Source organism: Dama dama, chromosome X, assembly GCF_033118175.1.
Source record: "Dama dama isolate Ldn47 chromosome X, ASM3311817v1, whole genome shotgun sequence".
Taxonomy (NCBI): domain Eukaryota; kingdom Metazoa; phylum Chordata; class Mammalia; order Artiodactyla; family Cervidae; genus Dama; species Dama dama.
In genome coordinates, this window is record NC_083714.1 from 132,165,221 (window position 1) to 132,237,309 (window position 72,089).

The window sequence follows — 72,089 nt, forward strand, 5'->3', positions numbered from 1 at the left end:
CTACCAAAACTTCATGGGACATTAGACAAAAATCAGCCATAATTCTAAGTCATTTTTGTTGACAAATTCCATAACAGAGATAACATGAAGTTATTTGACTAATAGGACCAGACAGAATAAAAGTTGGGTGTCTGCATTATATTCAGTGTTGATAACTTTAAAGACATATGTTAGCTAAACCAATGAACTTAAACTACTTTTTTTTACTAGAGATTATCCCAGATTACTTGAACTTGAAAAGCATTTGGGTTAGTTTCTGTTACTGCCCAATCCTTTCAGGTTCTTGCCTTCAAACCAACTAAATAGAGCTCTTACAAATTAAGTTTGGCAATACCATTGAGAGATAGAAAAACATCACGCATTTACTATATATATGTAGTCTTAAAATGCCCATCACGCATTTACTATATATATGTAGTCTTAAAATGCCCATTGTGAAACATACTTCTAAGTTTGGCAACCAGTTTATGTGTCCTTTTTCTTAGGAAGAAAGTCTCTTTAGAGGATAAAGGTTCCGGAATGTGAAATCTTTAAGCTAGCGGCTTATTGCTTCTCCCAAAGAGAAGGGGCTCCAGATGAATGGGTTGATAATAAATTAATTTACTATATATCTATATCTATATACTTGTATGTATAGATATATAAAGACAGATGTAAACAGAGAAGTTATAGTTACTAACATCTGTGGAGAAGATTTGCAAAATTTCTCTTTAGCCCATTTACCAAGTACCTCCTGTTTTTATTTTTTCTTCATTTCGATGAGAAACTTCTTCCTAAAGTTTTCATTTCAAACAATGGCTCTCAGGTGCTGGAGAAGATGGGGGTAGAAAATCTACATCACAAAGGCATAGGTTAAGTGCAGGTCAGTTTTGTTTCTAATGTACTGGTTCTTTTCAGTATTTTGAGAGGAATAGGTGAGGCTTGGGGGATTGGCAAAGAATAAACAGCAGATGAATTATAAACTTCGCGAAGGCAGCCTGAATGATAAAGAGGCTAACCTGCTCTAACTACCTTTTCTCTAATTTGCATGTTTCCTTCTGGGTACAAGGTTTTGCTTTAGCTAAGGAGAGAAAGCATTAAAAACATCCCTAGCAGGTTCTGAATATCAAGTTTGGAATTTCGAAAACTTTTAGAGCCTTCTGCATATTACTCAAAATCGATATTCCATTTCATCTGTTTGAGAACCCTTGCTTTTAAGTCACTTTAAAAATGATCTTACCTATTTGGAACATTCCTTATAATGGCCATTGTAATTTCCCTGAAGACTGGCAGCAGGTTAGTAGGTTCCTGGTTGCAAATGGAATTTAACCTACATTTCTATTCCAGCCATATTTTGAAGCGTCCGTCCTTTCAGCGACCAAGCTAAGCTCTTAGGCCACAAAACAAGCTTAGCAATATATTACCACTTTTGTAACTTTCTACAGCTTCCAGAATCACAGTTCTCAGGCATAAAATAAGCAAGTGTGCTTATTTTAGACTGGAACGTTCAGCTCTTTGGATGAAAAGGATCCCATTAGCAATTAATCTTTATTTACAAAAAATAAGTCAAAGAAAATGCTAAGATATTGACAGGGAGCAAGTGACGTTACTATGTCCTGGCTGAAAGATGGCCCAGTACATACTACCACCAACTCTTGTGGACCCTTGGACTGGAGAAGGATTGAACAGACAAACTCAAAGCAATGGGATTGAGGACTGATTCCAGACAAAATGAAGCACTGCAGCAGCCACCAGCAGTGCCAAATGTGCAAACTGGGAACAGAATCAAGGGCTGGGGTTTTTCATTCAAAAACTTGGGAACTGTGGTCTGAAAGGCTAGGGGCTTGGCTCTGGGCAGAACAATCTGCCAGCTCAATTGAGCTCTGGGCAGAATCATCTACCAGCTCAAGCTGACTTGCCCCTAAAATGAAGGCCAATTAGTTTGAGAGCTTGAATGTAAAGACAATGAAGCTCAGAGAGGAACTTACCAGTGGCCTTCAGAAACAGTGAGAATGACAATGAACTAGTTGCAGGAAGGGGGACCCATTCCAGAGCTCGAGAGTGGGCTCTTGGAGATGAATTGTCTGAGGAGACACACGAGTTAACAAAGCAAGAGACTTTATTGGGAAGGGGCGCCAGGGCGGAGAGTAGCAGGGCAAGGGAACCCAGGAGGACTGCTCTGCCATATGGCTTGTAGTCTCGGGTTTTATGGCAATGGGGTTAGTTTTGGGGTGTCTCTGGCCAATCACTCTGACTCAGGGTCCTTCCTGGTGGCCAGTGCATCACTCAGCCAAGATGGATACTAGTGAGAAGGATTCTGGAGGTTGGTAGGACACATGGACTGGAGTCTCCTCTCTTCTTCTGACCTTTCCTGAATTCTTCTGGTTGGTGGTAGCTTATCAGTTCTGCATTCCTTACCAGGATGTCCTGTTGTAAGAAAACTCATACAAGTGGTTATTATGGTGCCTGCCCAGCACAGGCAGTTTCAGTCAGTGGTTCCCCTAACAGATCCATATTTCTTCTTTCTCCCCTTTGACAAAGGGCATCCCTCTTGCTGTTTTACCTGTGCTCTGGATCCCATCTTCTCCCATGATGATCTTTCTTTCTCTAGGTTCTTCCCATTAGCACTAAAAACATGCCTCATGATCCTCCCACTGCTAAAACAATGACAACAACAAAAACTTTCCTAAACTAACCTACATCCTTCACCAAGTCCCTTCACACTCTTTCTCCCCAGCCTTTCCAAATGTAACTTCTTGAGGGCATTTTCTGCACTTGCAATCTCTATCTGCACACCTCCCCCTCCCCGTCTCCACAGCTCCTCCATCCACGACAACCTGGCTCACCTTCTGTACCGCTGTACTGAGGCCACCCTCTTATCTATGAACTCCAGCTAATTGCATGGCTATTATGCAGCCTCTCTCAACCACACCTCATATTATTGGTTTCTCCTTCTGGACACACGCTCTTCCTTTTGTTTCTCTAATACTAAACTTTCACTTACGATTTACTTACCATAATTTTTCTGAAGCTCCTTCTATTTCCTCTTTCTTGTACCCTTCTTATCTAAATGCTGATGATCCTGAGAGCTCTGTTTAGGATGACTTCTCTTCCCTCTTCATTTTTCTACATTCTCCCCAGACTATCTATCCACTCCCATGGGATCAATTATATCTTTGGTATGTGTCAGTTTACACATGGTAACTCCAACTAATATCTTTTGAGTTCCAGATCTGTACACTCAATGGCCCACTTGAAGTCCTCTCAGGTATTCAGACTCAAGAGTTATAAATTGAACTGCTCATTTCTTGATGTGTCCTAGCTCTATAAATGGCACTGCCATCTTTTAATTATCCAAGCCAGAAACCTGAAGTCCTCTTGACTCCTTCCTGAACCTAAACTATACGAAACCATCAAATACAGTGGATGTACTTTTGAGTTGGTCCTCTTCTTTTGATCTTTTCTGCCACCATTCTATTCTATATCACCATCATCTCCTGCTGAGACTAGTGAAAGTCTCCTAACCAATTTTATTGCCTCCAGACTTGCTTCCCTCCAACCCACAGTTTACCCTCAGCCAAGGTGATTCATACAAAAGTGCAATTCTGTTAATGGCTCTCTCTTACTTGAAACTTTCAATAGCTTTCCATTTTCGATTAGGTGAAAGTCCACACTCTCCTTATCATATTTCTAAGACTTGACCTCTGCTAACCTTCTTAATCTCTTGCCACCCCATGCCTACAACACAGGAGTATTCAGAACATTCTTACTGTTTTAAAAATAAATGGTATTATAAAAGAGAAAAATTGTCTTACTTACTGTAGAATCCCCAGAGCCCAGAATATAGTAGGTATGCAATATTTCTTAAATGAAGGAAGTAACATATGGATCAGTTCTAGTGAGTGCAGAATGAGGATGAACAAGAAAAATGGAACATTTTAACTCCAATAAGCATCTATTAGAGTAGCATATTTACAAAAGTCACACTGTAAAATCTGGCAAGTTAAAAAACCAACTATAATGATCTTAGAAGCATTTTAAATGGGGGAAGAAAGCACACTTAACCAATGTCTTTTAAAACAATCATTTATTATGAATAGAAAAAGTTCAATTTTTGTAAGATATAAAACACAAATTCATAGTATCCTAACCTCTTATTTTCCTGATTTTAAATTATGATTAAAATTAATGCATATATATGAACAAGTAATCAAGAAATGCAGTATTCCATACTTAATCATTATATAACTAAAACAGATAAAGATAAGATACCTACTTTAAAATCAGGACATTTATTTCAAAGACAGATTTAGTTTTTAACCTTTAAAGACTAGTACTTAAAATTCCACAGAAAGAGGAATTAAAATTAGAAAATTTAAGAAGCAAAAATAAAAAATATTAATTAAGAATGTGATGAAAAGAGTACTTTTAGATAATGATATATATAAGAATAATCTCCAGACTGCTAATCTATATTGTTTAGAAATGAGAAACACTATTTCAATAAAAGTAAAAACTTATCTCAAGGAAAATTAATTAAATACTTTATCAATTAAAACATGAAATATACTCAGTTCTGTATTACTGAATTGAGAAAAAATAATAAATAGTTGCCTCCTATATAAATAAAAATTTTTTATCAAATGAGAGATAATTTCACTTATTACATCTATTCTTTCTCAAATATATGTTTATGCCTTTTCTTGGCTGGTATGAGAAATCTAAGACTAAACCATCTCTTTTGAGATGACTGGTTAATCATTTGGAGATAGCAAATCACAAAGTTATATGCCTACTTTGCACCAACATCAAAATATACTGCATGTAGATCAACAATGTGAATGCTTGAAAAATGAAATCATAAAATTATTGCAAGAGAATGTTTATGAATATTTATAAAATCTTAAGACTTTCAAAACACATCGTCAAAAATGGAAAGCATAAGGCAAAGATTGACACACTATAATAAGTGAAAACATAACAATAAGCATTATATTTAAATGATGTTTTAATATATTCACCTATAACAAATCAAATGGTGGAGCTGAGCTTATGAGGAAAAGCAGTAAGAAGACAATAATCACTGCCATGCAAAATGGGGTGATAAATAAAAAGGGGGATAAATGGGGATAAATAAAAAGAATACAATGGCCAATAAATACATTTAAATCTGTTAAACCTCTTTTACAATCAAAGAAATGTGAATTAAAATGAGATGCCATTTTTTCTTACTCAATTAACACAAAAGAATGTAAATGCAACAAGGCAATATGTATATATAAAATTTTGTTCAATTTCAAGATTGCCATTTTTCTTTTCAGTATTATCTTGAAAATTTCTGGAATTATCCAAAATCATAGATATACAGAAAGTTTTAGTTATAAGGATAGTCCTCACAACTTTGTTTATAATATCACAGAATTGGAAATAATAGGGGTTGCTGATTGATTTATGGCATATTTAACACTGGAATATTATATATCCATTAAAACAACACTAGAATATTAATAATATTGAAAAATGCTTGTAATACATTGTCAAGTTTAAAAAGCAGTTTACCAATTACAATATATGCTATTTTTTTCAAGAAATTTACTTTCATTTAACATATTTTCTATAATGAACTTACATTTCTTTTCTAGTAAGAAATAGTTATAAAGGCCCCCAAGTTACATTATCTATCTCCTTCTGTTCTAATTCTATATTCCCAAAGCAAACTCCTAATTACCAACCTCTTTTTCCCAGGTATCTCTGTAACAGAAAAGGGGATGGCCTAACTGGAGAAGTGAATGTTCTGTACATTGCTAAGTGCTACCTCCCCCTGTAGATTGCCGGTGACACATAAGGCCTAGGAAGAAAATTAGAAGCCATTAAAGGTGGAAACAAAGTGGCTGAAAGGGAAGAAAGAATGCTAGGAATAAAGTATGAAAGTCAAGGACCTGGAAAAGAAGTCAAGATACAGTCCAATATATTTGCAAACCCTTTGTGAAAATGTGAGTCTTGAATGATGAGAAGCAAGAAGAAGGTGATAATCACTGCAGGGAAATATGGGCAAAGGATGTGGATAAAAATTTCCACAAAAAAACAGACATTAAAAATAAGAAGTTTATGAATCACTGTGAAAGGAATGATACTCCAATTAAAAAATAAATTTAAAGAAGTAGTTTGGCATCTTTTCTAACCAAAAAAGTGTAAATTAACTTGTTAAAAAAAAAGCTTACTTTGAAATGCAATATCCCAGACTTTGTACAGCTTTATATTATCTGATTTAGTCCTCAAAGTCTATTCTATCCCGAATTCTCTCTTGTATTGGTCCATCATAGTGCCTTCTTTTGAGTTAAGACAGTTTGGATAAGATCAGATTTAAATGTCCATGTTACTATCATCATATGAATATACCCATAAACACAGGTTATTTTAAATAGTTTCAGTGAACAAAATCCTTAGTTAACATCTTCAATATGATATTAGGTCCATTTTGATTGGGGGAAGAAATGTTTAAAAGGGTCAAGTCCTGAGGATATACCCTGGACAACCAGAGCTAGCTTGAAGGCACTGGAAACCAAAATGGCAGACCAAAAGGAGGCAAGATCTAATGCCAGTGGGGACTGAGATATGAGGGCAAACTTATGTAATAATTCTGCATTCTGAAAGTAGTTTATGTACATAGCAGTAACTTGAGTATGTTAGGCATCATATGCAGAACTTTATGTAAACTGTTTTATTTAACATCTTATAAAGAAAATACTATTACATCTATTTTAAAGACAGTTCATTTTATACAGAAAAATAAACCTGGATTTCCTATCTCAAACCATATATTCTAGAAATCAAAGATGACATTGTGAAAGTACAACTCTAAAGCATAGAGAAGAAAGTGTAGGATATTGCTATGACTTTGGGACAGGACAGAACTTTGTAAGACTCACAAAATACAAACAATGAATCAAGAAATTAATAGACTTTACATCAAACTAAACATCCTTGTTCAACAAAGGATCTCATAAATCAAAATTTACAGATGGGTGATAGACTAGGAAAAATTATTTGCAACATCTGAAATGGACAAGAGTTGATATCTAGATCATGGGTTATTCTGTAAATAGCAAACATTTTAGGTTTTATGGGCCATGTGGTCTCTATCGCACCTGTTCAACCCTGTTTGTTATAGCATGAAAGCTGCTGCTGCTGCTAAGTCACTTCAGTTGTGTCCGACTCTGTGCGACCCCATAGACAGCAGCCCACCAGGCTCCCCCGTCCCTGAGATTCTCCAGGCAAGAACACTGGAGTGGGTTGCCATTTCCTTCTCCAATGCATGAAAGTGAAAAGTGAGAGTGAAGTCGCTAGGTCATGTCTGACTCCTAGCCACCCCATGGACTGCAGCCTACCAGGCTCCTCTGTCCATGTGAGATTCCAGGCAAGAGTACTGGAGTGGGTTGCCATTGTCTTCTCTGATAGCATGAAATCAGCCATAGACAATATAAAACTGAAAGAATATGGTTGTGTTTCAATAGAAACTTATAAAAATAGCTGGTGAGCAGGATTTGGCTTTCAAGCTGTAGTCTGTCAGTCCCTAATGCAGACTGTATAAAAAATTCCTATGGATAAGAAAAATTTAGGATGCTCAATGGAAAATTGAATGAAGGATAACAATAAGCAATTAGCAGAATGAAAAGTCCAAATGGCTAAGCAAATATAGATGTGCAATGTTATTAATAATATGAGAAATGCAAATTTAAAGGAAATGCCATTTTGCATCAAAGGATTTGACAGAACATGGAAATCAGATAATTCAGGAGGAGGTAAGGATGTAGGTAAACAAGAAAGCCTCACACCTTGCCAGTGAATGTGTGTCAGTTACAGACAGCCACTAAGTGCTAAGTGAAATTATTGTATTTCTATACCCCAAATAAAGGAGAACTCTTTGCTAAAGGGCAGCAGGTAACGTTTTAACAACACACACATTATCTTTATTTCACTATGGATCCAAGGACACCAACATAGACTGTCACTAGTCTATAGACCAGCTGTTATAAACTACTCTCTACCAATGTGTTTTATTTATTTTTTTAGTTGCACTGCATAGCTTGCCAGGTCTTAGTTCCCAGATCCAGGGATTGAACCCGGGCCATGGAAGTCAAAGTGCCAAGTCTTAACCACTGGACTGCCAAGAATCTGTCCATCAATGTGTTTTAGACATGAAGAAAATCTTAATATTCTTAGCATCTAATTCTTTTACAGTTTAGAGTTTCATATCTTTAAGAAGAGGACTGGCTTCCTGATGCCTGATTAATGGAATGTAAAATTCACAAGAAGTTAAGATAAAGTGAGGGACTTCCCTGGTGGTCCAGTGGCTAAGACTCCATGCTCCCAAACCAGGGCCCAGGTTCTAACCCTGGTTGGGGAACTAGACCACACATGCCAGCAAAGTCAAATTTTAAAAGAAAAGGTAACATAAAGTGATTTTCAATTTTATAGGATGGAGAGCCAATTACAAGATTATACTCTTAGATACTTCAGGGTTTTCCCACCTCTACAGTGTATAGAGCACTTAAGTACAAAAGTCTGAGAAACACTCAGATAATAAGAAGGGACATTTATTGAATATCCATTGATCTTTAGCTAAATAAAATTAAGCTATAAGGGTATTTTTTCTTTCTGTAGTGGGAAATCAAACTACACAATATAACCTGGTTGGTAATTAGAACTGTAACTTCCTTTAGCTATTTTTTCTACCTCCACCCTGAATATAACCTATTGTAGCATTAGGTTGTGAAATAAGAGGCCTTCCCCTCATTGAATTCATTTGCCATGGTCTGATAAAATATACAATGGATTATTCAAATTAGTATGGCCTAAACAGCAAGAGTAGCTTGCATATGCGCTGATTTTTAAAGGCTTACTGTCTCAATAAGCATATCCACATGCTTTACCTTAAAAATAAATTTGTTACCCAACTCTATTCCAATGGTGAAAATCATTCCCAGAATTCACATAGCTGTGAAATAGGTTTTTTTTCTTCCTGTCTTTTATCACATGTTCAAGTACTTAAAAAGCTAGATTATACTAAAGCATATGTGTAGTATTATTTGATGAGTTATTAAAAGAAAAAGTCTACATTGTATTGTATGCTTTAAATAGCTGAACTTTATAGTGTTTAATTATATCTCAGTAAAGCTGATAGAAAATCAATCATCTAGTCTTGTGGCTCTTCACTGTAGCATAATGGGATCAGAGGCAAAGAGGAGAAGTGAAATGAGGGCTGACCAATCAGGAAGTGGGTTAAATCCCCAGGCTGTTTTATTTGGCCCTTAGTAACCAAACAATGAGAGGAAGAGAGGGAAGAGGAGAGAGAGAGAGTGTGTGTGTGTATTTGTCTGGGAGGTTGGCTCTGTGAACATGGTAGGAAGCACCAGGGCAAAAAGTGAAGAACCAAATATCATAGTTAAAACACTTCTTCTCATGAATTCCTAAAAACATAACCTAAATTAGAGAAGACCTGTCACACAGTAATGAAACATGATAGTCTTCTTTCCTCACCCATGAATAAGCAAGCCATTTTGAAAACAGTAGTGAGAGCACAGGGATTTCACGTTAAACGAAGACTTCTTTCTGTGATCTGTCAACAACTTTCATATGTGATTGCTTAAGTGAAAACTGAGGCTGCATTTAGAATCAAGAATTTTAAAACATCTAAGATTGTACTGTATGTAAAAGGAACAATTTTGACAGAAAAGAATACAAATTAAAAAAAAAGACAACACATAGATGATAAAACATAGAATGCTGGTACACATTTATTTTTATTGCTAAACATTGAATGCCAGCAACTATGGTATCTTCAAGTTAAACTTAGTTGTAAGATTTATAGAAAAAAATACCTGTGTACCACTAGTATGTGGACATTCAATAAATACCACAGGACAAACTGATGACTAAGAGCCACATACCCAAGAAGCCTGGTTTAAACAATTTACGATTGGAACAGATGACCTATAAGAGCAATTATCAAAAGGTCAAGTTTAACTGCATGTCTTTTCAAACAGAGATGCTGAAAAGGATATATACATTCTTTACAGGTTTTAAGTGATTAAAAACAACCCTCAAAAATGTAAACAATGCAGAGTAGGAACGCTGAAAATACAGTTTTACTGTTGAACAAGTGACAACACTTTCTTCAAATCCTTAAAACAATTCATTTTTAGGTGGCTCTACAGAAACCAAAATGAACTATATTCATAAAGATGATAATCTACCAGGGACACAAAGATCTTCCAAGCTAATTTTTTATGTTAACATATATTTACATGAAATATTCAATAACACTTTTTACAGCTTACTTAAATAGAAACATGCTTTTCTAATCCATAAATAACACTAAACATCATTCATTCAACCACATTTATTAAGTAGTTTTGATGTCTCATGCACTGTACCAGGGATAGAAAGATGAGTATGACATGGTCCTTGCTCTAGAAGTGCCCACAATGAGGCTGAAGAGACAACACATAACATTTCTTTTCTTACACAATGAGGCTATTTCTGTAAAAACAGGACTGAATTGCTCAATATTCTAATAGACTGTTCCCAAATTCTGACCCGATGGAGCAGAAGACCAAGGTGTTTAAAAGCCATAAGAAAATGATGTGCTTGTTTTTTTTTTCATCCAGAGAAAGGAGTTTATGGGTAAGATTTCATCTATTAAATTTTTTTCTCAGTTAAAAAAAAATGACATGCATGTATATAGCAATTCCATTAGTAAACTGCTTAGTTCATGTAATCAAATCAATAATATAAGTATTTCATGGTAGTCCTCAAGCTTTATTACCTGAATAGGTCTGTGCATTACTCTGCTAATATACTTTAATCCTGAAAGACTGTCTGCCTGAGAGTAGAACAAATGCTTTTTCCCTGGGATAAACCAATAATTTGTACAGTTTTTAAGTAGTGGTAATAGAGGTCATTTAAAAAATATTAAAATTATATTCAATATACAATTTCTCTTCAAGAAGGCAGGCAGATTTATAACACAATCTAAAGTTTCCTTAAAAATGATTAAAAAGTTTTATTGCCTAAGAGCAGCTAAGCAATCTGAAAGAGGTGAACCCCTTGAATATCTCACTTAGTGAAAAAGTTGGATACAGGACTATTGATGTTTTTGAGTATATGAGAGCACAGATTTTTCATCAAAGAAACAGCATGCTCATATACTTTTAATACTAATAGCTTCACACTGGCCTATTGACTTCCTAGATCTTCCAGGGCTGCAGCACCAGTTTGAAAGATCTCAAACTAGGTAGGGCTCTTTCGGGCTCAAGAGTCAATTACCAGGCTCCAGCAAATGCACATTTGTTCTCACACGTAGCCATTCTCACTCTACTACCAAGTCTTTTGTGGACCCACAGAGGTAGCTTAGGGGAAAGGCAGAAAGGAAGAACTACGTATTTAATTCCCCAACACAGAGAAACATGGAAGACATTAGTGAGGACAGAGTATGCTTCATGGCTTAGAGTAATTGCTTCTTGAAGACAGGAGCCTAGGAACTAGGTCCAAGGTAGCCCCAGCAGCACAAGAGAAAATGTCTATTCTGGAGCGGTTCCAAGCTTTGAAGCTTGTAGAGAAAGGTAACCAGGACTGCACAAGGTTCTGTGATCTGTCTTGTGATCTGCTGCAAGAGCCAGCTGGCTCAGTTTTGAGGTTCACCCCTAACTGTCTCAAGCTCATATGCTGCAGGTAGGAGATACTTCCTACAGCTCATTCTGAATGTCAAGGCTGCTGCTGCTTTATGTGGGTATGGGGGCATATTATCAAAGAGGCAACTCTTGGGTGGCAAGACATGTCTCATGATATTATAGAGTCTACTTCCGAGGTGTTCATTTACTGGGATCATCTAACAAAGATGTTCCCTTTTGCATTGGCAGTTTCTCTTATAGAATTTTATTAATTGTAATCAGACCTCAGTTGTCAAGAGTACAAAACAATGTGTGTGTTAGTTGCTCAGTCGTGTCTGACTCATTGCAACCCCATGGACTGTAGCCTGCCAGGCTCCTCTGTCCATGGGATTTCCCAGGCAAGAATACTGGAGTGGGTAGCCATTCCCTTCTCCAGGGGATCTTCCCAACCTGGGGATTGAACCCAGGTCTCCAGCATTGCAGGCAAATTCTTTAACATCTGAGCCACCAACATACCACTGAATTTTAAAAATACTTTTCCAACAAGACTAAAGACAAGAGATATAGACCAAGAAAATGCTCACCTTCCCACTGGGCCAAAGTCTGGTCTTCTTCAAATCTGAATTAATGATGCTTTTTCAGGAAGTTTTTTCTCAATTAATCCTACCCAATTCTGTTTTCCTTTACAGTATTTCAATACAGTATGTAGCCACACAAAAATGGTTTAACATGAATTTGCACTTGTTTCAGTTGTTCCACAAGCATCTGAAGTTTGTAGGTTCAGTCTGTAAAACTAGAATGTAATCATGGAGTATGTCTTTCATTTCTTCTGTTTCACCCCAGTCCCAGAGTTTGGATATGCTGAATAAAGAACTTAAAGTTGTTGGCTAAAATGCAATTTTAAGGAAACAGTTTTTATTTCATACCAAGTAAGGTTTTCAGTATTATATATTGTAACTCAGAGATTCTATCAGATGAGTCCAAATATTACCGTGCTGTAACCATCCAGAGGCCCAGGGTCACATTGGCAGCCAAAAGTAAACTGCCACCAAGCAAGATGAAAAATCCTATCAGATCTTTGACATCATTGTCTCCAATCACTGAGGTAAGAGTAGCATCTAGGAAAGAGTTTAAAATCCACTGTCCGTCCAAAGCAAAGCAGGGCACTGCATTAACAATTGCCAGCGCTCCCGAGAGGGAAATCAGGTACCTGGTTGCAATCAGTTAAGGAACCTACTGTGAGGTCTGCATGCAAAGCCATTTCTGGGAGTCAGAAGTGCGCATTTTATGAGGAGTGGATTTGAGATTACAGGTGACTTCTCTCCTTTTTTAAAATCTCTGCCCACCAGTAAATGCTATTGCTTCTTAGATCTCTATTTAAAACAAATGATTTGTATTCTTTCAAAGTTAAAAAATCTTGACCAAAAAATGAAGGCCAACCACCTGTACACTAAGGCAGTCTGTAATGAATTCCTTGAAAGACTTGAATGATACAAGAGAAAGGAATATGGAAAGAATAAGAAATGGGGGAAAATTCCTCTTCAATCCTTACAAAGTATAGCTTAGATTTATAAAGATTTTAGTCCCTTGAACTCTATTTTACTATCATCTGTAAGGTCATAGTGTAAACATCTCTGAGATAAAGCTGCAGTCTACAAGGTACAATTTTGACTGTGTCCTTTTTTCAGTAACTCATTTGTTAACTAATATTTGCTCATTTACTTTCTGTCTCTGATTTTTTGCAAATCATTAAGGAAAGAAAGATTTTTTTTTTCAAAATTAAAATTTAAAAGTGACAAAAATAAAGAATCTTTATATTCAAATTCTATATAATAACCAATTAAAAATCCCTTTATATGCAAACATAATATGCTAAAGAACACATGAGATTCTGTGGAGTGCTTTCAGTAGTGGAAATCAGTTTGATGCCCCTTATGCATTCCTCCATTTGGTCAGAGTCAACAAGCTCAGGAGGGGTGGAACACCGCCTCACTTAGTAGCTGAGGACTTCATCCTTTACAAACACACTCCAAGCTTTTAGACCTCTAAATTTCAACTCTCAATTTGCCTTCTAGGTTCTTTCCCTTCCACACCTTAACCTTTCTCTCTTCCCAATCAATTTCTCTTCTTTGACTTCTTCCTTCCTAGGTACAATCAGATCTTTCTCAACGTTAAAGTCCATTTTTTTTTTGTTTTAGCAGTAGAGTGATACTTGTAAGGTCTGTTCAAGCTCTCTAGTCAAGGTAAAACTCATCAAGTTCCAAATAGCACACTTTTAAAATATCTTTCACACCAGAAAGGATACTTGACAAATGTCTCCACAACCACAGGCAGATCTATGCTTAGAAACTTGAAACGTGGGATAAAACTGGTGATGCTCACTAAAAAAGAAAAATAAGAAATAATTAATAGTATTTATACAGATAAGCAACAGAATAAAGAATTTTACTATGTGGGTCAAGACTGGATTAGCCTATTAAACTGATTTGAGATAGCCCTACCCAAACACATGCAGACAGGCTCGATGGCCCAACTATAAAAGTAAATCAACAATTCTAGAACATCTAATAAAAAGAGTGGGATACAGAAATTCATGTCTCAATGTACATTTATATTGTGAGGTGAGACTAAAATAAAAACTGATTATATACCAACTATGACTACCAAATACAGAGAATGACTTTACACTAGAATTTATATCAAAACAGTTCTTATCTTTTCAAAGAGGTATAACCTTAAAGTCATGTTCACTCCAACTATTATGTGACTTAATCTTTTTTGGTCTCAGTGTTTTCTTCATTGCTAAAAAAAGGATTAATACTAGGGGATTTTTACGATTTCCTTCACTTTGGGGATTCCATTATTCTGTTTTTCTTAAAACACTTAAAAACTGTTATAATTAAATAGAACTCATAGCACACATTTCTTGAAAATTACCTTGAAGAGGGTTATTTCTACATTTGTTGAGGATGTATATAATATCTGTACTCCAGAGACACCTAGTGTCAAAACAATAAATGAGAAGAATGACCCGAGTTGTACCTCAAGATATGACTACAGAGCAATGAGAGAGTCTTTTAAAGAGTAACATAAAACCCACATGTCCATCAATTGATGAATAAATACAGAAAAAGTAATATATCCATACAATGGAATATTACTTCACCATAAAAAAGGAATGATGCACCAACAAAAACTACAACATGGATGAACCTTGAAAACATTATGCTAAGTGGAAGAAGCCAATCACAAAATATTCTATTTATAGGAAATGTGTGGAAACAAGCAAATTTACAGAAATAGAAGTAGATTAAGTGGTTGCCAAGGGATGGGGTGGGTGGGTGTTGAGAAGTAGAATAGGTTCCTAATCGGTATAGGCTTTTTTTGGAGTGATGAAAAAATACTGGAACTAGATTGTGCTGATGGTTCTACAACTCTGAATATATTAAAAACTACTGAATTGTATACTTTAAAAGGGTAAATTATATGATATGTGAATTATATTTCAGTAAAAGTTATTAAAAAGGTAACATATAAAAATCTTATACAACAAAATAAGTTAGACTGTATAATCTTGTTCATTTCAGTTGCTCAGTTGTGTCCGACTCTTTGCAACCCCATGGACTGCAGCACACCAGGCTTCCCTGTCCATCACCAACTCCCGGAGCTTGCTCAAACTCATATGTCCATCAAGTTGGTGATGCCATCCAACCATCTCATCCTCTGTCATCCCCTTCTCCTCCTGCCTTCAATCGTTCCCAGCATCAGGGTCTTTTCAAATGAGTCAGTTCTTTGCATCAGGTGGCCATAGCACTGGAGCTTTAGCTTCAGCATCAGTCCTTCCAATGAATATTCTGGACTGATTTCCCTTAGGATGGACTGGTTGGATCTCCTTGCAGTCCAGTTCAGTTCAGTTCAGTCACTCAGTCTTGAACAACTCTTTGTGACTCCATGAACCACAGCATGTCAGGCCTCCCTGTCCATCACCAATTCCCGGAGTCTACACAAATCCATGTCCATCAAGTCGATGATGTCATTCAATCATCTCATGCTCTGTCCTCCCCTTCTCCTCCTGCCCTGAATCTTTCCCAGCATCAGGGTCTTTTCAAATGAGTCAGCTCTTTGCATCAGGTGGCCAAAGTATTGGAGTTTCAGCTTCAGCATCAGTCCTTCCAATGAACATCCAGGACTGATCTTTAGGATGGACTGGCTGGATCTCCTTGCAGTCCAAGGGACTCTCCAGAGTCTTCTGCAACACCACAGTTCAAAAGCATCAATTCTTCTGCATTCAGCTTTCTTTATAGTCCAAGTCTCACATGCATACATGACCACTAGAAAAACCATAGCCTTGACTAGAGGACCTTTTTTGGCAAAGTAATGTCTCTGCTTTTTAACATGCTGTCTAGGTTGGTCATAACTTTCCTTCCAAGAAGGAAGTGTCTTTTAATTTCATGGCTGCAGTCACCATCTGCAGTGATTTTGGAGCCCAGAAAAGTAAAGTCAGCCACTGTTTCTACTGTTTCCCCATCTATTTGCCATGAAGTGATGGGACCAGATGCCATGATCTTAGTTTTCTGAATGTTGAGCTTTAAGCCAACTTTTTCACTCTCCTCTTTCACTTTCATCAAGAGGCTTTTTAGTTCCTCTTCACTTTCTGCCGTAAGGGTGGTATCATCTGCATATCTGAGGTTATTGATATTTCTCCCGGCAATCTTGATTCCAGCTTGTGCTTCCTCCAGCCCAGTGCTTCTCATGATGTACTCTGCATACAAGTTAAATAAGCAGGGTGACAATATACAGCCTTGATGTACTCTTTTCCCAATTTGGAACCAGTCTGTTGTTCCATGTCCAGTTCTAACCGTTGCTTCCTGACCTGCATACAGGTTTCTCAAGAGGCAGGTCAGGTGATCTGGTATTCCCATCTCTTTCAGAATTTTCCACAGTTTATTGTGATCCACACAGTCGAAGGCTTTGGCATAGTCAATAAAGCAGAAATAAATGTCTTTCTGGAACTCTCTTGCCTTTTCGATGATCCAGGGGATGTTGGCAATTTGATCTCTGGTTCCTCTGCCTTTTCTAAATCCAGCTTGAACATCTGGAAGTTCATGGTTCACACATTGCTGAAGCCTGGCGTGGAGAATTTTGAGCATTACTTTACTAGCGTGTGAGGTGAGTGCAATTGTATGGGTGTTTGAGCATTCTTTGGCATTGCCTTTCTTTGGGATTGGAATGAAAACAGCTTTTCTAGTCCTGTGGCCACTACTGAGTTTTCCAAACTTGCTGGCATATTGAGTGCAGCACTTTCACAGCATCATCTTTCAGGATTTGAAATAGTTCAACTGGTATTCCACACTTGCAGTCCAAGGGACTCTCAAGAGTCTTCTCCAACACCACAGTTCAAAAGCATCAATTCTTTGACGCTCAGCTTTCTTTATAGTCCAAGTCTCACATGCATACATGACTACTGGAAAAACCATAGCCTTGACTATACGGAGCTTTGTTGGCAAAGTGATGTCTCTGCTATGCTATCTAGGCTGGTCATAGCTTTTCTTCCAAGGAGCAAGCGTCTTTTAATTTCATGGCTGCAGTCACTATCTGCAGTGATTTTTGGAGCCCCCAAAAATAGTCTGTCACTGTTTCCATTGTTTCCCCTTCTATTTGCCATAAAGTGATGGGACCGAATGCCATGATCTTCATTTTTGGAATGTTGCATTTTAAGCCAGCTATTTCACTCTCCTCTTTCACTTTCATCAAGAGGCTCTTCAGTTCCTCTTCCCTTTCTGCCATAGGGTTGTGTCAACTGCATATCTGAGGTTATTGATATTTCTCCCTGCAATCCTGATTCCAGCTTGTGCTTCATCCAGCCCAGCATTTTGCATGATGTACTCTGCATAGAAGTTAAACAAGCAAGATGACAATATACAGCCTTGACATACTCCTTTCCCAATTTGGAACCAGTCTGTTTTTCCATGCCTGGTTTTAACTGTTGCTTCTTGATCTGCATACAGATTTCTCAGGAAGCAGGTCAGGCGGTCTGGTATTACTATCTCTTGAAGAATTTTCCACAGTTTGTTGTGATCCACACAGTCAAAGGCTTTGGCGTAGTCAATGAAGCAGATGTTTTTCTGGAACTCTCTTGCTTTTTTGATGATCCAACAGATGTTGGCAATTTGAATCTCTGGTTCCTCTGCCTTTTCTAAATCCAGCTTGAACATCTGGAAGTTCTTGGTTCATGTACTGTTGAAGCCTGGCTTGGAGAATTTTGAACATTACTTTGCTAGCGTGTGAGATGAGTGCAAATGTGCAGTAGTTTGAACATCCTTTGGCATTACCTTTCTTTGGGATTGGAATGAAAACTGACCTCTTCCAGTTCTGTGTCCACTGCTGAGTTTTCCAAATTTGCTGGTGTATTGAGTGCAGCACTTTCACAGCATCATCCTTTAGGATTTGAAATAGCTCAGCTGGAATTCCATCACCGCCACTTGTCTTTGCACTCCAGGATGTCTGGCTCTTGATGAGTGATCACAGCATCGTGGTTATCTGGGTCATTAAGATCTTTGTGGCATAGTTCTTCTGTATGATCTTGAGCCATATGGAAAAGCTATATATTTAATCCAATCATGTTGCCACTGTTAAAACAATTACGCTGGTCTGATTCTGAAATTATATTCATATAAAATTCATGCGTTATTCACAAATTACTTTATCATCATTATCACTATATTACTGGCATTCTCTGGCATATGCTACTTTTGCTACTGATTTGGGAGCTTGGAGAAATTTAATAAATGCTTAGAGAATATCTGAGAGTTAATCTATATGACTTGGACATAAATGGTAGTGAAGAAAAAATATGTCTTTCTCCATAAGTAGACATGGGGTTTAGCTCCATCTTGCTTTATAAATTCAGATTATTTTCCTACTGCTTAAATTTCATTTAATGCTTAAGAAAAAGTTAACAAGATTTTGAAAAGTGATCAAACAAATGAAATTAATGCAAGGTGTGTACTGAGTTTCTACCAGTGAGAATATAGGCCATCATAACGATGTCTGAGGGTCTACCACAATAAAACTCACCTGTGTAGTGAAGGTGCAGCGGATGTCCTACATATAACATATCAATTTGAGGTGGGTGTTTCACTTTTATTAAGCGCGTATGAGTTTCCAAAGAAGGTATTATACAGAAACTTGAACTTGAGCTTTTTTTACAGTCTTTATTGGTTCTACAAACTTGGGTGGCTTCAACTGCTTTCCGGGCAGGTAGACATGTATGCTAGGGACAGAACATCAATTAGTCAATACTAAAAAATGATTCATTAAGAAGCAAAACACCAAGTTAAATTCTTTCAATATCTTTCATGTCACCAAACATATTAAGAATGAAGTTCAATAAAGGAAATGCCATTCATGTATCTCTACTATAAATTAGATTCAATTATTCTACTCTGGCCAAACAAGATATTATTATTATAAACATTTTAAAGATTCTCAGATGAAATATGACATGTGAAATATAGAGATCTTAATAAAATGGTATATACCAAAAGGGCAATGCTTTCAAGGATTGTATTTTAGTTCTACATGATTATATAATTATATCAGGCAATCAAGACTGTTTCAGGGACAACTTACCAAACGCTTATTAAAATTATTTCTATAGGAAAAGCAAACATCTGTAAGGCTGTGATTGTTACAGCATTCAGTCGAACCGTCTAGCCGTTTGTATGCTTAAAGAGAAATGGTTTATTAAAATCTGTTATTAAAAGAAGTACACAATGCACAGAAGTACATTTGTAATAAGAATTTTGCTTTCACGACAAAAAGAATTAAGCAAAATGCATATGAACTCAGAAACAACTGTATAACTGACAGTTCAGATTGTTGGCTACTTGCTGCAGAGTTTGGTTTTACATTACAAAAAGAGATACAAACAATTTGAATGAAGAAGCAACAATGACCATAGGTTAGTTGTCTTCTCATAAACTTACCTACTCATGAAGCTGGAGTTTCAGGGTCTCAGTAGGTTTTGCAGTAACTCCAGCTGGTCAAGCACAAATACTTAATGAGCTACTTTTAGATGACCTAATGCTGTGGATCCAGTATCACTATGGAACTCCTGCACTGTGGTGTTAGCAGAGTGAGCGAGAGGATGCCTAAGAGACTCTCATCCTGAAGGACATCTCTATCATATCAAATATCTATTTCACCTCCAGGCTTATCTTCAGGTTTTCCCCACAGAACCAGGGCAGTCCAATTTGACCACACAGATGTGCACATATTTGCGTGCATACTAGTAACCCAGTTATTCTTGGAAGGCAATGGAAAAAGGGCAACTATTCCCATTAATCATTTATTTTTTCAAGTTCTTTGGTAGACTGCTTCACTGTATCTAGGGGAGAATAAAGAAGTTAAAATCACTCATACAGCTGGGACAGAATTTTTTTCCTATCCATTTATTTTGGAAGGTTTCCTGCATTCAGCACATCAAACTTATAGAGCAAAACTGATGTGTGGCAAGGACCAATTAAGGGCTCTCCAGGTGGCTCAGTGGTAAAGAATCTGCCTGCAATGCAGGAGACGTGGGTTCGATCCCTGGGTGGGGATGATCCCCTGGAGAAGAAAATGGCAACCCACTTCAGTATTCTTGCCTGGAGAATCCCATGGACAGAGAAGCCTGGTGTCCTACAGTCCATGGGGTCACAAAGAGTCAGACATGACATAGCAACTAAATAACCATGAGGACCAATTAAATTTAGAATTTTATATACATATGACCATACTCAGATATGCTGAAGAAAGAGAGTAATGTTATCCCTGATTTCCAATACTACAAAAAGCTTTCCTATTAACAAGAGTGTCTTTAGGAGTACTAGCATGAAAATGGTTGCTGATATGCAATCTGACTTTACAAGGATTCTTATTTCAGGCAAAGATTTTTTGTTTTTAAATCTTTCTTTTCTAGATTATTTGATTAGATTGGATCTCCTAAAACACGAATTGTTGCCAACACGAAGAGCAAAACACAGGTGAAGTAAACTAACAGATGCACCAATTCCTCCTCTGCAATGGCTGGCTCTATGGGTGGTTTTGCTTTGTTTTCTTACCATAACTGAATGGGTATTTAAATTCTGGGTGATGAGTAATATTTAAAATATGAAAGCAAACTATGAGCATCTAATGGCACAAACTCGTGCCTATAATCACTCATCAGCCCTAATGGTAAACTCTAAGGTAAAAAGGTGTTTAGAATTAAAAAAAGAAATCAATCCAGGCAAAAGACCTCAGTATGCTCTCTAATCAGTTGCCAAATCATACCAATATTTACCTCATTATTTTTCTCTTTATCTATTCCCACTAAAGGGTAGACTTCAATTCTTTCTCAGTTGACCCATTTGAAGAGAATCTTAATGCATCTATTTTACCACCTACTTCATATGTAAACTTGTCCTAGACACCAAATGCTTCAGATTAACCTTCCAATGTAAAATTCTGAGAATGTAGCTCTTCTATTTAATAATTTAAATTTTCAAAGACCCTGCATTGCTTCCAAATAAAGTCTAAACTTCATAGCCTAAAACAAAGATTTCTACTTTTTTTTAATCACCTTATCTCATACTCTTCTCTTGCTGAACCAAATCATTAGCAGTTCCCTGATCTGTGGTGCCAAGACTGATTTACAACAGTCTCTTGAAATTAAACTCACTGTTGAGGACCAGCAACAGTGCTGCTACCGCTAAGAGTTGCTGCTATGAAAACTGTCCTCATCTTTTCAGTCAAGACCAACTACCATCAACTCTCACAACTCCCAATATCTCTCATCATTCCTTATATTTAACCTTGTACTGTAATGTGGACATGGTCTATTTCTTTGATTAGACTGTAAGGTCTACGAAGGAAAGGTTTCTCAGCATTTTATGTAAGGTGGATAGCTCAACATGCATTGAATACATAGATGATGTTCTATGCTACTTGCCTTTATATATCAGTAATGATTTTTAAAAATTTACCTCTGATGCTTGATACTTAGCTTTTCATGGAGGAGTGTAAGCAATAGAGAATTGAAAGTCAACTGATATCACTGTTGATATGGCATGTCTAATAAAAAGCTTAAAGGGGCCAAGCAAGTATCAAATATATGAAGTGGATACTATATGGAAAAAATTGGAAATGGTGGGGACTGTGATGAATTAGGGAACACATACCCTGTTCTAAGTAGGGTAAGCAGCCAGGCCACTTGACTTGGGACTGAGAGTCAAGAGATGATCCATTTTATTTCAAGAGAGATACAAAGTCTCGACTCTCATGGGAAATTTTTTTCTTTTTTTGGCTGGGATTCAAGGCATGTGGGGTCTTAGTTCCCTGGCCAGGGATTGAACCCATGCCCCCTGCAGTGGTAGTGTGGACAAAGTTTCAACTCTCGTGGGAAATTTTTTTCTTTTTTGGCTGGGATTCAAGGCATGTGGGGTCTTAGTTCCCTGACCAGGGATTGAACCCATGCCCCCTGCAGTGGTAGTGTGGACAAAGTTTCAACTCTTGTGGGAAATTTTTTTCTTTCTTGGCTGGGATTCAAGGCATGTGGGGTCTTAGTTCCCTGGCCAGGGATTGAACCCATGCCCCCTGCAGTGGTAGTGTGGACAAAGTTTCAACTCTCGTGGGAAATTTTTTTCTTTTTTGGCTGGGATTCAAGGCATGTGGGGTCTTAGTTCCCTGGCCAGGGATTGAACCCATGCCCCCTGCAGTGGTAGTGTGGACAAAGTTTCAACTCTTGTGGGAAATTTTTTTCTTTCTTGGCTGGGATTCAAGGCATGTGGGGTCTTAGTTCCCTGGCCAGGGATTGAACCCATGCCCCCTGCAGTGGTAGTGTGGAGTCTTAACCACTGGGCTGCCAGGGAAGTCAAATCATACACATTTACCAAGGCTGGATTTGGCCTCTATGGTATCACTAATATGTGACCTCTGGGTTATGGCTTCTTCTTATAGTGATTAATCCAATCAAAACAGAAATCAATGGCTGTGGTTGCCCTGACAAGATGAAGTACCTCCTGACATATGGAATTTTCCATTTAAAGAGTTTAATATTTTGTTGCCATGTGAGAAGTAAACTGTTACATTTCTGTTTATCAATTTTAAAAATATATGTTTAAAAATATACTTTATTTTACAATCTTTTCTACTGGGTCACATTAAAGGACAAGTGACTTCATTTCTGTGATTCAATTCTTAACCTATAAGACAGGGATGCCAAAGGTAATTTTCACATTGCTATACTGCTATCAATATGAGGGGCTTCCCAGATGGCTTTAGTGGTAAAGAATCTGCTTGCCAAGCAGGAGACATGGGTTCGATCCCTGGGCTGGGAAGATCCCCTGGAGAAGAAAATGGCAACCCATTCCAGTATTCTTGTCAGGGAACTCCCATGGATAGAAGAGCCTGGCAGGTTATACTCCATGGGGTCACAAAGAGTCGGACACCACTGAGTATGGACACACACATCAACATGAAAGACTGATCCAATTCTACACTGGAAGGCACATTCAAGACTGCAGTGGGGGGACTTCCTTGGTGGTCCAGTGGTTAAGATTCCATGCTTCCACTGCAGGTGGCTCAGGTTCGATCCCTGATTGGGGAACTAAGATTCCATAAGCCATGGAGCCAAAAAAAAAAAGAATGCAATGGGAAGTCCCAGAAGTTTTCTTGGCTTCAATTTAACTCTAGGAGATTAGAATTGTCCTTTAAATCTCCCCAGATGGGGAAACAACTAGGAAAATTAAGACCAGATTAGTTTCATAATTCCACTACAGGGAGAACCTGTATATTTTGAATGTACCCTAAGATACTTGTAGATATAGTCTAGTCGTCAAAGGATGGTCTAAACCAGAGGTTATTTTAGAATAAGGTTGGGAGGGAGAAATTTTTCCAGTCTATAGTTCACAGTCTTCACTACTTTCTACATCACTAAAATGAACTGAACAATTTTTTTACCCTAGTTTAATAAATATTTAACTGTAACTAGAGTTCCAATATAGGCAGGCAAACCTATTTATTCTTAGTTTTATAGTAGAATTTATACCAGCACCACCTAGTAAAAAACAGTTTAAAAAATTATAAACACACACACACACTCTCTCTCTCTCTTTTCAATGGATAAGAGCAAAGAAACCTTGACCCTACTTTGATACTCACAATGGGAGAACATACATTTTTTCTCTGAACATGAGAGATTTGGGCATAAAAATATCAATCTAAGTACTCAAACTGTATGGAAAAGATTTCCAGAGTTTTCCTTACATCATCTTAAACCAGGTCAGGAATGGTCTTTTCTCACTTCAGTTAAAGATGCATAAGACGGGGCAACACTCCTTTTGCCAGGCAGTTACAGGTACATACCCTTACCTCCTCTGAACAGGAATATAGGTTATTCAAAGGGGCTGCAGGAGTCTGGGCTCATAGATTAACTTTAGGTAGTAGTTGCCTTTAGTATTCAATCTCATGCTTTTTAAAAACGCAGCTCAAATGCTGGACTTAGTAGCCTTTCTTACTCAAGACAACACTTACAAAAAAGAAAAAAGGAACTTAGCTTTAGGCATATATGAACAGTGCCCCCTCAAACTAAAGAAAGAGAATGCAAGCTACTTGTTACAACATAGTTCAAAGGGACTTCCCTGGTGGTCCAGTGGTTAAGACTCTGTGCAGAGTTAAGACCCTCTGCAGAGGGTGCAGGTACAATTCCTGCTTGGGGAACTAACATGCCATGCTGTGAGACCAAAAATATGTCCCCCAGAAGAACCAAACTAGTTCTTGTCTGTAACTTTTAGTTCCATTCAAATGGAACTAATGGCATATGGATACACGGCAATCCTAAATTAAGCAGAGGTTTGAATATGAATAGGGGAAAAATTTGTTCTGTTCTGACTCAGAATGGAACAAGAGATGTATTCGAGGTACAAAGGTCTCCAAGCCCTCACCCAGTGTCCTTTCTGGGGCTTCCTGGAAAGGCTATTCAATCCCCAAGGAGTGTATGGGACAAGCTCATTAGGCTTACTCCATGCACCAAGGGCAGAGGTGAAAAAAAAACAGCCTTGGCTCTGTTGATGCCACTCCTAGGTTAGCAGGTTAATAAAAAAGGAAAGCATCGACAGAGGAAAAACAGAAGGTCCCAATAATTTCATAAAATGAATGGTCATTTCATGTAGATTAACCACATCTTAAAAAATTTGCCAGAAATCCACCTGTTAACATTTAAAGGAGAACATTTAGTATGCTTAATATCTTAGGGAATAGCTTTAAAAATCTAATAATACACCTAGGAAAGTCAGGGTATGAAATAAGACCAGAAATGGTTGGCTGGGACAGCTTATGGGCCCTTTCAGGGTCAGATCTTTTCAAAGTGGCTTCACTGTTTTGAAATGGTATAAATTCTTAAAATTTTAATTGTGCATACCTAATTTTATTCTAAATTGAGTATCAATTACTTTTGGATTATAGGTTATGTTACATTACCATATATGGCTATATCTATGCTCTCAATTATAATGTACGGTAACAAATGAACTTAGATACATGTAAAACAATATCAATCTGTAGCTTTCTTAAATGTCCCTAGCTCCAGTGGTCAAGCCTGTCACTTAAATTAATCTAGTATATTATAAGTTATATTTACAGTCATTAAGATTTCTACAATCTGGCTAAGTATAGGCACTCCATTAAAAAATGATTAAATGAAGGTACAGGTTTATCAGCTACAGTCACAATATAAAATCAACAAGTATCCTAATACAGTCACTTCTAAGGAGATGAAATATATTATTATTTTTGGATTGATTTTTTTTATTAGTGTGGGAGTGTGGTAAGAGTAATACCTGCTTTGGGTTTTCAAGTAAATACCTCCAAAATGTAGCATAGGATCCATAATAGTGAAATACTCAAAAAGTTAATAAGGAAAGAATTCTGGAGTATTTCAAGAAAAATTTCACTTCCAACTGTCTGCCAGGAAAAAGACTAACTATCAACATTGAAACACAGATATCCTAAATAAAACGATTCTATTGGAGAGAAAATTTATTTGATAACAATGTCATTTTGGCTTTGGTAATTCAATACTAGTTATACCAAATTTAGACAAACTTGAGGAAAATGATAAAGGACTTAAGTATGAAATAATGGATTCTTCTCTTACAGAAGAAGATACTGTGGATTACATACCCATTTGAAAAGATGCAATACATGGAAAAAACATGAGATGCAATTTGAAGTACTGAGTGCTACCTACGTATTTTTGCCCTTGTCAAAAATGGATGCTGAATCTAATCAAGTCTCTAGACCTAACTACCACCTATAGGAAATGTGGGGGATACTTGAACATGTTAATGATAAATCTGACAAAACAAATCACTCAGTTTCTTTAACAAATGATATTTAAAAAAAAAGTGTAAGAGGGAACTGTTACAACCTAAAAGACATACTATCCAACTGAAACCAACTGTGAAAAAGAAAAAAAAAAAACAGGGAAGAGTGAATACCAATTAGATATTAGGAATTACTGTTAATTTTGTTAGGTGTGATAACAGTATTGTGGTCATGTCTAAAAGGTCATCATCTATTAAAGATATGCTGAGGTTTATGAATGAAATCACAGGATATCTGGAATGTGCTTTCAAATATTTCCTTTAAAGGTGGACAGGGTGGATGAAAAAATTGGCAAAGTGTTGATAACTGCTGAAGCTGGGAGAAGGATGCATGAAGTTTCATTTATATTACTCTGCCTCTTTCTTTTTGGCCGCACTGCATGACATGCAGGATCTTAGTTTCCCCAATAGGGATTGAATCCATATCCTCGGCAGTGAAAGTATGGAGCCCTAACCACTGGACCTCCAGGGAATTCCTTATACTACTTTCTTGACATTTATTTATGTGTGAAAAGCTTTTGCAATAAAAAAAAGCTCTTAAAAATGGGTTAGAGGGACTTCTTTGGTGTTTCAGTGGCTAAGACTCCAAGCTCCCAATGAAGGGGTCCCGAGTTCAATCTCTGGTGGGGAAACTAGACCCCACATGCTGCAACTGAGTTTGCACGCGGCAACTAAAGATACTGTGTGCCACAACTAAGACCCAGTGCGCCAAACAAATAAAAACTAATCTTAAATAATAGGTTATACTTGGAAGATTACATATAAAAAAAATTGAAACCAGTTCTTACTACTTTGCCACTTTGCACATGGAACTTTAATAAAATTATTTTTAATAATTAATCATATTTCTTAACCCCAGTAGATGTGTAAAACTACCCAGGCATTTCTTGATTTAAAAATGTAGTCTGTGAGTATAATTTGCACTTCCCAACACTTTCAATAATTTGAATCCCCAGGGTTTTGTATTAAGAGTTGGGAGACTGATTTTCCAGAGATGGAAGAGCTAAAAATACAGTTGGCAGCTTCTGAAAGTAAACTTGCTTCACCCTGTTGCCTACTACACAGAACAACAGATCTGACTTCAGGAAGTATTTTTGGACATCAAGATGATTTTCTCTGGACACCTGCCACACGAAAAAACCCTATCCCAAATAGCTTTGGACATGCCACCATCCACATAGCATAAGGGTATTTAATTACTGGAATTCAGTTAATTGGTTATGTTTGAGCTTGAATGCTGACTAAACACAAGTGTTACCTAAATGCTGAAAGAATTAGATCCTAGAGTCCTGAAAATCAAAGATGAAATTCATTAGAAGTTCAACAACAAAATATAATAGACAAAACATACATATTATTATTTAAATTACCAAGAAGGATGTTTACTCGTTTAGGCCTACTACTTTACTGATTTGTTTTAAGGAAGTTAGAACAAAATAAATCTATATACATGATATAAGAATTAACGAATGGCAAGGACTGCTGCTTATAGTCCTAAATTATATCATACTGAGAAAATATACATACCTCTAACTGGGAAGCTTAACTGCTGCAAAGTTGATGCACTTATACAGTAACCAATTTGGGGCTCATAGGTGATGGTATCCAGACATTCATTCCAGTCTTGTACATTGGTAACAGGACAATCCTGTAGATGGGTGACAAGGTCTCCCACAAAAAGGCCTCTGGGTCCAATTGCAGGTGAGTCCTTGGTAAGAGGGCAGAACCAAATCAGAAAATGTGTGAAGACAAGCTATGATTAATCTGAGCAAATAATAAAGACACTGAATTAAGTAGAAAGTTTCGAATAATGCAAAAATAATCCAGCTTTGAATTCATTATGTATAGTCCTAGAAAAATAACAAAATAAAACCCAACAATTATACTTTTCATATTTCACTAAGATTTTGAATTTTTTGCAACTGAAAAAACAAACAAACCTCACTCACCAACAGTTAAGATTAAAATGACAGTTTTTCCCAAGCTGCTAATTAAAATTTTTTGTGAAAGTGGTTACCAGAATGCCTTCATTTTCCTATATCACCAAGGGAGAAAATGACAAGACAAGTCCTTATCTAAACACAGTCCCAAATATGCAGACAGTATTGTCAGCACAGTGAGTGTATCACGATGTGAGTCAGTTGCTCACAAAGGTAATTTTTCTCTTCCCAAAATGTGAAGGGAAGACTTGATACCATCACAGTAGTCTAAGGGAGTGAAAGACAGAGTTGAAGACATTAATAACTTAAAACTCCCATGAAATGTCCTGGCTGGCTAGCTTAGGTTTCATCTTTCTTACTTCTTGGGAGTAAAGACACTTGACTCAAAAGCACAATTATAAAACAAACAGTAAAGGTAAACGATGCATTTTATCAACAAATTACAGGTAGAAAATCTTGATATCATTCTTGTAACTCAGAACAGAAACAATTTTTAGTATTTTAAAAGAGCCAGTGTGTTTCACAAAACTATTTCTTCCATTTGAAAGGATTACAGTAATTTCTTTAGGAAAAACTAAACATTCTGTACATGAGAGGAATTTGAATAAAAGCTCCTGACATAAAATTCTACTTCACAAAATCTGGTGGAATACCCTAGACAATCTTATCATTTACCTCAGCAACTTCAGTGATAAGCACCCCAACTCCAGTGTAGTAAAACGGCAAGAGAATTACAGGAAGGAGAATAAGAGCTAAAATACCCAGGAGTGCAAGGATGAAATTATGCCAGATACCTGAAAAGAGGGAACAAAAACAGTAAGTTCAACCAGGGGAAGGGTAGTTGCATTTCATCACACCTAGGCATTCTGATATATTAGGAAAGTCACTAGAAGAAGCTGTGAGGCAGATAGGTCGATTTATTAGTACAGAAGACATGTTAAGTTACAGGCTTCTTTCATTTCAAATAATGAAATCTAAAATGACTATGTTAATACAACACTAGGAAGACCACATGCTAATATGATTTAACACTATTAGAGTCTACATTCTCTCTCAATATATATACATTTATTATATACATAAATGGGTGTGTATGTGTATATAGTAAATAGAGTATCTTCTACTTACCATAGCTTTATTTTTCAGAAAATGTTATGTATTCACTTAAACATACTTGTGATCTTTGAAAGGAACTTCAGAGCTACCAAATAAAAGTTATGATTCTTGCTGAACTGGGGTATGTATCTTACATCAAGACTATAAACTATCTCCTCCATAGTTAGGTGAATTGAGTGTTGTGCTGGAGCCTGCTCCTACCAGGTTGCCACAGCTGACTGGGCCTCTTTAACCAATTCCTCCGCCAGGAACCTCAAGTTGGTGCCTTCAAATTGGCCATAGTGGGAGTATTTATACCATAGACATGAGCAAATGCTGGTTTATCAGAGCTCTCCACCCTTTCCTCTAGGGCTATATGCTAAACATTCACTAGCATACCACCAGATAATAGCCCCTCCCATACAAATCCTTCCTCTCTAGTACAGTTTTTCTTATGGGGCAGGGTGGAGGAAATACCAGCTCTCTGAGCAATGTGTTTCTTAGGTGTGCAGGTCTTGCCCCTTACAACACAGGATATATATCATATATATGTCACCGAGACAACCAACCAATGTCCCCCACCCCACACATTCCAAACATCCCTAGGAGGCTGACAGCACCAGTGTCCTGTAATGATAGAAATGTAACTTAAAGACATCGCCCAGATCTAAGGGGACTGTGGCCATATGACTGTACTTCAGCAAAAGGATGTGAACAGAGGTGATGGGGACTGTCTTACTGGCTGGAATGTAGCTATAATGGAGCTAAACTTGAGTCTACGACATAGAAGCTGCATGCTGGAAATCGTAAAGCTAAGACAGAAAGCACTTCAGTCCTCCAGATCATAGAATTACCATTATCAGCACTGACCTACTTACATTTCTAATGTTTTATGAGTGTTTAAGTCACTGTTATTTTTAGGTATTACAGCAGCCAGATTTCTAGCTAATAATATATATTTCATGTACCATGACATTGCAAGATGTTCCTCTAGTCCAAGACATAACTGGGTAAACAATCCTGTTTTATACACAGAAAGATCTTTTAAAAACACCAACAGTATCAAGCTATTTATCTGAAACTGTATTTTGCTTTTTCATTTATATACTTTTGACTTTTCCCTTATCTGCACATTCATATCTAACCTATTTCTTATATCCACTACAGAGTAATCTATTTTTTAAAAAACATATTGACTTATTAATAAGGTTCCCTACTAATGATCACTTAGGCTGTCTTAACTTTTTCATAGTGTTGCAACAGCTTTGCTCATGATGTTATGCATCTGATTAAGATCACATCTCTGAGGGTATGGACAATTATACAAAAATGGAATTGTTGGGTCAAAAATATACGAATTAAAGTTAACCTCCAAGTCTGCATTATATTCTTATAATTGTCATGTTTCCCCACCCTCTAAACAACACTGGATGCTATCATAATTTTATTTTATTTTATTTTTTGCTGAAGTGATTTTAATCTATAGACGAACGACTCTTTATTTATTTTTTTAAAATATGGAATGCTTCACGAATTTGCGTATCATCCTTGTGCAGGGGATGAATGACTCTTTAAATGATACTCAGAATACATTACAAACTTGGTTTTAAATTAGATATGAGTCTAGAACAGGACTCACTCACAATGATTCCAGAACACAATATGGAAGTACAACAGCTAGGTGATCATTTCTTAATTGTTCAAGGGGATAAAGATCTTCAAATATGGATGGAAATTAATCTCTAAGAGTTATTCTCCTTTATAGACTACAATATTACTGTCGGTTTCATATACTTTTACTTTATAAAGAACTCCCACAGGAAGAAATTTCTGGAGGTTTTCCCAGATATATACGGCTACATTTTCTGTTGTGCTTACAATGTCTGCAAAATATGGCACATCTAGATCCAGATTCTTATGATCAAGGGGCTTCATAATCGCCTCCTCCATATACTCCTTGAGGTCAGTAAAATTCATAACCATTCCTGTAACAGGATCAATCTCTCCATGTACTGTCACCACAACTTTATAATTGTGCCCATGGCCATTTGGGTTGTTGCACTTCCCAAATAATTTCAAGTTTTCTTCATGACTAAGAGATTAGATGCGGAGGCGGTGGGTCGCGCTGAAGCAGAGGAGGCGGGACACTCGCGCCCGCCGGCGAGTGCCCGACCCTGCCGGGTTCATGGCTCTACAAGCCTACGGCCCGGCCAGCGTTCTCACTCCTCCGCCTATCGCCAGCCTGGGCGCTATCATAATTTTAGACTGCCATCTGCCAGGTGAAAAGTAAAATCTTTGTCTTGATTTCTATTTCTTTAAATATGAATGAGTTTGTACATTTTTCATGGTTATTAAGTGGTTATATTTTTGTCTGAGAATTGCTTACTTTTATCCATTGTCAGTTTGCATTTTTTGAATTTTTTAAAAACTAATTTATATGTATTATTATTTGTAATACATACATTGAGGAATCTGGTCTTCTATATGAGGTATTTTGATCATTTCCTCCAGTTTGTTTGGCTATATGGTTTTGCTTATGCATATATTTTAAATTTTGGTGTGGTCAAATGGCTCCTTTGTATTAAATTTTTCCCAGTTCAAGATTGTAGAAGATCTGTGTTCTCTTGTATTGCTTTCATAGCATCATTTAAAAAACAAAATTAAGACCAAAAAAAAAAAAAAAAACCCTCTGATTCTTTGACCCACTGGAATTTACTCTAGTGAAACTAATTTAGGAATAACAGCTATTCCACCCCTCCCACCACCCCACACCCTGTTGCTAGTCCCACAACAATTTCACAAAATCCATCCCCACTGATTAGATTGGCTACCACTACCATGTGCTATATTCAGCTTTCTCCTCAACTACTCACAATGGTACAGTCCAACAGAACTGCCTAAATGTTGCACCCTACCTCTTCTTTATCAGGATGACCCCACCATACAACCCTGGCTCTTCTCATCCAAGCAACACTCAGAGGGGCACACAGAAGCACTGATTCTTTGACCCTCTGGGGAGCCTCCTATCTCTTATCAGGGATGCAGCTGGTACCAGACCACCCTGCTAGATTTCAGACTGGCCAGTGATGGCTAAATTGCAATGTGGGTACCTTTATTTCCTTTATTTAAACAACCTCTTGTTCATTAATGATTTGCTTTTCAGTGCACCAAATGAATTTTTGTTACCATTTTTACTTTCTCTGGAGCAAGCACTACTGGCACTTTGGGCCAGATAATTCTCTGTTGTGGGGGAATGACCTGTGCATTGTAAAATGTTTAGCAGCAACCTTGGCCTCTACCCACCCACCAGATGCCACTAGCACCTTCCCCATTTTCTCTATTTTCTAGCTATAATATTTATAAAGACAAGTTTTTTTCTTTAGAACAGGTGTTTTATTTTTTGCTTTGTCTATTATAAAGGATTTACATACCAAATGTTAAAAGTCAATACATACACAATATATTCCACAGCTGAGCACCACTCCCTAAGTGAACAGGCAAAGAAAGGACTAAACAACAGCACCTGGCAGCATTTGGGGTTGGGGGAGAAGCAAAAAGACTAAAACAGGTTTAAATCGACTACTACAACTTATCTACTGTTCAAAACCACTAATTCAATGCAGTTAAAACAGTTATGTAAAATGTATTAACGTCAAAGAATACAACCAAAATTAAGACAGCAAACAAAACCTATATAAGTTTTTCTAAACAGTAAAACGTTATATATACATGTAACTGTTCACTCTTTTAAAGAAAACCTGCAAGCAAAGTTATCTACTTTCAGAAAAACCATACACAGAACTACTAAGCATATTCTTTTTTTTTTAGAACTACTAAACATATTCTTAAAAGTATAAACATGAACATTTAGAAAATACAGAACTTCAAAAATTGAAATAGGCAAAACTTCATTTTTAAAGGAATGTGAAAAGTCCCATTTTTATCACAGTTGGATAAAGAACAGTCTTTTTTTTTTTTTAAAGAACAGTCTTTTGATGTGAGATTCATGAACAAGCATTACAAAATCATATTTTTCAAATGGTATTCCAGAACAAGACGAAACTATAGAACAAGACAAAACTTATTAACAATGTTATATGAAGAACTACTTTTTTTTGTCTTTTTTTCTTTGTCTTTTTTTTGGTCTTTTTTTTTTAACCTTTTAATTTTCTTTTTACTAAATCTATCAAAACTTAACCCTTAGATATACTGGAGTCAGTTATAAAATTCTTTTCTAGAAGGTTTCTTATACGAAAGAGAGGCATATTCATTTTCAATTACACAACTGGAAGATGCTTTCTGAGCCTGAGAAGAGTCTTCCCTTCTTTTTACTGGCTATTTTTATTCTTAACATGTGTTAAGATATGAGATTTCAGGTTAGTTGACTGAGCAAACCTTCTATTACAAGAATCGAAAGGGCACACGTAGGGCCTATCTCCGGTATGGATTCGCACGTGTGTGCGCAGGTTGAAATCTAGGGAAAAGCGTTTTCCGCAGCCTTCAAAGGTGCACTGAAACGGCTTCTCTCCAGTATGCACCAGTTGATGGCGCTTCAATTTTGAGCCCTCAACAAAAGCTTTGCCACATTCCGCACAGACGTGAACTCTAGGGCCATGGGTGTGCATATGTTTTCTCAAAGCGGCGTTATCCCTGAACATCTTCAAGCAGCCTGTGTTAGGGCAAGCTACTGTTCTCGGCACATCATCTTTGGGTTTTTTAGGTCTCATTTTAGTAAATTCGGCCAGTTGTTTGGGATCTGAGAGATCAATGCCAGGAATTCCCCCAGGGGGCAGCTTCTTACCCGTCAAGTACTCTGAATAATCAGGAACTGAGTTCTCAGTCTGTCCAGTCTCAGGGTCTTTCTTATTGGCTGCGGACCACATTGTGACAGAGAACTGACCCTCTAGGGTTTGGATCTGCACATGCTTCTGATCCCACTTCTTTTGGCCTGCCTCAGAGCTGCTTCCCGCCATCGCCTCACCGCCCGGGTAACCGTTCTTACCGTCGGGTTTCTTGCCATGGCCGCTGGGCTTCCGGGTGCCGTTGCAGGCTGAGGAAGATGTGGAGCCTGACAGAGAAGCCAAGGTCTGCTGGAAGAAGTCGACGTCGAGGCCTGGGATGACAATCTGGTCGCTGGCCTGAAGGCTTTCGGGCTCGGAGCTGGTCACCACCTCCTCCTGCGTCTGTACCATGATCATTTCTTGGTTGTGGTTCCCTTGGGTTGGGCTGCTTGTAAAAAGAGGCTGCAGCGCAATCAGAGGTGGATAGTGGTGGCCACCGTGGAACCAATTGCCGGTGACATCCTCGTATTCCTTGGTCGCCTCCATCCCCACAGTCTCCACAGAGACTGTCTCCTCAGTGGGGGTCTCCTCATAGGGGATCTCCTCAGTGACGGGCTCCACCTGGACTTGCTGCAGCCCCACAATCTCGGGATACAACTCCAGGTCGTCTGTGGTGTAGAATGACTCCTGGCAGTCCATGGCTGAGGGCTCTTCAGCGGATAGGTGACCAAAAGGCCGCGGGAAAAAAAAGCCGAAAGGAGAAAACCGCGAGCCTTGCACGAAGGCGTTCGCGGTCGCGGAGCACGATGCGGAAGAGGCGCCAAGTGCTCCCGGGTGGGCAGCACGCATGCGCTTTTGGGCACCTTGCACATGCGCTTCTAAGCTGAGGCGCCCCACAGTTGTACGTGCCCATAGTCCAGTACGTGCCCACAGTTGTATGCTCGCACATGCGCCATCCCTCCCGCCCCGACACCCGCGCTGCTTAGCATGCTAAGCTAGTGTTTCTTTTGAATATAGCAACCAGGCTCTGCATAACTTTTTCTGTTTCATTGTCACTGATTTTAATTGTCACTCCCCTTCTACCCCACCACCACCTGTATGAGTATGGCGGGGGTGGGGGGGAGGAGGACAAGACCTATCCTTTTCTAATATTTATGCTTTTTTTATTTAATTGCACTGACCCACATTTATAGGCCATTTAACAGTATCAGTGATAGTGGGAATGCCTGTCTTTTCCTTTAATACAAGGTGCTGGGCCATAAACTAGCACTGGTTCATCACTTGCATTACCATTTGAACCATATCCACCGCTCAACCCCTGGTTTTTGTCTTCCACAAAACTGGTTCCTGGTTCCCAAAAGGTTAGGGACCAGTGCTTTAACAGAAATGCTTCTAAGTTTTATACCATTAGTAAATATTCAACTATTTCCACTGTTACTAAAGATTTTTGTTTTTTAAGCATTAATGGATATTGAATTTTATTAAATACCCATTTCAATATCTGCTAAGGTGCTATTTTTCCCTTAAGGGTAATCAGTGTTTACCACATTCACATATAACACTTCCTAATGTTAAGCCATCTTTGTGTTGTTTAGATACACCAATTGTCTATAGAATTTTTCTGTGTGCTTTACAGGATACAGCAGTGTTAGTACACAGACTTTAAAAAAATTCTTGGTTTTCTTCTATATGTAATCTGGAAAGTTTATGCTAAATTGGAATTAAAAAGAAAAATCTTTTCTTCAAGATTTGAAATAATTCTACATATTGAACTTTCAGGACCATTCTTCAACTTCCTTAATTTCTTCTGTGGTAAATATCCTATTTATAATTTTTTTCTATCTCTGCTGGGGTTAATTTAGGCTATTAAAAAATAATTTTCCAGGTTTGTGAAAAATTTTTGCAGAGATGAACAAAGAACACTTTTATAATTGTTTAAAATTTCTCTGTATCAGTTGTCATTCCCCAATCTGACTGCTAATTCTGTCTATAAATGTTTTCTCCACTGCTTAATCTTTTTTTGTTCTTCCAAGAACTCTTGAATTAAAAGTTTTTTTTCTAATTTATTACACTTTTTGTGTATTTTCATACTGATTATGGGGCTTCCCTAGTGGCTCAGATGGTAAAGAATCTGCCTGCAATGCAGGAGACCCAGGTTTGATCCCTGGGTTGGGAAGATCCCCAGGAGAAGGGAATGGCTACCCATGGCACTATTCTTAGCAGAGAAAGGTCCATCTGGTCAAAGCTATGGTTTTTCCAGTAGTCATGTATGGATGTGAGAGTTGGACCATAAAGAAAGCTGAGCACGGAAGAATGGATGCTTTTGAACTGTGGTGTTGGAGAAGACTCTTGAGAGTCCCTAGGACAGCAAGGAGATCCAACCAGTCCATCCTTAAGAAAACCGGTCCTGAATATTCATTGGAAGGACTGATGCTGAAGCTCCAATACTTTGGCCACCTGAGGGGAAGAACTGACTCACTGGAAGAGAAAAGCTATGACCAAATTAGACAGCATATTAAAAAACAGAGACATAATTTTGCTGACAAAGGTCCATCTGGTCAAAGCTATGGTTTTTCCAGTAGTCATGTATGGATGTGAGAGTTGGACTATAAAGAAAGCTGAGCGCCGAAGAATTGATGCTTTTGAACTGTGGTGTTGGAGAAGACTCTTGAGAATCCCTTGATCCCATCACTTCATGGCAAATAGATGGGGAAACAATTCAAACAGTGACAGACTTAATTTTCCTGGGCTCCAAAATCACTGCAGATGGTGACTGCAGCCATGAAATTAAAAGATGCTTGCATATAGGGTTATCATTACCATCTTTCTAAATTCCATATATATGTGTTAGTATACTGTAATGGTCTTTATCTTTCTGGCTTACTTCACTCTGTATAATGGGCTCCAGTTTCATCCATCTCATTAGAACTGATTCAAATGAATTCTTTTTAATGGCTGAGTAATATTCCATGGTGTATATGTACCACAGCTTCCTTATCCATTTGTCTGCTGATGGGCATCTAGGTTGCTTCCATGTCCTGGCTATTATAAACAGTGCTGTGATGAACATTGGGGTGCACATGTCTCTTTCAGATCTGGTTTCCTCGGTGTGTATGCCCAGAAGTGGGATTGCTGGGTCATATGGCAGTTCTATTTCCAGTTTTTTAAGAAATCTCCACACTGTCCTCCATAGCGGCTGTACTACTAATATTGTAAAGTAATTAGCCTCCAACTAATAAAAATAAATGAAAAAAAATTACAAATTTAAAAAATAAAAGATGCTTGCTCCTTGAATTGCAAGGAGATTAAACCAGTTCATCCTAAAGAAAATCAGTACTGAATATTCATTGGAAGGACTGCTGCTGAAACTGAAACTCCAATACTTTGGCAACCTCATGTGAAGAACTGACTTATTGGAAAAGACCTTGATACTGGGAAAGATTGAAGGCAGGAGGAGAAGGGGATGACAGAGGATGAGATGGTTGGATGGCATCACTGACTTGATGGACATGAGTTTAAGCAGGCTCCGGGAGTTGGTGATGGGCAGGAAAGCCTGGCGTGCTGCAGTCCTTGGGGTCACAAAGAATTGGACACAACTGAGCGACTGAACTGAACTGATGCAGTATTCTTGCCTGGAGAATTCCATGGCAGAGGAGCCTGGCAGGCTACAGTCCATGGGGTCGCAAAGACAGACTGTATCTATCTATCTATACTAATTACATCAATTCTTACCTATTTCATAGTTCTTTTCTCATTTCTTTAGTTGATTGCTTAACTGATTTACTTTCATTTCTTATTTCATAATTGCCTAAGGTAGTGACTTTTCATTTTAGCAAAACTTTACACATTACTTCATTAGCATTTTAAAAAATACTGCAATTATGATTTTGAATTTAACAGGCCAATTTTTATTAGTTTCCTGGGCACTTGAAAATAAACTGACATAACTATTGACTTTTATCTTAGTAATCAGAGCTTCAACGATAAGACTTTTTCATACATAACTGCCATTTGTTGAGAGACAAACCTCTTTATTACATTTGTGTTTTCCTGGTACTTTTTTCTGTTTTTGTTTTGATGATTTGTTACTTTATTCAGTAAGACTCATGATTACATTTTCATCATGGATTATACTCCTTATGATTATTTAGTGATTTCCCATGTCTACTTCGGATGAGATGGTTGGATGGCATCACAGACTCAATGGACATGGGTTTGGGTGGACTCCGGGAGTTGGTGATGGACAGGGAGGCCTAGCGTGCTGCGGTTCATGGGGTCACAAAGAGTTAGGCATGACTGAGCGACTGAACTGAACTGAACATGTCTGATTCAATGCTTTAGCCATATTTTCATGGTATGTTCTGCTCATTTTACTTTCAATCTTTTAAAAATAATTCATGTTAAAAAAAATGGGGAAAAAAACTGGAATATAAATTATTTTGTTCTACTACTTCAAACTAAAAGTCTTATAATCTGAGTTTATCAACCAGAAAGTGAGATGTTTTCATTTGTGATGTGAGTACTTTCCATAAAACCACTAATAACACACAGATATATAAAGAAATTTAAATCTTTTACCTGCACAAAATATCCTTAGCTGCTGGACTGGTGATATAAGTTGCAAATGAGTGGTGAACAGATCAACAAATGCTCCAGGATAAATAATGAAGAGAAAAATCCCAAAGCCATTAAATCGAACTTGTTCCCTAAGAAATCACATAAGAAAAAGGAATTTACTACTAGTATCACATTTTTCAAATTAATAATGCATGTTATCATAAAACTCCCCAATGTAATTCAAATTCTTGTTTAAAATACAAGTCTCTCTGGGCAGTCAAAGAATTATATATGATATACATGTATATCATAATTTTATAATAGCATACAGATTTAGTTATCAGTGAAATTATGTTTTGTAAAACAGGGCATTCTGAAATAGACTTATAACTTCAAAATTTTTAGAAACCAATATGCTGAGCAAATAACTTAAAATTAGTCACAAATACAAAGCAATAGTATTTCTATGAGAAACTGAAAAAAAACATTTTTATGGTTTAGTCCGAATTATTTTCAGGGAAGGAGATGGTAGAAAATAGAATTCAAGTATTAATAAATAATTTAAATATTTATATTTGTCTTAGCTATTATAAAGATGGCATTTTATCTAAATGTATTCTTGCTGAATTAATGTTAAGTACATTTTAAAATACATAATGCTCAGATTGTCCTCAAGAGAACTATTTTTTTATCAAGTCATTCTCTAAAAATGGAATTACATTTAAAAGCCTCATAAGACCACACAGCTACTCTGAAAAAGCATCATCTAAATATTTTGTGCTGTCACCTAGCATTAAATATCTTAACATGACTGTAAAATTCACTTTTTCTCAGCAACTGGGATTTTATAAAAAATTACCCATACTATTTCACAAACATATTATGAATTATTAAACTGTTAATAACAATGTTTTTCTATGTAAAACCCTAAAATCTACAGAGCTAAAGAAGAGGAAGCAAAGATGAAAGAGAGAAAAAAAATACTAGCCACCCATTTAAACCACTACATGGCACACCTGTGTAACAGTATATGCTCTGTCAAGATGAGGGTCAAGACTCTCTGTCAAGATGAGAGTCAACAGACTCTTTTCATAAGCAACTGGAAAGTAATAAGAAATGATTAAATCTTCTCCTTTAAAACTTTTTATGTGGTCCACACACCCAAAGGATGAAACATATTCCCATCAGTATGTGTGTTCATTATTGGGAATAAAGGGGAGTTGTGACTCACCCTCTCCCCTATCATGATTTCACACATTAGGGAGACTTTAAAATGCTCAGGTATAATTACAGTGATACACTTGGAGAGTCAAGACAGAAACAGGGCATGATACTTGAAGCAAGTTTCCGGCCTCATCCTCCCTTATCTTTTCCCACTCGGTTTTCTAGACAGGCTATGATATTTGTCAACAGACCCAGAGCTTTCAGTGTTCTTGCTGTTGGCAGCAGAGGCCATGAGTAGAAGCAGGAAAGTATTTCAGATGATGAGCCAAAGTAAGTACTAAGAAGGCAGGTGGATGGGATTTGACTGCAGTGGTTATCATTCTGATCCAATGATGAATATAAAGATTAGGTTTCGGGACTGGATGAAAATAGTGATGCACCATGAGGATATAACCATGCTGGCAAAGGACAAAGGATAGAAAGACCCAGATTATAGACGTGCACAATTAACTAAGCATATTCATCAATATATTAATGTCTACAAAAGAGAAGGTAGCTTAAAGTAATAATGGTGGATATGCACTGGGCAGTAGTCACAGAAAGAAAAAGTATCAAATGTAGCAGATTTTAGTAATGTGTGTGTGATAAGTTGCTTCAGTCATGCCTGACTCTTTGCGACCCCATGGACTGTAGCACGTCAGGCTCCTCTGTCCATGGAATTCTCCAGGCAAGAATACTGGAGTGGGTTGCCTTTTCCTACTCCAGAGGATCTTCCCAACCCAGGGATCAAACCCGCGTCTATTATTTCTCCTGCATTGGCAAGTGGGTTCTTTACCATTAGCACCACCTGGGAAGTCCCAGATTTTAGTAATAAGTCCTTCTAAATGAAATTCTTTTTTTGCATCCCGTATATATATAGAGAAAGAGGGAAATATCATTACCTAATAGCTGCTATTCCATGTCCAATTTCATGTACAACACCGCTAATGAGGACTGCAGCGAAGAAATAGGTCAGTTGGTTGACAGGTAAATTAATGCCAGGAACCTGTTCATAGAAACAATGACAAATACACACTTGGGCACCAAGAGACCTGGATGTTCACTCTGTACTAAAATCTAAACTTTCAAATCCAATGTTCTGTAAGCTAAAAGTAATATAAACACTGATGGTTCACTTCTCCATTTCCATCACAATAAAAATAAAAACACCAGCTTTTTTTTAAACTAAGCACATCAATCTAAAGAGAATAGGAAACACCAGATTAAAAAATTGAAACATTATCTTCCCAAACTCTTTACCATGGGAAAGAACTAGGGAACCTGGCAAAGTGCCAGGAAAGTCAGAGGGACAGTGAAGGAGTCAGCAGCTGATTCATCCTTAAGGGCTGGAAGCCCAATGTGGGAATTCTTGTTACAATTCCCAGTCCTTCTGCCAAAGTGTTATTGCAAGGTTTCAAGTACTTATGTGAGTGATACAGGAAGTCCCCACCCACTCTTAAGTCAGTTTCATTTTACTACTATCAAGTTATATGAGAGTTGATCATTAAAGGCAGCATAATAAAAGTGCCTTATTGGTGTGGGAGCACCATGCCCTTCATTTTTTTCTATTTCATCAGTTTGTCTAGTACATTGGTGAGAAAAGCACTATCAAAATGACATAAATATATTAAAATTGAGGTTTAATGCAAAAAAGAAAGGCATTTGGAACATCAGTCAGTTCAGTTCAGTCGTCCAGTCGTGTCTGAGTCTTTGCGACCCCATGGACTGCGGCACGCCAGGCTTCCCTGTCCGTCATCAACTCCCAGAGTTTACCCAAACTCATGTCCATTGAAGTTGGTGATGCCATTCAACCATCTCATCCTCTGTTGTCCCCTCCTTCTCCCACCTTCAATCTTTCCCAGCATCAGGGTCTTTTCCAGTGAGTCAGTTCTTCACATCAGGTGGCCAAAGTATTGGAGTTTCAGCTTCAGAATCAGTCCTTCCAATGAATATTCAGGACTGATTTCCTTTAGGATGGACTGGTTTGATCTCCTTGCTGTCCAAGGGACTCTCAAGAGTCTTCTCCAACACCACAGTTCAAAAGCATCAATTCTTTGGCGCTGACTGAGAAAATTACCTGAGCCACAGTCAGTTCCCTGTCTTGTTTTTGCTGACTTCTCCTTCAGCAAAAGAACTTCTCTGTCTTTAAAAACTATATTTTTATTATAAACATGGTTTTGAAATCTGCCCCTTTCACTTAATAGTATTACAAACATTTTCCCATGAATATTTTCTGTTCAATATGATTTTTAATACCTGCATTGTATTCCATAGAGTAGACTGTTGGGCATTTCAATTGTTTTGAAAGGTTTCTGCTCTTACAAAATACGGTGATAAACATATTCGGTCTTAGATACACAAATATCTAGGGGATAAACTGTTAGACAAGCATGGTTGGTTCACACTCTGGGGACATATCAGGTGTGTCTGATGTTCGGGCTCCATTATACTATATAAGGAATCTTGAAGAAGTTTGGGTTATTCCTCCAACACTTCAATTTCTACATCATTAATATGGAAATAACCATGTTATTTACTTAAAAGGTACCTAAAAGGGTGATTCTGAGGATTCCAAGAGATAATCCTTGTCTACCGTTTACATCATGCCTAACAGAGAGGGTAATAAAAACAATTACACTTAAAAAATTTTGACACAGATCAAACTGCTCTCCAAAAGCAGACCCTTCCATAACCTTGGGCAAACTCATTTTATTCAAATCTGCAATTTCAGAGGAATAAAAAGCATCCCATTGTTTTATTTCTATTTCTTTGATGATTATTAAGCTGAACACCCATTCCCCTACTTTTTGACCACTGGGAGATCTTTTGTGAGTAGCCTACTCCTGACTTGTCCATTTTTTTTCTCCTTAGAGTGTTTTCTTATTGACTGTAAGATCACTTAAAATATCAGTCATCTGTTTTCTGTGATTCATGCCACAGATGTAATCCCAAGTTTTTTGTCTTTATTTTGCTTTTGTTTTTTTTTTTTTTAATATTGCTTAGGCTTTATTTTTTTTCCCATTTATTTTTATTAGTTGGAGGCTAATTACTTTACAATATTGTAGTGATTTTGGCCATACATTGACATGAATCAGCCATGGATTTACATGTGTTCCCCATCCTGATCCCCCCTCCCACCTCCCTCCCCACCCCATCCCTCTGGGTCTTCCCAGTGCACCAGCCCCTAGCACTTGTCTCATGCATCCAACCTGGGCTGGTGATCTGTTTCACCATCAGCAGACGAATGGATAAGGAAGCTGTGGTACATATACACCATGGAATATTACTCAGCCATTAAAAAGAATTCATTTGAATCAGTTATTATGAGGTGGATGAAACTGGAGCCCATTATACAGAGTGCTTTTGGTTTTTTATACATAAAATATATCAATAGTCATGGTTTTGCCTCTAATTTTATGCATGTCTTTCTCATTCTGTGTTCCTATAAGTAGAAACCTGCTTTTTCTCCTTTCAAGGTCTTTTTTAATTTCACAGTTTAATTTTAATTCAATTACAATTTCTTTTTGTGTATAACAAACGGATTTCACTTCAAAGCCTTTTTTAGTAACTGACGAAGAGATTCAAACCATGCTGCTTGGACTGCTTTCTAAATTCATTGAGTCTAAGAGTCCTTTCTCTAGTTAAGAAACTAGCTTTCATAGTCATCATTTTTAATGTACTCATAAAATTACCCTGAATGACAATGCCATAATTTAAGCAATCCTCAATTATGTATTGTGGTTGTTTCCAATTCTTCATAAAGGTTAGGATAAAAACCTTGAAAAATAATACTTTTTCTATAATTTGGAAGTATTTCCTTAACCTAGAGTCCCAGAGGTGGAAGTAAATGGTCAGAGGATATGTACATTTTTATGATGCTCATTATCTGAACTTCTCTCTACTCAGACCCTATTAAGCGACTCTTTTGAAGAATATCAGCTCAGTTCAGTCGCTCAGTCTTGAACGACTCTTTGCAACCCCATGGACTGCGGCAATCCAGGCCTCCCTGTTTGTCACCAACTCCCAGATTTTACTCAAACTCCTGTCCATTGAGTCGATGATGCTACCAACCATCTCATCCTCTGTTGTCCCCTTCTCTTCCTGCTTTCAATCTTTCCCAACATCAGAGTCTTTTCACGAGTCAGTTCTTCGCATCAGGTGGCCAAAGTATTGGAGTTTCAGCTTCAGAATCAGTCCTTCCAATGAATATTCAGGACTGATTTCCTTTAGGATGGACTGGTTTGATCTTCTTGCTGTCCAAGGGACTCTTGAGAGTCTTCTCCAGCACCACAGTTCAAAAGCATCAATTCTTCAGTGCTCAGCTTTCTTTATAGCCCAACTCTCACATCCATACATGACCACTGGAAAAATGATAGCTTTGACAAGACGGACCTTTGTTGGCAACGTAATGTCTCTGCTTTTTAATATGCTGTCTAGGTTGGTCACAGCTTTTCTTCCAAGGAGCAAGCGTCTTTTACTTTCATGGCTGCAGTCACCATCTCCAGTGATTTTGGAGCCCAAAGAAAGGAAGTTTCTCACCGTTTTCATTGTTTCCCCATCTACTTGCCATGAAGTGTTGGAACCAGATGCCATGATCTTAGTTTTCTGAATGTTGAGTTTTAAGCCAGTTTTTCACTCTCCTCTTTCACTTTCATCAAGAGGCTCTTTAGTTCCTCTTTGCCTTCTGCCATAAGGGTAGTGTCATCTGCATATCTGAGGTAATTGATATTTCTCCCAGCAATCTTGATTCCAGCTTGTGCTTCATCCAACACGGCATTTCTCATGATGTACTCTGCATATAAGTTAAATAAGCAGGGTGACAATATACAGCCCTGATGTACTCCTTTTCCAATTTAGAACCAGTCTGTTGTTCCATGTCCAGTTCTAACTGTTGCTTCTTGACCTGCATACAGATTTCTCAGGAGGCAGGTCAGTTGGTCTTGTATTTCCATCTCTTTAAGAATTTTCCAGTTTGTTGTGATCCATACAGTCAAAGGCTTTGGCATACTCAAGGAAGCAGAAGTAGACGTTTATCTGGAACTCTCTTGCTTTTTCGATGATCCAACAGATGTCGGCAATTTGATCTCTGGTTCCTCTGCCTTTTCTAAATCCAGCTTGAATATCTGGAAGTTCTCGGTTCACATACTATTGAAGCCGGGATTGGAGAATTTTGAGCATTCCTTTGCTAGCGTGTGAGATGAGTGCAATGGTGCAGTAGTTTGAGCATTCTTTGGCATTGCTTTTCTTTGGGATTGGAATGAAAACTGACCTTTTCCAGTCCTGAGGCCACTGCTGAGTTTTCCAAACTTGCTGGCATACTGAGTGCAGCACTTTCACAGCATCATCTTTTAGGGTGTGGAATAGCTCAGCTAGAATTCCATCACCTCCACTAGCTTTGTTCGTAGTGATGGTTCCTAAGGCCCACTTGACTCTGCATTCCAGGATGTCTGGCTCTGGGTGAGTGAACACACCATCATGATTATCTGGGTTGTGAAGATCTTTTTTGAATAGTTCTTCTGTATATTCTTGACAACTCTTCTTAATATATTCTGCTTCTGTTAAGTCCATACCATTTCTGTCCTTGATTGTGCCCATCTTTGCATGAAAAGTTCTCTTGGTATCTCTAAGTTTCTTGAAGAGATCACTAGTCTTTCCCATTCTATTATTTTCCTCTATTTCTTTGCACTGATCACTGAGGAAGGCTTTCTTATCTCTCTTTTCTATTCTTTGGAATTCTGCATTCCAATGGGTGTATCTTTCCTTTTTTTCTTTGCCTTTCACTTCTCTTCTTTTCTCAGCTATTTGTAAGGCCTCCTCAGACAACCATTTTGCCTTTCTTTTTCTTGGGGATGGTCTTGATCACTGCCAACTGCACAATGTCATGAACCTCCATCCATAGTTCTTCAGGCACTCTGTCTATCAGATCTAATCCCTTGAATCTGTTTGTCACTTCTACTGTATAATAGTAAGGGATTTGATTTAGGTCATACCTGAATGGTCTAGTGGTTTTCCCTACTTTCTTCAGTTTAAGTCTGAATTTGGCAATAAGGAGTTCATGATCTGAGCCACAGTCAGCTCCTGGTCTTGTTTTTGCTGACTGTACAGAGCTTCTCCATCTTTGGATGCAAAGAATATAATCAATCTGATCTTGGTATTGACCATCTGGTGATGTCCATGTGTAGAGTCTTCTCTTGTGTTGTTGGAAGAGGGTGTTTACTATGACCGGTGCGTTCTCTTGGCAGAACTCTATTAGCCTTTGCCCTGCTTCATTGTGTACTCCAAGGCCAACATCAGTGTACCTTTTTCTACATATCTGCTCCTTTCCCCTGTTGCCAGGTATCTGTCTATTCAGACTTATAGTTTCCTTATCTCTGATACCTCTTTAAATTGATGTACTTAAGATTCTCATACATTTCCTCTATATCATAAATTATTCAGGTTATCTTACCTTTATTTCAAATAAATCAGTAGGCTTGATCCAATAGGATATTGATTCCTTTTCCTTATTATGTCAATGGATTTAATAATGAAATAAGGTAAGCATTTGAGTATGTGACTATATCAACAGATGGTAGGTCTTATTTACTGGCAATGGTACTTGACTGCCCATCTGTCTCAGCCATGATCACACAGGGCATTAGATGTACCAGAATACTGATCTCCCAATAACACAGAGTGCCAGGTTTGGGGGAATTAATACTGAATGAGGCCATAGATAATTACAGAATAAACAGAAAGTTAGTCCTTTAAGCTACAAGCACTCATATCAAAGTCAGGAGATATAACAAACCTAAACAAAAACATGCCACATAGATACACAGAGGGCAGTGGACTTCTTAATGGCTCCAAAGCATGGTTCTCCTAACAGAGTCAATATTTTGTGAGCTCTATGAATAAGTGGAAAAGAAAACAAAAGAGATAATTTCTTCTCTAAATAACAATTTGCCATTCAGGCAATGACTTTTTTGGACATGACACCAAAAGCACAAACAATAAAAGTATAAATCAACAAACGAGATTATGTTAAACTCAAAAGCTCCTGCATAGTAAAAGAAGCAATCAATGGCAGCCTACAGAATGTGAGAAAATTTCTGCAAACCATGTACTGGATAAGGGGTTAATATCCAAAATATACAAACAACTAACAAAACTTAATAACAAACAACCCTTTCCCCAACAATCTGATTAAAAAATGAGCAGAAGTACTAGTCCCAAAGAAGATATCAAAATGACCAAAAGGCCAATGAGAAAATGTTCAACATTACTAATCATCAGGGACATGCCAATCAAAACCACAGTGAGATAACACCTCACACCTGTTAGAATGGCTATCATCAAGCAGAGAAGAGAGATTTCCCTGGTGCTCCCAGTGCAGGGGTTCTAGGTTTGATGCCTGATCAGGGAACTAGATCCTGCAAGCAGAAACTAAGATCCTGCATGCCTCAAGTAAGAACTAGCACAGCCAAATAAATTTAAAAAAAAAAAGAAAGAAGAGACAACACATGTGTTGGCAAGAATGTGGCGAAAAACGAACCCTAATGCACTGTTGGTGGAAATATAAATTAGTCCAACCACTATGGAAAACAATATGGAGGTTCCTCAAAAAATTAAAATAGATCTAACATATGATCAATCAATTCTACTTCTGGGTATACACCCAAAGGAAATGAAAATATTTTGACGAGGTATATGCATATCTATGTTTATCACTTTGTTTATCACTTTGGCCACCTGATGTGAAGAACTGACTCATTTGAAAAGACCCTGATGCTGTGAAAGATTAAAGGCGGGAGGAGAAGGGGACGACAGAGGACGAGATGGTTGGATGGCATCACAGACTCAATGGATGAGTTTGAGTAAACTCTGGGAGTTGTTGATAGGCAGGGAGCCTGGCGTGCTGCAGTCCATGGGGCCACAAAGAATCAGACACAACCAAGCGACTGAACTGAATTGATGTTTATCATAATAGCAAAGATTATGGAAATGACCCAAATGACCACCAATAGATGCATGGATGAAAACAATGTAGTAATATACATACACAATAGAATATTATTCATGTATGAGAAAGGAAGCTATCCTGCCATTTGCAACAACATGGACAGACCTTGACTACATGATGCTAAGTGAGATAAGTCAGAGAAAAACAAGTACTAAATGGTATCACTTACATATGGAATCTAAAAAAGTCCAATCTGTTAAAAAAAGAAGAGTGTAAAATGGTGATTACCAGAAGATAGGGGGTGCTGATAAGAATGAGCGTTTAAGGGTACAAAGTTGTAACGAGTAGCAAATAAGCCATAGAGATCTAATGCACAGTATAAAGACTAAAATCAATAATACTATAGTATAATAATATAATCTGATAGATATTGCTCCAATGGCAATATTATAATAAATAAATGTATGAAAGTAATATGCTGTACACCTTAAATTTACAAATTGTAATATGTCAAATTTATCAAATAAAAAATTAATTTAAAAAGCTTGTTAGCTTCTTTGTGCCTGTGGATGATGCCACGTAAGCATCACTGAAGTCTCTTCCACTATAGTCAAGTCTAAGTTGGAGTCTACCAAAGAGCCCAGAGAGCCTGTGGAAGCTCTTCATCAGAGGTCTGAGTTTTGAAACAACCAATGTGAGTCTGAGGAGCCATTCTGAGCTTTGGAGTACACTCAGACTGTGTGGTAAGGAGGGATACAAACACGAAGCACTCCAGAGGCTTTGGGTTTGTCACATATACCACAGTGGAGGGGGTGGATTCGATTATGAATGCAAGACCACACAAGGTGGATGGAAGAGTTGTGGAACCAAAGAGGGCTGTCTCAAGAGAAGATACTCAAAGACCTGGCACCCACTTAACTGTGAAAAAGATTTTTGTTGGTGGCATTAAAGAAGAAAATGAAAACAGCACCTAACATGTTATTTTGAACAATATGGGGGAAAAAATGACTGAGGCAACAGCAAAAAGAACGCCTTCTGTAACCTTTGATGACCATGACTCCATAGACAAGATTGTCATTCAGAAATACCACACTGTGAATGTCTACAACTGTAAAATAAGGGAAACCATATCTAAGCAAGAGATGGTTAGTGCTTCATCCAGCCAAAGAGGTGGAAGTGGTTCTGGAAACTTTGGTGGTAGTCATGGAGGTAGTTTTGGTGGGAATGTCAACTTTGGTCGTGGAGGAAATGTCAGTGGTTCAGGTGGCTTCAGTGGCAGCCGTGGTGGTGGTGGATATGGTGGCTGTGAGAATGGCTATAATGGATTTGGTAATGATGGAAACAATTTGGAGGTGGCAGAAGCTACAATGATTCTGGCAATTACAGCAATCAATCTTCCAAGTTTGGACCCATGAAGGAGGAAACTTTGGAGGCAGAAGTTCTGGCCCCTATGGTGGTAGAGGCCAATAATTTGCAAACCATGAAACCAAGGTGGCTATGGTGGTTCTGGCAGCAGCAGTAGCTATGGGAGTGGGAGGTTTTAATTACTGCCAGGAAACAAAGCTTAGCAGGAAACGAGAGTCAGAGAAGTGACCAGGAAGCTACAAGTTACAACAGATTTGTAAACTCAGTCAAGCACAGTGGTGGCAGGGCCCTGCTGATTCGGAGAAGACATGTTTTAGACAATGCTCATGTGTATGGGCAAAAAAAAAACCTCGAGGACTATATTTGTGACTAATTGGACAATAGGCTATTTTAGTTTCTATTCTGTGGGAAGTGTAAAGCATTTCAAGAAAGGGTTTTAACGTAGTTTTTTTGTACCCATGCTGTTGATTGCCAAATGTAATAGTCTGGTTATGATGATGAATAAATGTCTCTTGAAACAAACACCCCTCCCAAAAAAAACTCGTTAAACTAAAATAAAACTAAAAAGTCAAAGAAAAAAAAAAAACCTATTCCTATTCTAATCCTAGCAGTCACAGGCCAGTGATCATATTTCCTCTAAGCTTGCTTCTTTCTCTACTATTCTCTTCCTTGGCAAACAATTACCAATCATGTAGCCTGAGAGTCATCCTCAACTCCTTCTTCTCCCTCCAGCTTCACATTCACTTAATCACTGAGGTCTGAGAACTCCACTCCAGAAGATCCCTTGAATCCAGCCCTTCATTCTTCTTACCATTAATTTAGTTTAGATCTTTATAACTTCTAACATGAATTATTCCAAATGCCCTCTCAAATGGTCTCCTCGTCTTCAGTGAAACCCTACTCCAGTCCATTTTGCATAGACTTCTTATATACAGATAAAATCAAAACTTCTTAGAATGTCCCTTCATAAACAAGATCCTGCCTCTATATCCCATCTTAGCTCCTATAGCTTATACCTTCCACCATGTATTTCTTAGATATAGGTCAAAGATACTTTATAGTTCCTTGAGAGATTATTGGTCTTTCTTAAAGTCAGTGGTGGGTGAGTGATGGACCCATCATTTACTAGCTGTGACCACAGGCAAGTGACTCAACAGCTCTGTGCCTCGGTTTTCTCATCTGTGAATCAGGGATAACAACAATACTTATCCCTAGATTGCTATAAGAATAAAATACTGAATCACTATGCTGTACACCTGAAACTCACACAATATTGTAAATCAACTATACTTCAATTTTAAAAAGTCACTAACAGTCTGTTTCATTAAAAATGTAACATCCATGATTCATGGAAATGAAAATTGTTAACGAAAAAAATTTTAGATAAAAGGTATTTGGTGGTAAAGTACCCTTTCAAACTCTGGAAACATGAATTGATAGGGTATAGGTCTACACATGTTCTTTAAAGTGGGAATTATAATAAGTAGCTTACAGTCAAAGAAGTACAACTCAGCATATTATTCTTCACATCAAGAAATCACAGTGATCATTCAAAAGGTCTTTTACCTTTAATTAAAAGGATATTGTTGCTTACAGTCTGAAAGCCATGAAGAATAAAGGGGAACACTTCGCATACGAGTAAGATGCGATTTATTTCTACATTAAAGAGACTTTAAATCAGTATGCTTACTCCTTGACAGTAACAATTATTCAACACTTCAAGAAGACAACATGAATTACTAACTAGGTATAAAATAAGCTACAAGGATATAATTTACAACACAGGGAATACAGTTGATATTTCATAACTATAAATGGATTACAACTTTAAAAAATTGTGAATCACTGTATTGTACACCTGTAACTTATATATTATTGTATGGCAATTATATTTCAACTTAAAAAAAACAAATCTGCACTGGAAAAAAACATGAATTAAATCTAATACTTGTGCAATTGTTCACAGTCTTGGTGGTAGTTCATTTGTTCTATTATTACTATTCCTATTCTTCCTCCTACTACTACATATTGCAACAGTTTTTTGCTATATTCTTACTAATGATTTTGTTTAAGCAACTAATTTGAGAGATTGTAAGACTTTTGATATATTGTCACATTTATATTATGAATAGGAATTATGCTATCCAGAAGAAATACATTGTATCTATGTTTCAACAAAGCTACTTAGAGCAGTAATAAGGCACTTACCACAACTTGGAGCACCTGTTCATTGTGAAGTGAGGAAGAGGAGGAGGAAGAGGAGGAAGAAGAAGAGGAAGAGGAGGAAGAATGGGAAGAGGAGGAGGAGGAGGAATAAGAAGAGTCAGCCATCATTTGGCCTAAAGTCTGTATCAGCGTTTTTCCCAGAAGAAAAAAAGAGCTGAACATGGCAATTACACCAAACACCATTCCAAAATTGAACCTGTCAAGAGGAAAAAAATTACATAAATGTACAATCCCTCACAATCCACGGACTAAAAAATATGTTAACCAGCCACATTTCATAGCTTCAAAACAATGTCTAAAAATGTCAATAACTCTTGCTTCTTTTTCCTACCTGAACTTCAGATACTTGACTGAAGCACAGGTACTTGGCTCTTTAAGCAGTTCTAATTTACAATTCTCTCATAACTGAAGGGGGCTTCCCTGGTGGCTCAGTGGTAAAAATTCCACCTGTCATACAGGAGACGTGGAGTCAATCCCTTGGTCAGGAAGATCCCATAGAGAAGGGAATGGCAACCCACTCCAGTGTTCTTGTCTGCAGAATCCCCATGGACAGAGGAGCCTCATGGCCTACAGTCCACGGGGTCACAAAGAGTTGGGGACACGACTGAGCAGGCACAGCATGGCAAATAACTGAAGAGGCTGAATGCTGTTCCCAATAAAAAAGTTTGTTTCCATTCATTTTTTTTTCTCATTTACATAGCATTGTTTTGATCTTATTCTCACATAGTTATGAAAGCTTTTTGACATTTAGAAATCCATTCTTTTTCATCTACCAATTCTACTGTTTGGACTTTAGTTTAGTTGAATTTTGTCATGGGCTTAAATAGTAATGTGGTAAAACTTAAGAACAGTTTCTTCTACTGTTAATAATTACAAGTCATTCTTCTATAGTTGGGGATAATCTATTACATTTTCTAACTTTTTGATAAGCTGTGTTTTTTCAAGGAACTTGTCCATTTCATTTAAATTGTCAAATGTAGATCACCAGCCCAGGTGGGATGCATGAGACAAGTGCTCAGGCCTGGTGCACTGGGAAGACCCAGAGGAATCGGGTGGAGAGGGAGGTGGGAGGGGGGATCGGGATGGGGAATACATGTAACTCCATGGCTGATTCATGTCAATGTATGACAAAACCCACTGCAATGTTGTGAAGTAATTAGCCTCCAACTAATAAAAATAAATGAAAAAAAAATGTATATGTATAGAACTGCTCACAATAGCTTTATCTTTCAAAATGAGTCTCACTCCACGCTGTCATTGCTAAGGGCCTGGGTTCAATCCCTGCTTGGGGAACTATTAATAAAATTCCACAAGTTGTGTAGAACAGTCAAAATAAATAAATGAGTCTCAGAATCTATAGTAATATTTCTTCCTCCAATTCTGATTTTTGGTTGTTTTCTTTTTTTGTTGATCAGTTATGGTACGGGTTTATTGATTTTACTAATCTTTTCAAAGAATCAGCTTTTGGCTTTGTTGATTTTCTCTACTGTATACTTCTATTTCACTGATTTCTGCTCTTTATTATTCCTGTTTTGTCTGCTTTGATTTGCTGTTGGATTTTCTGGTTTTTGATGACCTCATTATTGTTATTTAGCTCTACTCCAGCTGGAGCTAAATTTTTAACAAAAAGGAATTTAGACAAAGGCCCTCTACTCCGATACTAAAAATTCGTCAGCTACAGAAACTGTCTCTACGGTGTCCCGGAGAGCATTATAAGTCTCCTAACCATAAACACTATAAACTATGATTTTTAAAATATTTTAAATTAAAGGGATAGGCCTAGCATAGCCAGGGAGTCCAGGGCCCTGCTGCTGCAATCTGGCTGGCATTGGCCTTACAGTAGGATAACTATTTTAAATATCCTTCCTCTGGATGGGTATCACAGAAGAAGCACAGAGGAAAGCCTGCAGACTTATGGGAGCCCTATTACTCTCACAACCCTTGTTTCTATGTGTGATGATGGAGGAGAGAATTCTCTTTTCCTGGTGGAAAATGCTCCATATACATTTTGCCTTTCCATTGATGTCTGACTTCCATGGTAAAATGTGTAAGTCTGAAGCGTATAGCTCACTGAATTTTTATGTATGTACACCCATGTATCCACCATCCAGATCAAGACAGAGAATCTTGACTGTGAATGTGTATGCAAAGCATGATGATGCAATCCCATAAATTTATATAAAGCCAGAAAGTTTTTACATGGTCAATTTTAAAACTCAGTAAACTGAAAAGGATGGAAACAGTTCATTTAACATGTATTTATCAGGATCACAATTACTAATCTAAACCAAAAAAGAGAAAATGAAGAATACCACTGGTAAAGTATCCTTGCTTTCCGCCGTCCCCAACTATAAAAGGCACGATTGAAAACAGCAGTCTGCCATCTTATGTGAAAAGGGGAGATGCTCAATCCGTTGTTTTCCAGCCAGTCTTCATAAGAATGCTTAAAATATACAGATGACTGAGAGAGAAAGAAAAGTTCCACATCACTCAATTTGAAGAACAATTTATAATGTTTAAGAAAATTTAAAAAAAGAAGTGTTTTCTACAGGCAAGCAAGATAGTGACTAATCAAATGTTTATAACTTTTAAAGCTTTACATTTATCTATTTTTTCAGGATATTAAAGTATAAGTCTTGGACTAGTTGGTCTGCTGAGGTCAGGGTCTGGCAAACTACGGCCCATGGGCAAAAAATGTTTGCTTAGAATAGCATTGTCCAAAAGAAATATAATGTGAGCTACAAGTGCAAGTCACATGTGCAATTTTAAATTTTCCAGTAGCCAAGAAAATTTAAAAGGCAAATAGAAACATTATTTTAAAAGTGTTTTTAACTAAAAATAACCAAGATATTATCATTCAAAATTAATATAATTATTGAAGTATTTCACATTCTATTTGTTTTCTTACTTACTTATGCACTAAGCCCTTGAAATTCAGTGTCAACTTTATACTTAAGAGCATGTCTCAGTTCCGACTAGCCCCATTTCAAATGCGAGATGGCCACATGTAGTTAACGGCTACCGCACAGGACAGCACAGGTCTAAAAGCCTTGTTACACAGCAAGAGGTCTTGTGTTATAATTAAAAAAGACCCCCAGCCCATCCAAGAGAGGGGACAGGTTATTTGGAATCAGTGCTTTCTATACTCTTTTGAGCAACAACCCTAAGAACTTAGCCTGGATTTGACCATGGGAAAATACAAAATTTATCTAAAGCCATCTTAATCTCAGCAACTCCTTAACATTGTTTGGGGTTGGGGAGACAGCTGCTTATATGCAGCTCAACGAACAGTTTTATCATTAGGAAAGTTTGAAGTCATTGAGTAATGTAGGATTTTGGACAATATAAGGCTGCTTTATATATACTGTCACTGACTTCTTACCTGTTACAGTAAGTATGATAAGTACTTTGTCTTATAGATGCCCATCCATTTGAGAAATTTCTGTCTCTAGGAGGATATTTCAGTCTTATCAGTCATAAAATATGATCTGAGTGTGAATATAGGTATCTGTTTGCCTTTGGATCCATAATGTTCTCTGCTCTCAATCTTCAGGTGAAGTTTTAAACCTGTTTATTTTCTAGGACTTGGAAAAGGAGAGTGACATACCCCTCCAGGTGTCTACTGAGGAAATCCTAGACAAACTATGGGTAGAACAGCAGACCAAGCTGGGAGCAGAGAAGCTAAAGGGGCAGGCTCCTAAAACCCAAGATTTCTCCATTCCCCAGGCAGATACTTTGAATGAGAGTTAGGTCTTCTGCTCAAAGAACAATGCTCTCTTAGGGAGTTAAGGGCTGTTACTGAGAGAAGAACATTTGTACTTTTTTTAAAAAAGCAAATACACACACACACACACACATATATATATACACACATGTTCATGTATGATAGTATAATAGTGATGCCTTATGGAGAATTAAAGAAGTGGAAAGCAAAAAAAAAAAAAGGGGGGGGGCTGTTACTGAACTTAAAGTGACATCCTGATCACCTCATACACTCGACTAGACTATAAAGGTTTGAAAAAATTACTTTTATTTTGGATTTCTGTCACATATGCAACATGAAATCATGTGGGTTTGTTTTTTCCAAACAACAAAATCACTGTGTAAATAAGCACTGGCATGTACTACTGCTTATGACATGCTAAGCACTATGCCAAGTGTGTGCAGAGGAAGCACCTGGGGATCTTATGAGGATGCAGATTCTGATTCTGCAGGTCAGGAATGAGGCCTGAGAGTCTACATTTCTGACAAACTCCCAGATGATGCAAGTGCTGCCAGTCCTTGAATCTCAGCTTGAGTGGCAATGGGTTCTATGTGGATGAATAACATAATCCTCTCTACAATATCAGGAGGCCTTTACAACTATTGCACCTATTTTAAAGATGAAGAAATGGAGGAACAGAGAGAATTTGCCCAAGGTTACAATGGTTAGGAAGGGGCAAAGCCCAGCCCTTTCTCTAACGATTCTACTGTATTCTTTTCACTTTGCAAGTTTTGTTTCCCTGGTGGCTCAAATGGTAAAGAGTCTACCTGCAATGCGGGAGACTCAGGTTTGACCCCTGGGTGGGGACAATCCCCTAAAGAAGGGAATGGCTACTCACTCCAGTATTCTTGCCTGGGGAATTTCATGGACAGCGGAGCCTGGCGGGCTACAGAAGTCAGACATAACTGAGTGGCTAACACACAAGTTTAAATGCAACAAAGTAACATTAAGTATCATTTCATTCTAACATTAAACTTAAAACACACACACTAAACTACAGCATCCTATTTAAAACGGTATTCATAACATGAAGGTTTGAACTAGTCATAAGTGGAACTTTCATTAAATATTAAGAGAAGTTACATGATTTTATTCTTCGCATACAATACTCCCACCCCCAATATGCAACTTCAAAAAGCTGCCTGAAGCCTGTGGTCCGACAATTGTTACTATCCGTTACCCAAGTAACTTAAGAATGGGCTGCGTACGAACGGTCTGTGGCGGTGGAGGGGGACGGGTATTAAGGGAGGGTTAGCGTGAAGAAACGGGGTCTAAGATACAAATTAGAATTCGAGTAGTTAGAATTTAGTTATTTCCTCGCTACTTTTAAGTGCGGTCAGTTAACTAGCGGCATTGGCAGCAGTTAGGAACTGGTTAGAAATGCAGAATCTTAGGCCCCCAGCCTAGATCTGCTGAATCAGAATGTGCTTTTTAACCGGAACTGCAAACGATCGTACGCATTTTAAAGTCTGAAACCACTGATGTCAATCACACCTTGATTTAGATTCATTCCAATACCAGACTCTCTGGAGAGTCGCGACCTTAAAGACAACGAGGGCAAACTGCCTTTCTCAGGCAGACATTTTCTTTTCCTCCCAGATGCAGTGTCGTGGGGTTTGGCGAGCCCTCCCGAGCCCACTACCGGCGCCTCCCGGGCAGGACCCGAAGGCTGCGGGGCCTACGGAGCCCCGCAATGCGACTGCGGCTGCTGCGCAGGTCGCCACTCCCCTCCCGCAGCCAGCCATGCTTCATTTACTCCACCGGCCACGCGGAAGGCCGCAAGTGGACACCGGCCGCACGGCTTCCATTCCGGGAGGCACAGGGCAGGGGGAAAGACCTCGGGTCCCGCGCCCTGACCCTGGGCATCGCGGGCTTGGGCCTTAGGCCCGAGGCCCTCACCTTCAACACCAAGTCGGTCAGGTAGACGGCAGTCCAGCCGCCCACCACCACTACCACCAGCGATACCGGAATCATGGCAGCGGCAGGGCCAGCGCAGGGAAGGCGATCGCCGGCGTCCTCCCTGCGAGCTGCAACCAGCTGACCGCGCGGCGCCTACAGCCCCAGCATCTACGCAGGAACCAAGCTGCCACGGGTGCCTTTCTCGTAGGGGGCCTCGTTTCCCTCCGGATCCTTCTGGTGGCACATTCGGCCCGCAATGATCGCACCGGAAAAGTGCACGGGGGCTTATTTTCGCGGGACACTTGGGCGCCGCAGTCTAGGCATCAACTAGCCTACGGCTTCCAGACCTCTAGCGATTTCTTAGTCTTTGGCCCTCCCTGCTGTCTGGTCTCCATTCTCTCTGGTTCTGGTCTGGGGTGTGTAGTTCCTTTTATTCTAGTGAGAGTTTGGGGTCATCCGAAATAATAATCGTCTCCGCCACTCAGACTGTCTTAGATATTCAGATTTAAATTAATTATGTTCAATCGTTCTTTTTATTGAAACGTTATTTACACATAGCGAAAACACAATACAGATTTCAACTGTTTTGATGAGTTTTGATAACTATATTTCTGTGTACCCTAATCAAAACAGAGAACGTTTCCATCTCGGGAATTTTCTTCGCTTGCTTCCCAGTTAATCCTCTCCTCCTCCGCCCATTCCTACCCCTCGTTTTCTTTTTAAAAACTTTGTGTTAATAGAATCATACAATAAGTACTCTTTTGTGTCCGGCTTATTTTGTTCAACATATTTTTGAGCTTTAGGTTCATTTCTCAACCTTTTCCATGATAAAATTTGAGATTGGTGCTACGTTAAAAAAAAAAAGTTCTAAACACCCTTACATATTTTTGTATGTTGACATGTACTTGATTATATATTGGCCTGGAGCAGTGGTTCTCAACCTTGGCTGTAACATAAGGATCACCAGGGAACTTTAAAAACTCCTGATGCCCATTCTGTAGCTTAGACCAATTGAATCAGAATCTCAGAATGGGACCCAAGCCTCAGTATTTTTTAAACAGGTCATTCTACTTTGCAGGCAAGATTGAGAACCAGTCAACTAGATGATTTCTAATAGGAAGGAAAACTAATATTTATGGAGGTTTTTTTTTTTTTTTTTTTGCATTCTCCTAATGCCCAAGCCTTTATAAGTTAAACTTGCTTTAGCTCTCTGGAAAAGCATCAGCAGCAATAGTAATACTAATACTGAAATATTGAGAATACCATCTTAAGAATAAGTATCCCAAATAAAAATGCCCCCTCAGCCTCTTGCAAAGTAAAAATATAGTGAATACAAGAAACCTGTATGAGAGATACTGCTACTCATTTGCCTCACTCTCTCATACTTTTCCTAAAGTTTTAATAATTTAGCACCATTTCTTCCAAGCTTCAAGAAACCCTATGATTCAGTTTTACATCTTCTTGCATATATGTTGTTATAAAATGTTTCAATTTATTTTGAACAAAGCTGGGTATAATTATAAAAGTTTATATTCAAGCACCCTGTGATGTCACAGTTTTCTATGTACAGGTATCCCAAAAGTCTTTATGCAGTTTTAGGTTTTGATAATTTCAGAAGTATAAATGCTACAAACTTGAAAAATCATCACTTGAAAATTTATTTATATTTCTTTTACAGTTATTTAACTTGGAGAATTTTGAATAATTTTAAATTTTAAACTTTTTAGTCCATGGACTGAAACAAAAAACTGAATTATATTTACTGTTCAAAAATTTCTGAGACCAAAGAAACATGAAAGAAATTTAAATAATTTTATTTTTCAAGTGATGTTATGTGTAAGTTCATAGAGTTTGTACTTCTGAAGTTATTGAAGCTTAAAACTACACTAAGACTGCTGCTACACCATTGTATTTGTTTTTTTTTTTTTTTTTTCAAAGGAACATATTTTATTCCACTTTCCTCTCTGGCAGAGCAGCAGTTGGTTTCACTTCAATGTATACTGGCTACAGGAAAGAAAGAAACAAAAAAGATTTTTCTCAACCACCTTTACTGGCTCACATAAATAACGAAAGACAAATCCATCTGTCTTCCCTTTTTGTCTCCTTGGTGACAATTTACTCCAGCTGTTAATAAACAAACTACTAGAAATATGCAGAAGGGGAAAATGAATTTTACAAGATAACAGAGGTCAATAAGCAGTCAAATATGTCAATCACTGGAAGGACTTTTTTTTAAAAGATTAAACCACTGATTTGCAACTTTTATTCACAGAAATTTCATCTATATCTATAAAAACCAAGATAATTGATAACTTGATTTCAACTCAAGTTTTGACAGCAGTTGAAGTTTTACATTAAAAAAACTGCAAAATGTCAACTAAAAAAACAGACAAAATGTTGGGATGTGAGTTTGTACTTAAATTCTACCAACTTCAACAAATAGAGAGTGGGTGCGTATCAGTTCACGTCAGTCCTCTGGTCTGAAACACACTTTCCACTGGACACAGGTTATTCCCTCTTCTGGGCGGGCGTGGGTGGCTTCTACTGGGAATTAGTATACAGTCTGTTCTTCATGAAGACAACACTAGACAGATGCTGCCTAATCCCTGGACAGTGCTGAATGTGACAAAACCAGCGCGACACGTTAAGATATTTCTCCTTCTCTTGAACTGTCAGATCAACAATAAAGCGATGAAGCCCATAATATAATAGGATATCTGCTAATGTGAAGTTATATCCTGTAAGGTAGACTTTATCTTCAAGATATGAATTAAGATCCTTCAGCACAGCGCGGATGTCGTCCTTGCTGGAGTGCCCGTCCACTCGAGTCACCCTGTATTCTAGCCACTGCTGAACCACGGCTTTCTCCTCCGGCGTGCTCCCCAGCAAATACTCCTTGTTGGCCTGCTTGACGAGGTGAGCGGCTATGGTAGTCAGTCCTGTTAGACTTGGACCATTGTTCGTCTGAAGAACTGGAATCTGGCGCTCGCCCTGAGCGCTATACTTGTTCCCTTTACTCAGCCCCAGAGACTTCTCCAGCAGCGTCAGCTCCGCGGCCGCCGCCATCTTCCGGCAGACCTCCCGGCCTACACCATTGTATTTGAATTGACTTTTGTTTGCTCTTGTATAATGACTAGTTTTTAGCAGTTTTTTCCTATGATGAGAAAATTAAGAATTAAAATGTTTCTCTTTTGTTAGCCTGAAGCCTTGTCTGGACCACTTGCTGGGAAGAAAACCAGATACTTTGTGTCTATCTGATTACCCAAAATATGTAGGAAATGAGTTGATTGTGTTTTTCTGTTCCCAACCTAAATTTTTACTTATTCAACTGACTTGATGTTCACATTAGGGATCCAGGAGTCAAAACTAAACACTGAATAGAATCCTGCTGGTTTCTGGAATTTATCAGTCATGGAAGGTAGCTGGTGGCAGCAGAAAAGACAAGATAGAGGATGCAGGGTGGCAGTAAAAAACATCTGTATTCCAAAAGATCAAGGTATTCTTCCTTAGAATAAATGTGATCTACTTTACAAATAGTTTCAGGTTTCTGTCAAGTAACTATCTTAAAGAATGCACAGTCAGGCTTTTATTCACATCATTTTATATAGCATATATTTTTAGAGGGGCACCAGGTATACATTTTGGCTGAATGGAAAATAGCTACATATTAGGGACTTCCATGGCTGTCCAGTGGTTAAGATGCCATACTTCCACTGCAAGGGGCATGGATTTGATCCCACGCCCCTAAAAAAAACAGCTACATGTTAAAAATCAGTATTTGACTGAAGCAGAGTATCACTATCATATAATAAACTCCTGAGATACCAGGATCAACATGAACTATAAATATTAGATAATACTAATTTTAAAATACTACAATTTTGTTGTTAAAAATATAAGTATTCAGATTTTTAGAGTGTGACATTCCCTGCAGGAATATTTATTTCTCATCAATGTAATATTTATTTCTCATCAACTTCTTGGGTCATTATACTCTACATTTATGACACTAACTTATATCAGTCAGAATAAGCTTGGGAAACCAGCCCTAAAATCCCATTGGCTTAAAATGACAAAGATTTGTTTTTTGTTTGTGCTATATATCCAACATGAATTGGTAGACTGATGCAGATTCCATTTTATCATGCCCAGTTCTCAAAGTGAGGCTTAGGATTTAATGCAGCAGAGAAAGAGGACTAGAGTGTTTATCACTGACAGAAAAATGCTATGACCAGACATGCAAAAAATGCTATGACCAGACATGCACACATTACTTCCATTTCTGTTTTATTAACCTAAAGTAGTCAAGTAGCTGTGTCTCACTTAAAGGGCAGAAGGTGTATAATCCTCTGTATACCTAGAAGTAGAGAAGGATATACCTGGAAGTAAACATGAGTGTCATCCACCACATAAGTAGATGCTCTCTTTCATACAACTGGCTTTCAATAAACCAGTCATCTGAGTTTTTCCATCTGTGTTTCAGTTTTGTTTCATGCAGACTAATATCAGCATCTTCCTGGAGTAGAATAAGAGAATCTTTTCAATCACTACCATGTAAGAAATACTTGTACCCTGAAAACATCAATTTGATTACTTCTGCCTCAGGTTCCTGGAAAAGGTCAGTTTTCATTCCAATCCCAAAGAAAGGCAATACCAAAGAATGTTCAAACTACTGCGCAATTGCACTCATCTCACACACTAGCAAAATAATGCTCAAAATTCTCCGAGTCAGGCTTCAACAGTATGTGAACCATGAACTTCCAGATGTTCAAGCTGGATTTAGAAAAGGCAGAGGAATCAGAAATCAAATTGCCAACATCTGTTAGATCATCAAAAAAGCAAGAGAGTTCCAGAAAAACATCTACTTCTGCTTTATTGACTATGCCAAAGCCTTTGACTGTGTGGATCACAACTGTGGAAAATTCTGAAAGAGATGGGAATACCAGACCACCTGACCTGCCTCCTGAGAAATCTGTAAGCAGGTCAAGAAGCAACAGTTAGAACTGGACATGGAACAAGAGACTGGTTCTAAATTGGGAAAGGAGTACATCAGGGCTGTATATTGTCACCCTGCTTATTTAACTTATATGCAGAGTACATCATGTGAAATGCCAGGCTGGAGGAAGCACAAGCTGGAATCAAGTTTGCTGGGAGAAATATCAATAACCTCAGATATGCAGATGACACCACCCTTATGGCATAAAGTGAAGAAGAACTAAAGATCCTCTTGATGAAAGTGAAAGAGAAGAGTGAAAAAGTTGGCTTAAAGCTCAACATTCAGAAAACTAAGATCATGGCATCTGGTCCCATCACTTAATGGCAAATAGATGGGGAAACAGTGGAAACAGTGAGAGACATTATTTTCTTGGGTTCCAAAATCACTGCAGATGGTGAGTTCAGTCGTGAAATTAAAAGATGCTTGCTCTTTGGAAGAAAAGTTATGACCAACCTAGACAGCATATTAAAAGCAGAGACATTACTTTTCCAACAAAGGTCTGTGTAGTCAAAGCTATGTTTTTTCTAGTAGTCATGTATGGATGTGAGAGTTGGACCATAAAGAAAGCTGAACACTGAAGAATTGATGCTTTTGAACTGTGGTGTTGGAGAAGACTCTTGAGAGTCCCTTGAACTGCAAGGAGATCAAACCAGTCAGTCCTAAAGGAGATCAGTTCTGAATATTCATTGGAAGGACTGATGCTGAAGCTGAAACTCCAATCCTTTGGCCACCTGATGCGAAGAACTGACTCATTGGAAAAGACCCTGATGCTGGGAAAGATTGAAGGCGGGAGGAGAAGGGGACGACAGAGGATGAGATGGTTGGATGGCATCACCGACTCAATGGACTTGAGTTTGAGTAGACTCCAGGAGTTGGCGATGGACAGGGAAGCCTGTCATGCTGCAGTCCATGGGGTCGCAAAGAATCGGGAACGGCTGAGTGACTGAACTGAACTGCCTCAGGTTCCAGAAAGTATTTTCTCTGCAAGCAGTTTTAATAAGATACATTGTTTTCACCTAAAAAGTATGTTATTTTGGTTTTGCTCTAGATGGCTTTACACATATAGTAGCTGCTATTCTATCTTCTTTAAAACATCTTGTTAAATATATGACAAAGTTATTCTAAAACCTTTGGACAGCATGCATTTTTGTCTTTGACTGAAGTATGATGTAGTGGCCCACTATCTTTCTGCTTACACAGTTATAATTGCTTTTGGATTACATTACTAAAGGGTATATGAACAAGACATTGTATGCTTATGATTCCAAAATCACTGAGCCTTTACCATCTTTGTTCTATTATCCATAACAATTGACGTGTTTTAAAACCGATTTTCCATCCTGTGAATAGTTCTTCAATCAGAATGCAGTATGTTGAGAGCTGTGTGAAACAACAATCTCTCAACAGTTGAACAGAAGCTGAGTTGAATTCACCATACTGTTAGACTTGGTGCTGGAGAAGACTCTTGAGAGTCCCTTGGACTGCAAGGAGATCAAACCAGCCCATCCTAAAGGAGATCAGTCCTGAATATCCATGGGATGGATTGACGCTGAAGTTGAAGCTCCAATACTTTGGCCACCCGATGCGAAGAGCCGACTCATTGGAAATGACCCTGATGCTGGGAAAGATGGAAGGCAGAAGGAGAAGAGGGTGACAGAGGATGAGGTGGTTGGATGGTATCACTGACTCAGTGGACATGAATTTGAGCAAACTCTGGGAGATAGTGAAGGACAGAGAAGCCTGGCGTGCTGCAGTCCATGGGGTTGCAAAGTTGGAGTGGGAGTGCCTGAGGCCGGGGTGCACTGCATGACCTTGGGCATTGGTTTCCTGTTTGTCATTTTTCTTCTGAGGTATCTGTCTTCTTCAGATACCTGGTTATTTTGGCCTATGAACTCGTATTCCCATGGAGGTACTGGCTACTTGGCCTGGTAGTATCTACAGGTAATGGTTGAAGGCCAGCCCCTAATCTGGTTCAACTCCAAAGTTCAAGAGAAACAGCAAAAAAGTATTCCCTGTAAGCAAAACCTCAAACAAGGCAGTAACTCAATTATGTGCTGGGGCCAGGATGTGAAATAGAGTCTCCTGTTAACTCTCACATCAGGAAGCAAATTCCTGGGTCAGGGGTACACCTTTGAACCCACTTGGAGAAGGCAGCCTCCGTAAGCTATAAGGATCTGAGGGAGCACAAGCAATAGATAAATAAACAAATAAAAAAATTAGTGTGCCAGCCTTATAGTACTACATCCAGCTTTATAAGAAGAGCCAGAAAAACTTTCATTTATTTAGCACTACTTCACTTGCTGTTTTTTCCTTTAAACAAATTTTCTCTACCTATTCTACTCTTTTGTATTGAAGCATTCCACGTGGGAAGGCCCCAGGGCCTTGATGTAGTGAATTCCCTACAGAGGCTTCAGAGAGACCCAAGTGTGAATCAGAAACAAGGGTGGAGGGAGGGGATGTATGTATACCTATGGTTGATTTAAGTTGATGTATGGCAGAAACCCACACAGTATTGTAAAACAATTATCCTTCAATGAAAAATAAATACATTTAAAAAATGAAACAAGGGTGGCCAGCAATGGAGCCCTAGAAAAAACAGGGTGAACAGGGAGATATGGGCAGTGCCTTTCTATACACTGTCCTGAGGAGACATTCTCTAAAACTGACTAAATGAAGCACCCTACATCACCAAGCTCTTTCTGGCTAGCAGTGTTCAGGATGAGTAGTGCAGAGTGCCTTCAGGCCAGCTGTAGCCTGTGTATGCTCAGTACACCTTCAGTTCTGGAAGTTTCAGTAAATACCCCCAAGATGCCTGACACTTCAAACCATGAAATTAAATCAGGTTAGGAAAACCTAATTGTATTTTAACATTTAAACTCTCTTTCTTTACTCTAATTCCATATACCTCAGGCCACCTTCTGATAAATAGACACACCATGTAGCTTGTTTAAAGGAAAAAGTATACTGATCAGACAGTTAAGAATAAACAAGTCCACAAAATAGTTATTATTTCTCAATAAAAATTAATCATGATGCATATTTGTGTGTATGATTTCGTCCCTTGTGGTTTGTGTGAACCGGGATCTCTGAGAGAAAGTTCACAGACAGTAACAACAAAGAGCCAGTCTTAGACCAGGGTGGATTCATCAAGCTAGTAACCATCCTCCTAGCCCTTCTCAGCTGTGTACCTTCCTTCCAGCATCTACAGTTCATAATGGCGAGTATGCTGAGCCCTACTGATGGAGAACTTAAAACCACAAGAAGCAGGATGAGGACACTTGAGGTTTGGTTGTTTATCCCAGCACTCTATCAAAACTCTGCCTCAAAAGTCAACAGCAGGGACTTTCCTGGTGGTCCACTGGTTAAGACTCTGCCTTGCAATGTGGGGGGATGTGGGTTTGATCCCTGTTGGGGAACTAAGATGCCACATGCCAAGGAGCAACGGGTTCCACGTGCAGCAACTACTGAGCCGGAGTGCCACAACTAGAGCCTGTGCCCTGCTAGGAAAGATCTCACGTGATACAACTAAGACCTGGCACAGCAAATAAATAAATAAAAAAAATTTAAAGTCAATAGCAGTTTCCTGGTGGCCCAATGTGATGTCTTCTCAGTCTTCCTCCCACACTCTCTTTGTTACTTAAAACTGTTGACCACCACACCACCTGGGTTCCCAGGAGTGCTCTCTGAGGTAGTCCAGACTGGAAAGAGATGGGAGGGTGAACTTGAGCCAAAGTTGGGAAACTAAGCACAAAAACCAAATATTTATTAATCATCTGCTAAATATGGGTGCTAGGCATATTCTTTTAGGTATCTGAGATATATTAGTGAATTCAAGAGACAAACCCCCCTGCCCACATGAATGAATATAAATGACTCCAGGAACATTAATAAAGGACTGCCCTCTACGTTCCTGTAGGGTTTTTTTGTTGTTTGTTTTTAGCTGTGCTGGGTCTTCATTGCGGTGCATGGGCTCCTCTCTGGTTGTGGCCCACAGGCTTCTCTAGTTGTGGTGTGTGGGCTTAGTTGCCCTGCAGCATGTGGGATCTTAGTTCCCTGACCAGGGATCGAACCCACATCCCCTTCATTGGGAGGCGGATTCTTAACCACTGGACCACCAAGGAAGTCCCGTTTCTTTAGGTTTTACTCTCACTTTGATTATAGTACTTCCAACATATTATTGCAATTACTTGTTTATATGTCTGTCTTGCCTTCCTGTACTGTGGGCGTTGGTATGGCAGGGATGTCATATCTTTTTTTTTTTTTGGATGTCATATCTTATTATTCTGCCACACAGCAGGCATTCAACAAATGCCAGTAGAATAGATACCTGAATGAACAAGTGAAGCTGAACTGCTAAACAGGCTGTTGAGTTCTAATGTCTTGGAGAGATTATGCTTATCTTGGTCTTAGAGGAAAATAGGCTTTATGTTAGAAAGAAAAAAACCTCACAAAACAAGAACACTGCACTAAAGGAATACCAAACAGCTATCAGTGCTTCTCTCTATTCCTTCCCGCTGACACCCTAGGCAAGGCCACCATCATTTCTCTCTAGATTAACAAAACCATCTCCTAACTGGTCTCTCCACCTCTTCTAACCGGCCCTCTCTCCTTTAGTCTGTTCTCTATAATGGAGCCAGGGAGCATTCTAAATTATAACTATGACCATGTCACTCCCCTCTAGAAAATTGTGCCACTGTTTTGTATTTTAGTCTGTTTTTGCCATATAACAATCCCAAGTCTCAGTGACTTACCAAAAGAAAGACTGTTTTCACGTTCTCAGGTCTGTAGGTTGGCGGTAGTTCCACTGGCCAAGGCTACATTCAACTGACTGGGTAGGACCCCAGACTTCTAGTTGGATTTAGGTCTAGTTCATCAGGTATCTGTCATCCTAAGGCCCAGGCTGAAGGGGTAGCAACTACATAAAGCATACCCTTTTCATAGCAGATCTCAGGGCCGCAGGAGGGGGAGTCGAATTGAATGAGCTCCTTCAAGCTTCCTCTGGCCTTCTCTGCCAACTTTCCATTGGCCAAAATGAGTCACATTGCTAAACCCAAAGGCAGAGATGTACACTCTGCCTACTGTGAAGCCATGGTCACTTCTGTAATATGAATGGAGTGAAGAATTGAGAATAACAACTAATCCTACTTTTCCTTGACTTAAGGGTCAAGCCCAAATCCCTTCACAATTTTTTTCTTACTTTTCCACTTTCTTCTCTTGCAACCTCTCTACCTCCTTCACTGTATTCTTCTCACTCTATTTGCCTGACCATCTTTCAGGTCCAATTATAGGATATACTATCTCTCACTTTCAAGCCTTCTTCCATGCTCCTGCCTTGTTCTGACACACTTCTTTCTCCCTTCCCCACATCTATCTTTCCGCCCCTATTTACTCCAAAGGTATCTGCCTCTCCCAGACATCAATGTAAATGTCAGCTCCTACAGGAATGAATTAGTTGCTGTCTCTATGCATTGCCAAAGCTTTAACACTTGATTTTATCAGAGCCTTTAGCACAGGCATTGTTTTTTTTTTTTAATTTAATTGACTATCTTCCCTCATAGGCTATGTGTGACCTTCATGAGGTTGCAAACTGTGACTCTATTTCACCATTCCCAGCACCTAACATCATTAGTGCCTTCCATATAGAGAGTACTCATTTTGTTTTTATTGGGTTGGCCAAAATGTTCGTTTGGGGTTTTCCATAACAGCTTACAGAAAAACCCTAACAAACTTTTTGGCTGACCTAATACTTAACGAATGTATACATAAGTGAGGACAACCAACCAAGAATGCAATTTGGTTTGAGGATCTTCTCATAATAATATAGTTTGAAAACTCTAGTATATATATGTGTGTCTGGAAGACTCATGGCAATGAAAAATGTGCAAAGCCTTTGTATTTTTCAAAGTCCTCTGTGCTGTTTATTTTCATCACACATATCCCCCCTTTGTTAGACTTTTGTCCACACGTTACATTGCAAGACAGCCTACAGGTTATCCTAGTAGTTTGAAGAGAGGCTTTACCCTGTGGCTGTAATAAAAAAGACGGAACTGGGCTGATAATGTTTGCAACAATTCAGAGGATGCAGCTGGAATACTGATCAGCTCTGGTGGCTGACTGGATGTCCAGGGACAAAGGCATTTCCCTTAGGAGGGAGTGGTAGGATCTGCCTTTGTGAGATACACCGCTCCAAGTTTTTTGTTTATAGCCAGGAGACTAATTCTTAATTGATGAATTTCTGAGTGAACAGACCCAGATGTTCCTTGCTAATTTTCCTTTTTAGAGGGTGTCAATTTATATAGTCTGGCTTGAGAGCTGGGAGGGTCTATCAGTCACACCTGACTAGCTGCTTTGCATGAAAATTTGAACAGTATTGTTTTGTCTTCGGAATTTGAGGAAGAAAATTTAATTAAAGACAGGAGCCACTCCTAGTCCTCAATAAAGAGCAGGCAGGAAGGCTGATTAAGGATTTGAAAGTGATTGGTTGGAGGGTAGTGTGGGGTGGGAGGGTAGGGGTGTGCATAGAGGGGTTGGGAAAAGTCATGGAAGAAACCCAAATCTTCCAGGGTCCCAGCATATGGATTTGTTTACTTCAAGAGGTAATTGCCAGCTGAGGCCCATGTTCTTGAAGCTTATTTCAAATTCTGATGATAGAGGAATTATTCCTTTTTCTGATGATGAGAAATCTGATCCAAGTTGCATAGGCTTAGAAGCATCTCTGGTAGTAATTTGCTAGATTTAAGGGTATAGGATTTCACAATTAGATTCTCATTTAAGAGAAACCATCTTGCTTATTTAGAAAATTAGTCTTTTATTAGTCAAAATGGATTTGCTTCTGAGGCCTAAACTACTTGGACTCATTTCAGGCAAATGTTTTCTAAGAGCTGAGTTCCTAAATTGAAAGAGAAACATAAGCCAACACAATAACATATTTAATGAACTGCACGAATGCGTTGGAAAATTCCCATCCCAGCCAAACAGTAGAACAGAAATCACAATCAAAGGTGCCAAACCGCTTCTGTTTTTCCCAAAGGCCCAAATCATCCTGGGGCATGATATTGACTCATGCATTTATTGATTTTTTATTTTCTGAATTTCTTACATAAAACCTGATCCTTTAAAAACACGGGCTGGTTTTTCTGGGCATGATTGGCAACACAGAATTGATTATTTCTCAAATGAGATCAGTAATCCCTTTGGGAAGAGTGTGTGTGTTTGTGTTTGTGTTGGGGGGGTTGGTGGGAGATGGTTATGAAGAGACTTTGGAAAATTCACTTTATATGCAGAAGCAGGGATGTGGAGACCCTCTAGACTGTATGATTAGCCTCCTCCTAACCCTGGTGGCTCAGTGGTAAAGAATGTGCCTGCAATGCAGGAGATGCAGGAGAGCCAGGTTTCATCCCTGGGTTGGGAGGATCTCCTGGAGAAGGAAATGGCAATCCACTCTAGGATTCTTGCCTGGATAATTCCAAGGACAGAGGAGCCTGGCGGGCTACAGTCCATTGGGTTGCAAAGAGTCGGACATGAATGAGCATCTAAACAACAACAAATGTACAATATCTCCCATCCTTTGTGCTGTGACTCATCATCTCCCAATTATTTCAAAGGTTACCGTGAAATTCTCAGCATAGCTGCTTAATGATGCCCAACTCCTCACCCATATGACACCGAACACGTCAAGTGGAGACGAGAATTGATCTGGTGGCCAGAGAGAGAAGCCCAGCAGGGCAGGGCCTAGGTAAGGGAGAGCAGGCTGGAGGGAAGGGCCTGTTCTGGATCTGGAGTCCTGGAGGATCATTATCTATAGGGTGAGGAAATGACTTCTGAACACATACAGTTCTGAGGTTTCAGGGAGAAGCCCTGGAAGGAGTGTGTACATGGATGGGTGATCTGCTGCCTATGCTGTTCTGACTCAGCGCCCTACATATGACCTCTCCTTGAGCTTCTCTCCCTAGCATTCTTTGAGCCCTTGTAAATCAATCTATGCCAGTGTGGCTGCTCAGACATCACCAGGTTCTTGGGTTAATATGGGAAAAGACTTAGTGATCAGAGACACATGAGCCTCCTGGATCTCCTCCCCAGCAAGCAGACAGAAGATCACTGTCAAAGCACGTTGCAGACCCAATTCTGCCAAATACACAAGTACTTAGAGCCAACAGTCCCCAACAGGCAGCCTGTTCTATGAGTTGACCTTACTGTCAGTTCCCTAGTTATTCCTACAAGCACCTGGCCTCAAAGGTTTAATCCAGGGTGGACTCGACACTATTCTGAAGACCGGTGAGTAGGTCTTTTAGTCAGAACAGGCCCCACTGTTCTTTCTGAAGGCAGCAGGACACCAGAATGCTGCGCCCACATGTTAGGCTGCTGGGTATGCTAGATTCTTGTTCTTTCACTACTTAAGAATTATGAGCCCCATGCAGTCTTTCCAGCCCATCACATATCTTGAACATCTCTCATTTGACCACTGGGAAATTCTTTCAACACTCCTTCGGTTAATATAAAAGCCCCAGGGCAGATTCAGATGGACATGTTTTCGTAGCTACCTGCTGAGGGTGGATTACTGATTAGAGCCCTTCAATGTTCACTAACTGCCCCTGGAGTGTACATTAAAGTATGTTTTCACTCACAGATTTAGCAATTTCTGTGCTCGCCCTGCACTAATCCCCATAAGTGATATTATAAATATATTCATCAAAAGAATATAACTCAGTAAAACGGCTACCACTCAGTGTGACGCAGTATGCAGGTTATTAAGCCATTGTTTCTCAACTCCAAACTCTTCTTTGTGATGCTAGGGTGGCTGGGGATTCCACAAACATGTGTGCTTTGCCAGCTGTCAGCGTTGGGCTCTGCCCAAAGGGGCACTGGAGAGAGACTGCCAAGCTGGGAGACAGAGAAGGGACAGTGCCGTCTGTGTCTGGCATTAGCCAGCGACTATGCTTTATCAGTAGCCATGGCTTCCAGCACCAATTGGTTCCACTTTCCAGGTTGTTTATAATCCTCCTGGAGCCAGTTTGTCATCCTCTCCTCAGTTCGACGAGGCTGTCTTCTCACACCTCTGAGGCACCAGCACCAGCTGAGCAGCTCGCCCCTCCAGGGTCTGGGTCTCAGCTCCATGGGGTCCTTTCTCTGAGCTTCGAGGCTCCAACAACTCTGACTTCTTTCCTTTGCTTCCTTAGTCTCAAGGCCAGTACCTGCTTCTTGCAGGTATTGTCTTTGTCTCATGTCAGTGTTCCCCTTTGGCTTTTCCAACCCTCCGACACCTGCTTTATGAAACCCATATATTAAATTTTTCCTGTTAAAACAACTGACCTGGGCTCTGTTTTCAGACTGGACACTAAATAGTATAGTCAGGGTCTACAATTAACAGAAGCAGAAAAAATATTCTAGGAGCTTTATGAAGAAAATTTCAAGCCAAAAAGTTGGTTTACATGGAAAGGACTAGTGGAATATGATTATCTTTGGATAGCCCAAGATCCAAAATGTCAGTATGGTATGCCTGCATGAATGATTAGAAGATTTCCCAACATCGAGTTATTACAGTGATCTGACAGCAGATATTGGGGAGGTCGGCACGAAGCTAGCTAGTCTCCCAAGATGGCCCCAGTAATTCCTTCTCTCTATGCACATGCCACTCTTCATATCAAGGGCATAACTTATTTCCCCTCCCTGTGAATCTGGGCTGGCCTTTCAACTCACTTTATGCTGACATTCTTGGAATTCTGAGCCCAGTCATTAAGAGAACTGGCAGTTAAGCTTCTGCTTCTGAAGTTGCTCACTCTTGAGACACTCCCTTCTCCTAACCCAGTCACTATGCTGTGAGAAGCCTGAGGCACATGAGTAAGCCATGTAAAGGAGAACTCAGGTTTGCTGGTCAAGAGCCCCAACTGAGACCCCAGTGGACAGCCAGTATTTACTGCAAGCCTCATGAATGAGACATCTTGAATGTTTCAGACCTCTTGGGCCCCCAGATGACTGCAATCCTATGTGACATTATGTGGAGCAGGAGAACCATCCAGCTGAGCTCAGTCCACTAAGGGATTGGTGAAAGAGAAAGAAGTGGTTATTTAAGCCCCTGGGTTTTGGAGAGTGTGTTTGCTGCAAGAGAGAAACAGGACAGACAGGAAGCCCAGTTCCCAGATCCTGGGAAACTAAGGTCACTGATAGGAAATTTGGTGACACAGTTACAAAGGTTGCTCAAACCTATCCTAGCAGGAGCATTTGTACTTCTACCAAATGACTCCTTTTAAGCTAGCACAGGAGGATGAA

General features: G+C 38.7%; 2 protein-coding genes and 1 pseudogene across 3 annotated transcripts; all 3 read right to left on the reverse strand.

Annotated features, from left to right (window-relative positions):
- Nucleotides 1-4,969: 4,969 nt before the first annotated feature.
- On the reverse strand, nucleotides 4,970-57,024 carry MBTPS2 (membrane bound transcription factor peptidase, site 2). 2 transcript variants are annotated; one of them, XM_061136873.1, is made up of 11 exons: nucleotides 56,828-57,024; nucleotides 53,478-53,626; nucleotides 51,148-51,361; nucleotides 40,535-40,638; nucleotides 38,451-38,578; nucleotides 28,672-28,790; nucleotides 27,584-27,764; nucleotides 19,284-19,378; nucleotides 18,729-18,924; nucleotides 13,957-14,032; nucleotides 4,970-12,861 (listed from the first exon to the last, which is right to left on the reverse strand). In XM_061136873.1, the coding sequence occupies exons 1-11, from the start codon at nucleotides 56,900-56,902 to the stop codon at nucleotides 12,639-12,641; spliced, it is 1,560 nt and encodes a 519-aa protein (XP_060992856.1). In that variant the 5' UTR covers nucleotides 56,903-57,024; the 3' UTR covers nucleotides 4,970-12,638. The 2 variants fall into 2 exon arrangements, with proteins under 2 accessions (XP_060992856.1, XP_060992855.1); XM_061136872.1 differs by lacking the exons at nucleotides 4,970-12,861; nucleotides 13,957-14,032; nucleotides 18,729-18,924; ... (1 more) ...; nucleotides 27,584-27,764; nucleotides 28,672-28,790 and adding an exon at nucleotides 32,470-34,582.
- On the reverse strand, nucleotides 30,789-31,503 carry LOC133052518 (6-pyruvoyl tetrahydrobiopterin synthase-like; annotated as a pseudogene).
- A 1,834-nt stretch (nucleotides 57,025-58,858) lies between the features above and the next one.
- LOC133053079 (eukaryotic translation elongation factor 1 epsilon-1-like) lies at nucleotides 58,859-59,907 on the reverse strand. Its single transcript, XM_061137889.1, has one exon. The coding sequence runs from the start codon at nucleotides 59,891-59,893 to the stop codon at nucleotides 59,369-59,371; it is 525 nt and encodes a 174-aa protein (XP_060993872.1). The 5' UTR covers nucleotides 59,894-59,907; the 3' UTR covers nucleotides 58,859-59,368.
- Between the last annotated feature and the right edge of the window lie 12,182 nt (nucleotides 59,908-72,089).

Excerpts from the sequence above, each read along its gene's own strand:
- MBTPS2 (XM_061136872.1), bottom strand. The coding sequence starts at position 56,902 with ATGATTCCGGTATCGCTGGTGGTAGTGGTGGTGGGCGGCTGGACTGCC. Across the intron at positions 53,627-56,827 it reads TGACCGACTTGGTGTTGAAG|TCATCTGTATATTTTAAGCA; the intron begins GTGAGGGCCTCG and ends TTTCTCTCTCAG. Across the intron at positions 51,362-53,477 it reads GCAAGGATACTTTACCAGTG|GTTCAATTTTGGAATGGTGT; the intron begins GTATTCTTCATT and ends TCCTCTTGACAG.
- LOC133053079 (XM_061137889.1), bottom strand. The coding sequence starts at position 59,893 with ATGGCGGCGGCCGCGGAGCTGACGCTGCTGGAGAAGTCTCTGGGGCTG.